The following is a 72089-nucleotide window of genomic DNA, read 5'->3' on the forward strand; positions in this document are numbered from 1 at the left end:
CACACAAACACACACACACATATGTATATGCAAAAAGACATAAGTCAACATTTACATATATTAGGATATACTGTTAAATAGATACATACATGTATATGTCTTTATGCATTCACGCATATATACTTAAAATATAAAGTAAATATTTTTTCTAAGACAGACAGAAAGCTTTGAAAAAGTCATTGGCTGGAATTCATTAAAGCAAAATCGCTGTGTCAGAATAGTGTAGCAGCTTCTGCACGGAATATGGCCGCCAAGCGATCCAGTAAACAAGGCTGGGGGCATGCACGATCCTGCCAGCACTATTCTGACACAGACACCACTGAATAATGATAATTACCTCATTTTCTGGTGAAAACCATGCAAATGAGGTGAATTAGTAATTCAGTAAGCAGACAGGCATCCGTGTCAGAGCAGTGTCTGTTGCAGAAATGTATTCGGTTACTAACTGTGTACATTTCTGCAAAAGTCAAAACGGGGGCATGACAGCTCAAAGTAAAGCATGTATTATGACTATTAGGCATGCCAATGGCCAAAAATATGGCCATTGGCATGGAAAACAGTTGCAAAATTATAAAAATCTAAGTTTATTTTCTTTTGCCAATTTCAGCCGTTTAAGTGTAGCGCAGTGTCACACAAATGAGATCATGCGGAAAATAAGGAAAAAATGTAAAAAGACAATTTTATGGGAAACATGCTTTTTGCCATTATAGTGGGTAGCATGCAGAACCAAAACAATAACAGGTAACAGTGGTTGCTAAGGAGATAGGCTCCGGTGTAGTGGTGTAACAAGGGACTGAGGCAGTGGAGTATGCAAATAAGCTAAATTTACTGAATAACAAATTGGGAGACTGTGTCCACCTGCACCTAACCATGCAGAAGCTATAATGCTGTAGTGTAAGCAGGAGAAGCAGCTGACATGAAAAGGGTGTGTGTCATGCTTGGTGTAAGTGCATTGGAGCTCTGCTGCCTCTATTTGTGCTTAACTAAGCACAGCTAAGCAAGGGGGTGTGTCTGAGCTTGTTCAAGAAATGCAGAGTGTGTTCACATCCCTGGGAGTTTCCTTTCTGCTCAGTACTGTTTACTATAGCTACAGGGGGTTGCATGGTGGGCTGCTGGGCTTAAACACAATGGAAATAATTAGAAAATAAAAAACTGGAACCAGCAGAAGTGTTTACATTTGAGCAGTGGGTTTGCACTGCGTGCCATGGGGCTTAGAAGGGGAGGAAATGGAAAGAAAAAAAAAACAGGAAATAGCAGAACAAAGGCACTCAAGCATAAATAATATAGCTAGCAGGTAGAAAGTATCATAGTCAGCCAATCACACAGGCAGCATCTGCAGCACACCAGTATAAACTATGCAAACACCTTTCAGTCTGGTTTTTCCCACAAACTCTGCACCATTGGTGTACACACTCAGGGAAATTTTAACTGACAAAATGTTAGGGGCTGCTGTCACTTTGATACATCAGTATGTGCTAGAGGCTGAGGCCAGTGAGGAGGATAATGCTGACAACCATCCCAGACTGAGAAGAAGGAGAAGAGTGTTCAGATAGAGTGCTACAGGGTGGACAGGGACTTACTTCAGCAGCCCTGCCAGCCTCACATCAGACCCAGAGCCAACAGAGGAGAACCCGTTCCAGTTGAAACCAAGGTATGTATAGCTTAAGAATACTAGCTACAGGTACCTTCCTAAGACCTACTGGGGACATCATGGGGGTCTCACAGACATCTGCATCCAGGATACTCCACCAGTTACTGGATGTCATGCGAACACATGCTGGTGAGTACATATATTTCCCCAGAACCCGTGAGGAGAGGACCAGCAATATGCATCTCTTCCACCATGTAACAGACTACCGAGAGGTACTAGTTGCCATAGACTACATGCACATCCACATTAAGGCACTACCCAGTGAAGAGGGTAGAGTCTATGTCAACTGCAAGGGCTATCACTCCATCAGCTGCCATGTCATGTGAAATGCTCATGAATGTGTGTGCTGGCAACCCCTGGTAGTTATCATGACTCCCATATCTGGCATGCTTCACAGCTGTACCAGGCATTTGCCAGGGGGGACATCCCATATGGCCATGTAGTGGGGGATGCTGGCTATGCACTCAAGCCGTGCTAGCTATGCACACACACACACACACACGCACACACACACACACACACACACACACACACACACACACACACACACACACACACACACACACACACACACACACACACACAAAACACCCACACTGAAGAATGCCATAATGAGGCACACACACAAACCAGGAGGATTATAGAGCATGTGTTTGGGATGCTCAAGTCATGGTTCATCTGCCTTGACATATCTGGTGGTGCCCCGCGGTACTCTCCAGACATATGTGCACACATGTTCATCGTATGTGTCATGCTACACAGTATGATCCTATGGAAACAGCTGTGGCAGGAACAGCATGGGGAAGGGCCACACAGCCCCCCACCATTTCCAAGATCTCCACAAGCACAGAGGGACTCAGAGGAGGAAGCCCCTGAGCCTGCTCCTGTAGGCAGACACGTGCCCAGTATGCCCAGACCTTGGCAAGGAAGCAACACATAGGACACACTGACACTGTAGGGACCTAGGTACTGACACCTCTCTCTCTGACTCGCACACATGGTAAAATGGATGACACACACGTCACATTATGTGAAACTTACCATGTATAACAATGTACTGTGTGCACCCAACATTGGCAGCCCTCAAGCACTGTCCTCACAACTGTCACAAACACAAGTCAGTCTTCTTAACAATAAATGAATGGAGCAATATGTTGTGGTAGCATAGCTATGGTATCACTTGCATGGAAGGGAATGGGGTGGCCTACCAGGATAGCAGCAGAAAACTGACAGCTATGTGTGACAACAGGAAATGTCTGCCCAGTACTGGCTTTCTTAGAGAATGCAGCAGTCCCATAGGTGACAAATCTCACTGCAGTATATGTTGAGGGCTAACAAACTGGGGGGGGGGGTTATAGGTTACATGCATGGATGTCAATGTGGGGTTCCTATACTCACTCTCAGACTCACCCAACAAGTCAGCCATAGAAAATCAGAAAGAAATGTCTGGCAAAGGTGCATAAATGGGGACAATGATGAAATATGCCCATACAGACCTACACAGTGATATCACAGCAGGTCTTGCAGTTGCAGTAATGCTCTGAAGGGTGAGAGATCTGAAACTCAGATATCTGCCATTACAATCTAACCTGTGGTCTTTAGTGATATGCTTGTAGTCTCCAAAATGGCACAATACTATGCTAAATGGAACCAAAATGTAAAGGGAACATCAGCACAGTCTTTGCAAATGTGGACAGCTGACAGGTTTTCTCCACACACACACACACACACACACACACACACACACACACACACACACACACACACACACACACACACACACACACACACACACCTATGTTCCCATAGAAATGCAGTAACAGTAATGTTTTTAGGGTATAAGCAGCAGAGCACAAATTGCCAGGGCTGAACCAATCAACTTCATAACTTGTTGCATGTCCACAATATGCAGGGTCAATGAGCTATGTATATGTGTGGGGAATACTGTCAGCATGTGGCCAGCACTTACTCCTGGCTGTTGTGTCTTAGTGGCCTAAGTACAGTACTGTGGTTGACAGGGTCCATCTTCGAAGAAAAAAAGTTCCAATTATTCTGCATGTCAAATACAGCTACAGTAGGAGTTGTACACACTGTCCAGATGCCAATATCTGTTACTGCAGGAAAGCTGGACAGGTCAGGGACAGGACACCAAACATATGGACAGTATGCAGCTCAGAGTAACCTACACAGTGCCTAGCATACTCCTCAACTGTACGGACATTTTACAGAATGTCTAGAGGTTTGCATCATATTTATGGTCTTTTTATCATAAAACATTGGTTGTCTGTCAAATCATTGGCAAATCATAAAAGACTAAAGTCAGAAAATAATGACAGATTGCAGTTTCAGACTTCATACCCTTTAAGAAATTGCATGCTAATGCAAAACCTGTTATTGTATCACCTATCTAGGTTTGTAAGGCCAATAGTTATCAATGGTCCTTATATGTAGGCCTTTGTCCCCAAATTACCTATGGCTTTGTCCAGATGTCTGGCTCCAAATAGTGGGGAAGTATGGTGCCTAGTAGGACAGCAGGTACCTGAAAGTCAGTGTACTGCCAGGTCATAAAAGGCTGCCAGCGTACTGTGTCAGTACTAACAACATGTCACTGGCCAACATCCATACCTGTGGAATGACAGGTTGTCACAGAAGGAGCACACGTATGCCTTGTATATCTATTCTGCTTGTTCTAACATTGCATTTACCTGCCAACTATTTCCAAAACAAGAAAGGGTCTTGTCAAAACATCACTGGCAGACAATGAGGAAGCAGATGTCATACCCATAAGAGAAAGCAAGCAAATGTCAAACTGGTCTCTCAACCATCTATGATTGGCAGAACAGTATTAAAACCCTGTCTGTCATATATGGGCCTGACCAGATGTCAGTCTGTGACGGTTGGACAGCTAGGCCAATATGTAGCCTCATAATAAAAAATACCAACACAAATCGTCTGAGGACCACAGCAAATGTAGTGGTGCAATGATGGACAACCTGCTAAATAGGTACACTCAGAGGTGTAAAGTCCACAACCTTATCTGTGATGTTACGGCATTTACCCTGCTCACATCAGAATTACAAATACATAACAGCAGCCACTGTGGGCAAAGTCTGTGACTGGACTACAGAAGGACAAAGAGACACACATAAGGGGAAGGGGAACCACTGGCCAGACAAATAGAGAATGTGCACACCAGAACAAATTGTGCAGTAACATAGGTGTCATGCAGTGTATGGAGTCAGTAAACATCACCTGCAAACACACACCCATGTAAGTGGAGATCTGCAACAAAACAAAAACCCAAACAAAGGACATCCCAGGGGCAAAAATACGAGAACCTCAAAAGCGTATACCACAGAACATGCAGACTACAGACACCAGGGTCTTGCAAACACTAAGTCTGTACTCCAACCCCAAACACCTCCCCAGCACAGATAGGCTAACAAAACTGTCCCTCTACCCCATTCTATACAGACTCTGCTGAGGTGACCCCTGTCTGGTATACAAAGCAATCTAGACCCGACCTTGATGGGACTGTTGCACATCTGGAGGTCAAGGCCCACTCTATCAACTCGTAGGTGCAGCATCAACCTGGTCTGTGATATCAGCACGGCTTGTGGTGTGACAGATATTTGTCCCACACACTCCCACATCTGTGGAATACATTCCTGTCCACATCAAGCCAATTGTCTCAATACCCCTAGTGACGTGCTCCCTGTATAAGTGCATGGGTAAACACAAAATACAGTTCTGTGATTCCACCTGTGTCCCTGCTGGACATGGGCTCTGTGTGCTGACATGTGTTAACATGGGCTACACTCCCATCTGTGGGGGTATAAAGGCTTCAGGGCCAATACCCTACTAACATCATATCAACCTATCAATCTATACCCAACTGTCTGTCAGTGGTTCACCACATTACTCTGTACTGCTGTGCCACTGATATACACACAGTGCTATGTGGAATATACTGCACATATAATGGATATTTCTGCACTGTACAATGAACTCTGTAACCACATCCATACCTCTCAACCTCTGACAGCAAGACATCTTGACAAGGTCATAAATAAAAGTGGGACAAAGGCCCAATCATAGGCATGTGTTGAAGATATTGCTCTTACAAACTGAGAACATTGATAGAATAACAGGTTTTGCATTAGCAGGAATTGTCTGAAGGTTATGACGTCTGAAAAACTAATGTCTGTCATTACTTTGTAACGTCACTCTTTAATTATTTGCAACTAACTAGCCATAAAAACACAAGTTTATGTAGACTAGATGACACTTCTAGATAAACACCTGGAAAATCTGCCAAAAACTGCACAGTTGAGAGGTATGGCCACACCAGGCTATGACTTTTCAGGTAAGAAGAATACCACATAAGCAGGAGATCCCCAGCCAGTATATCGCCAAGTTGCTGGACTGTTTACACAGCTTTATCAGTCAACCGGCTGTAGCCACACCTCTCAACTGGCCTTTTTGGGCAAGAATGTCTATAGTTGGGCTCATAATATTGGTCTGTGCATCATACATATTGTATTCCTCTGGTAAAGCACTGTGATGATCTGAGGTTGTCTGTCACTAGGTAATGACACAATACATTCCAGTAACAGACTTCAGATGTGTCAGAAAATATCTGCTAAAACAAAACCTGTACCTCTAGCAACTTCCTGTTTACTATGAGAGGTATGGCTGTAGCACACAAAACCCTAGAGTAGAACTATCTCTGGAATGGAGTCCCACTCTTACTATAGAAGGTCATACTGGGCATGCTCCTACACTTAGAGAATCACAGCCAATGTCTGAACCCACAGCTGACTATATAACTGTATTGTGCATATATGTCTTTGCGTACAGACAACTATGTACACCTTAACTGTCTCTACACACACCCATAAGACAGGATTACCCTCAGCTAGCTGTAGGTGGCCCATACATGATATATCTGCATCTGTTGCATGTGGCACACAGACATATATATGGGCAACATATAACAATATGTCAAGCATCCACACACATAGACGTGGGGAGGAGAGAGACAGACAGTGATAGAGAGAGAGAGAGACAGACACATGAAGACACACACAGAGAGTGAGTCATACACAGGGATACCCTGAATGGCATAGAGTGGTGTCCTGCTGTAGACAGTGGCATACCAGTCATAACCAGTCGCACATGCCAGCATGAAGGTAAGCTCCATTGTGTAATAGTACTGAGTTGGGGGTTATAATATTGCATCACCTGCCTGTGTGTTTGTGTGTGTGTGTGTGTGTGTGTGTGTGTGTGTGTGTGTGTGTGTGTGTGTGTGTGTGTGTGTGTGTGTGTGTGTGTGTGTGTGTGTGTGTGTGTGTGTGTGTGTGTGTGTGTGTGTGTGTGTGTGTGTGTGTGTGTGTGTGTGTGTGTGTGTGTGTGTGTGTGTGTGTGTGTGTGTGTGTGTGTGTGTGTGTGTGTGTGTGTGTAGGTTTAAGTATTAAGAAGCTGTTCCCACTCAGTACACTTCACAAGATCTGCTAATGGCATTCACCTTAGAAGTACCATTGGACACCAGTTTGCTCTATAACCTCTCTAGTGCATGCGATAACTGCATAACACTATAGTACAAATAACTAGGTAGGGGTTTTAATCTCAGTCCTGGCAAATGTAAGTGTGTGTGTGTGTGTGTGTGTGTGTGTGTGTGTGTGTGTGTGTGTGTGTGTGTGTGTGTGTGTTTGTTTGTTTGTTTGTTTATAGTTTTAGGCTATTCCCACAGGGCTATGTTGGACAGCCATGAACTGTACATGGCAGGATGTATGGTTCACCATCTTATGCCAGGGACACAGGAACTGGTTCTGCCAGGACTCTCACTGGCACCAGCAGGCCCAAGAACAGATGCAGCACTACTCCCCGATGGTGACTGCTGTCTGCTAGATTCGTGTCCCTGATGGGTCTGGCCAGGACCATGTGCCTATAGCCTGCTCCGGTGTGGTGGGGACAGAAACCTCCCTTTAGTAGTGCTGGTGGTACTGATACTACGGGACTGTGAATGTGCACAGTCATGTGGGCTCTCAGCTAATAATGTTGCTTACCTACATCCACCCAGCAGATGCCCTACTCCCACCACATGCTCAAGCACAGGCATTGCATCGTCGAGCAGTGACAATGTCTCACCCCACTGTCTATCCACAACATCAGCAAAATGACGTATGGCATCATAAATGACGTGGAGGTCATCATCATGCATGGCAGGAAGCATTGCATTAATGACCCTGAGCATCTGTCTGGTGTTGTGGTCAGTACACGCCTGTACCTCTATGATGGACCATAACATGTGTCTAGTGACACCTGCTGTGGCACTTGTGACAGGATCTTGATGAGCAGCAGTCCTCCATTGAGCACCCCTGTCCATTTGCTTGTGTGTGACCTCACCTACTTTCTGGCTATGGCTAGTGTCTACACTCACACTTGCCATAGTCACTACACTAGCCTGTTTCATGCCACCACCCTCCAATTGTCCATTATCTGTGGCTGCTGGGGACTGGGTATGTATGGGCATACTGACTGTGTGTGGGGACATTGTGGGTGACAGTGGGATACCTACCAATAGCACAGATTCAGGCCCCAACAACCCCACATGTGCCTCACTATGACCACCATCATCTTGAGAGTCTGCTAAGACATTGACATCAGGTTGTGAGGGGGAGAGACACCAACCCCCATGTTCACCTGTGAGGGAAAACAAAATATGTAAATTAATACCTTGCAATATTATGTTTGCTGACACACACACACACACACACACACACACACACACACACACACACACACACACACACACACACACACGCACACTCACTCCTGGTAATGTCTGGCACAGCTTTGCCACCTATGGGCCCTTCAGGCCAGACCTTACCTTAGTTCTGACTGCCACAATCCATCTCTTTAACAGCTGCTGTAACGCTCTCAACAAAGGGTGAAAATTCTAATTTGTGACAGGCTTATTAGCAGATTGGTAAGTGTGACCAAGACCAAGGCTATTGGACTGAGCTATAAAGTGTGACCAAGTGCATATGCAAGTACTGTAAGAGCTGACTTACTGCTATACAGACCAGACATGATGACGAGGTTTAACGATATGTGATGATAACTAATGAAGGAACAGGAGAATACTCGACCACTACAGTACCTACACAGTTCAGACTCACAGGGATTCATTTCAGACAACATTGCAGGACAGTCTGTAATACATACAGGAAACATGTAAAGTACTAAGTGCATAGCTTCATAAGATGATACCAAGTTTTTTGGCCGGATGCCCTCATAAACCTAGCCCAGACTTTCGCCCATGTCCCTTCAAAGCCAGCACCTGTTTCACCTATCCAGCTGGGAAACATGGGGGATCCCAGGGGTGTCCTTTCCATTCCCCATACAGTCATCCAGCTTCTTCTTCAAGAGGGGTATACATGTACTCTGCTAGATGTGGGGAGGCAGTGTATTTTACAGACAGTGTATTCTGTAGGACACTTCAATATCCCGCCAACAAGTACTATACATGTCATAGACCAGGTGACGGCCTTTTGTGCATGTTGCATGAGTGGAGTTTGTCTTCCGGATATGCAGAAATGCCATCAAGGCTGGTTTGGAAATGGCCTTGTATGCCAGACACATGTTGCCTATGATTAGTCTGCATGAGACTGAGTACAGGGAAAGGGCTTTCAGCATATCTTTATAGGATAGATGTTGCAGACCCTGAATTTACATGGTCAGGAACCTCTGTGATTTCTGCAACTGCTGCATTTTCTTGGCAAGGTGCATGGCAATGCAGCTATTGTACTCAGTAATGCGTCTTATAAAGGTGGAGTACAGGGATGCTGTGGCCTAAGCCACGGTGGTGCAGGGGTAGCATTGTCACCTCACAGCAAGAGGTTCACCCATTCGATTCTTGGCTGGAGTGCCTTCTGTGTGGAGTCTGCATGTCTTCCCCGCAGTTGAGTGGCATTAGAAAGACATGCATGAATGGGCATGCCTTTATTGAAGGTTGGGCATCGGGCTGACACCTCGACATTGTAAAAATCTACTGCAATCATTAGCAGACCGGAGTTCTGCTGTGGCGATCCCTAACCGGGAAAAGCCAAAAGAAGAACAACAACGGGGATGTTGTGGCCTCCTGGTTCCTGGATGGCATACCAGTATTTGTGAGGTGGGCCATGTAGACAGCCTTCCATACTATGGTGCCCACATGGTGGGAAACTGTAGGGTTGCTAGCAACCTTGGTGCACAAGCCGCCTCATACCTGAGTGCATGTTCAGTACATTATTACTGTCATAATTAGTGAGGATGACATCTACCACAACAGGGAAAATGATGCATCTCCTGGCATTCAGTTTGAGGCAATTATTCTTGCACCAGTCAGTAATTTGGGTTAGAGACTCTTGGAGAAAGCTCACATCAGTAGGGGAATGTAAGACATTGGCCACCTTGCAATCATCTGTAAATCTGATCAGCCACAGACCACTGGTTTTGTCTTGTACCTCAGAAATGTATATCTCAAACAGTAGATGCCCCCAGACTGATCCTTGGGGTACACCACTCTGTAAGAGTCTACTACTAGAAGTGGCTTCCACTACTTTGACTGAGTGGGTACTATCATTGAGCCAGGTAGCTACCCATCTGCTAACATAAAGGTTGATGCCTAGCTGTGTTGGCTTATGTGTCATGGCCGCCTAGGGATTATTATGAGAGATTTGCACTAGGTGAAGGTAGGCAGTGTTCACCATCTTCCCCTCATCCTTGTGTTTAATGACCGCTTCAGAGAAGTCGACCAGGTTTAACAGGCCTGATCTCCCTTTGACAATACCACACTGTGTGGGCTCAAGCATTTTGAAGTTGCCTATGTCCTTGTCTATAAAGTCCTTGATATTGCCTTCCTTGCTCTTGCAGATCAGGCTAGTTAGGCTGATGTGCATAAGATTGGCTAGGTCAGTGGATTGCTCTGCCTTTGTGTATAGGGATGACAGTGGCTGTCCTCTGTGCAGATGGGATGACACTGGTGCTCAGGATTTGGTTGACTACAGTGTGTAATGGAGCTGAGAGCTCATGCTTGAGTTCATGTAGGATGCAGTCAGGGATGGTATCGGTTCTATGGAGACTTCTGTGTGTTACGTTTGAGAGGGCATTATGGACCTCCTTCCTGATGACAAGGGGAGCGGGGCAGGTGCTGTGCATGTCCATGTGTACTGATGGGGGAACAGAACAGGGGGGTGATGTTTACATTTAACCTGTCTGCATCAGGTTGGCTATATATGCCATATGTGTATGTTGTGTTATTGACCACCACTACAGAGCAGATTTGGGGTTGTCTCTGGGACTGCAGACATATATGTAGAAGGCCTAGTGACTGGCCATGGTGGATGTGCCCAATTTGCACTCAAAGATAGCCTTAGGGTAATTCACCTGTGACCTTATTTGCTTGTTCAGACCAAAGTGACATTGCTTCCAATTAGGCACCTGCTCCTTCTTGGCCCTGTCCAGCAACTATTTCCACCTATTATGGTATTTGTGTATTGCTGCTGTCCACCACAGAGGCTTACCCTACCTTGAGGGAGATGATGTTGTCCTGCCAGGTATTATTGAGTCCTTACAGATATGTAGATGCTCATATAGTATTGTGGTGTGGCTTAGACACTACTGCTAGTTCCAACTGATGGGACAGTGGCTGTAAAGCTACTTCTACCTGCTCTGAGGAGATATATACTCATTTTTGTAAAGTTTATTTTGTTTGACCCTGACAAGGGGAGAGGGGCAGGGGAGATGATGACCTCAACAGGGATGGCTATGTGGTCAGATTTTACCAATGGGGATGGCACTGTAAGAGTGCTACAGTGGCTACTCATGTTTGTTAGGACCAGGTACAGGATATTTCCACCTGTTGTAGGAGTGTTGACCAGCTGATCCAATACATTGCCATTGACAAAGCCGAGGACTCTCTGTGCATTCATGTTCTGGTAGAATAGGTCATGAACACTACGGTTGGGTAGTTAAAGTCACCCAGGAGCAGGGTAGATGGTTGAATCTTGACAAGTTCAAGCAAGTCCAGATAGGTGTAGTTGGTGTCCAGAGTCATGGTTGGAGGTATGTAGCTAGCTATGATTTGAGTAGGTGTTTAGTCAATAGTTAACTGCACTTGGGATTTCTCCCATGCATTATACTGTTTTGCCAGCCTAGAGCTGTGTATGTGTATAGTAATGTTTTAAACTCCACCTCCTGTGGCTTTGTAGCCTTCCATTTGGGGTCCAAACATATGGTGGGATGAGTAACCTGGCAAGGTTTGTGTGCCTCCACAGCTGCAAACCAGGTGTCAGTGACTGCACAAATGTCAGCATCTTTCAGGGCAAGGTACGCTTGCAATGACATGAGTTTCATGCTAAGAACCCTAGCGCCTATTAGAGCAAGACTTCTGCACAAAGGCACTCATCAATGGTGGGCAAAGGCTGGAAACTAGTGACATTTTATAAATCTAGCTGTAACACACTTAGTTACGAGCAAAGACGGTTTTGCATTCACAGGAATATGCCACAGGATATGACATCTGACATTCAAATGTATGCTATTATGTTATGACTTCAGTCTTTACTAGGTTGCCAGTGATTTTCCAGACAATACACAACTATATAAAGCATTGACTACAAATATGAGGCAAACATTTGGTCAGTCTGCAACACTCTGGACAGTTGAAATGTATGAGCTCAGTATATAACATACAGTTCAACACACACTTCTGCACTAGTTGTGTACTATGCAGATACCCTATATAAGTCTCTTACATTTGCAAGACAACCATATGTATCATAGTAGCATTCACAGGTGACATATAAATATTTACAACATCCCAGGTAGCTGGCATAGCACTGTCACAGTCAGTATTGGGCAACAGACACTCCAGTAGTAGTCATACATGAGCTGACCTTTGCTGGGGTGACTCAGGGGCCAATGTTGTGATCTATGTGACTGCAGACAAGGCCTGCAGGAATATCCATATGTGCCAGACAACAACATGTGTGTCCAGCAAATCTTGTTGTGACCTGGTGTTTAACTTCCTATTTCACATTATTGCATCCCCCCTTCTGCATTCTATTACATGATTAATTGATTGAAATACCTGTTATAGTGCTGAAGAGTTTCCTCAGAATACTGCAAATGTTTAGGCTTGATCATTCACAGTCTGTCTTTGTGTAGACAGGTTCAGACCTGTTTTGCATAGACAGCTGCCTACCTTTTGTAGGTAATGCTTATGAACAGGTGATGGCCTGTGTACCAACTGGTGTCTCCCACTTGATACTTGCATCCAGAGCAGCTGTGTTTTCTTTCCATTAGCCCATGCCATAGCAATACAGTGCTATAATTAAGTCCTTCATGTGGGCCTTGCCCCTTTTTCTAGCCTGTGAAGAGGACATTATGGAGGTGTGGGGGCTACAGCTTCACAGAAGATAGGTGGGAATATCTCTCAGAACAAAAATTGTGGGTAGCCCAACAAAAAGGTGGACAAAGTTCCAGAATTGGGTACAGATTGTAAGCAAGTATTGCTGTTATACATATAGAAAATTTCTAGATTAATAGGGTTTTGTCTGGACATATATTTTCTGTGTGAATGTGACATCTGACAGTGATATACCTCTCTACTGTCCAGATGTCCGCAGGATGCCCAGAGGTTTGCCTTTTATGTTTGGTCTGTTCCTCAGACAATTTCTGTTTTTTTGAGAAGTCAGTAAATGTTGACATCCATTTGTGTTTCAGACATCATATCCTTCAGGGATGTTATGTTACAACAAACCCTATAACACCAGCAACTGTTTCAGTTTGTAACACCATTATGTGAGATATGTCCTCTTTTTGGTCCTCCTGTCCCCCAAGTATGTCAGGCTTTGTCCAGATGTCTTTCAGTAAGAGGTTCAGAGGTATGGTATATCATGATTTAGTGACTTGACTCCTGATATCACCCCAGTGACTTAGCAGACTCCCGGAAGTGGTATGTGGCAGTGGCCATAAATATGGTCTCACACCCTGGACATTCTGTGGAAATCTGTAAAGTTGAGAGTTATGTATATCTGGCCATTATTAACAGACTGTCAAGATTGTGTAGCAGTGTAGTGTGTAACTGTGTGTTGGGCTGAGTAAGGAGAGTGGTAGATGTGAGTGTCATAGATCCTTTTCTATCTGACTGTGCATGCTGCTACAGTTGCTGGTGGTGTATATGTTTGTAGGGGTAGACTGACAAATGTCTTGTAACACCTCAGGATTCCCAGTAGACTGTGACCTGGGGCAGTATATGATGGTGTGGTATATGACTGGCAATCAGGATATGTTTGTTCAAACAGTCGTTATACTATAGGGTTCAGTTGGGGTACTGGTTTGTTGCTGTAACTGTGGTGCAAATGGTTGTGGGTGGGTAATTTCTCACCGATGTCTGATTTTCCCTACAGTTACATCCCTATACTGCATGATATATTTGCAAATGCATGGGTAATTCCACAAAGCTGATTTGGGGTAGTGACGTGTTGGTCTGACTGTAGTTCAGAAGGTTCTGGGTGAAATGTTTGGCAGTAACTGCAGTCATACCTCTTCACTGTTCAGATGTCTATACACTGTCTATACACTGTCCAGATGCATGGCTCATATGTTTGGTCTGTTCCCCATAACAGTTGTGGGTTTCTGACAAATCACTGGGATGATGTGAACATTGACATCAGTAAATTATGACAATCATTTGTGTTTCAGATCTGAAATCTATCAGAAAATATATGTTACAATAAACCATGCTACTCTAGCAGAGTTCTACACTTATAACAGCCATATTTCAAATATATCACTGTTGTTTGCTCTTTATTCTCCCACTTTGTCAGGCTTTTTGCAGATGTCTTGCAGTAAGAGGATGAGTATATATATATATATATATATATATATATATATATATATATATATATATATTTATGTGTGTGTGTGTGTGTGTGTGTGTGTGTGTATATATATATATATATATATGTGTGTGTGTGTGTGTGTGTGTGTGTGTGTGTGTATGTGTATGTGTGTGTGTGTGTGTGTGTGTGTGTGTGTGTGTGTGTGTGTGTGTGTGTGTGTGTGTGTGTGTGTATAAGAGTACTATTTTCCCTTATGTTAAATGACTGTAGTGCATGATATGTTTGTAAAAGCATTACAAGTTCCTTCAGCTCAGATGGTGCGAGGTACTGTGCTGTGATTGTAGCACACAGGGTCCTGGGTTCAAGACTTGGTAGTGATGACTTTTTTCATTAATGTTAAATGACCATAATGCATGATATGTTTGTAAAAGCATTACAACTCCTTCCACCTCAAATGATGTAGTGGTATGTTGCTGTGATTGTAGTGCACAGTGTCCTGGGTTCGAGACTTGGCAGTGCTGATTTTTGTTGTTATTGGGCAGAACAAGGGCTGATAGAGACAGAGTGATTAAAGCACTTTTAAGCAGTTGTAAGTGTGTTTGCATGGAGCTAAATGATGTTAAAAGACGGTTAAACATCTTACCTTTGCTTAGCAGTGCTTACTCCCACTTACACCCATGCTAATTTTAATTAAAGAAAAGAAAAAAAAGAGTGATTGGAAAGTGGTGAAATGGGGGCAAGCAGGGTGTAAAACATTAGGAAAACCAGCTAAGGATGTGCAGGATGGGTGTAGGAAAGGACCATAGCTGTACACTTCTACTGCAGCAACAGCTGTGACTGAAGTGGAAAATTTGGAATTTACAGCCTCACACCCCGCAGGGAGGGGTGTTGGCAGCATACATTTGTAGAGTAATTTGAGTGTTGATTGATTTATGTCACTGGACATGGGGGGAAATGTAGAGCTATGTATGGGGCAATGATTTTTTTGTGGGAGAGATGCCCTTTTTTTATTAAGGTGAGAGTGGGATGTTGGGGAAGGGCTGTAGGTATGTTTTGGGAGGTAGGGTGGGTAGGATAGGTTGCATTCACAAACAGACCAGACACACAAGACAGCAGACAGGGGAGGTATATGACACATGAGGGGAATAAATACCTTAGACGGGCAGGGTGGTTGGGAATCAGAGGCTCATGAGCCCCCAAATGAATACAGTGAGGCTGATGTCCCCACCCATGGGCAGTCACCACTGCACCTTAATGGTCCCAAAGGTGGCTGTGCTGGGAGCTGGACAGCAGGGACAGCCTGCCCCTCCAGGTGCTGTAGGCAGGCCTCCATCTGGAGCAGCCATCCATCCAACTTGGAGTGGATGATGCTGCCCACCATACCTCGGAACTTGTGGTGGGTGACAGGCTCCTCTCCATGCCTGTGCCCAGGGAGGGGGCAGGACCCTTCCCCTGATGCGGTTCCACCCAAAGGTGGTGCAGGACCAGCGGATGAGGACGTTCCATGTTGGGTCCCAGACATGATGATTCCCGGTGCCACGGCCACATGAGGTGGGACAGGCAGATCCACTGGGATCTGGCTTCCCAAACGTGTTATGGTGTTGAAGTTATCCAAGATATATTGGTTAGTCATGAACAAAACATTTCAAAATTAGTTATCACAGCATGCGTGGGTGTTCCAATTAACCCAAACAGATTTGTAACAGTTGCATAGCAAACAGAGCACATGCATAAATGGAACAACAGTAAGCATTGTAACACCATGCCAGTTACATTGATGTCACCATGTCACCAAGAATGGTATTTGAACAAGGTAAGTTAATATGTAAACAATTAAATATATGAAAAATAATAGAACACAAGTCCCAACATTAGGTTTTAAGAAAAACATATCCGTTGTATATGAATAATAATTAGTGATGTAGATGAGGGGTGGGTGGAGAGAAAAAAGTCCATTATCAACTGCATAGGCTTCTATTTTTCACAACAGTACTGCTCAATACTATACAGGTCTGCCCTCACTTTACATCTACCTATGGCCCATTGCTTCTGTAGCACATACATACCTGTTAAACTGTCAACCTGTAATGGTATGGGGCACACTGTGACAACTATGGGTACATTACTAGAGGAGGGTTGTACATGTCAGGGTTACATATTTGACAAAGAAGGAGTAACCTGCACTGATGTTGTTTGAATGTGCTACTGTCATACTTCCCTGGATTCCTATCTGTGTCCAAGGTAATTGGCAGCAGTGACCACTAGCCATGACAGCATGACACTTGAGGGACATGTATCGGGGAGAGTGCATGGTGTATGTACCTGTCCTGCTGTTATTTGCAGGCATATGGGTTTGGACAGTGGAACAGTTGTATACAGTGTATTAGTATACCCTTCATACAGCTAATATACACATTTCCTTAGCTGTACGATGTGTGGAAAAAATATCTGTTAACATTTTCTCACTGTTTCTACAAATATTCAAGATTTCTTTAGTGTATATATGCACACATCTCAGTACCACTCCCTGAATTAGAACCTTATCTGAGTATGCTAAAATGAACAACAGGCCTATTTTTCATCACACTGAGTTACTGGAAAACTTATACCTCTTGCTTGACTGATTTCTGCCTAATACTCACTGGGTTAGACAGTCTAACATTGTAATCTTGACATTCATGCATGGCAGATAGTTATTGCACTGTGTATTAATCCTTTGAAATAATACAATATGGAAAGCAAAGGTTAACACAAGAATGCAATGCTGCAGGGGACAAACTATGATACCGTAGACATTACTATTCAGGGTTCAGATCTTCGTGCATAGAATATTATATATTTCCTTTATATCTTGTTTTACAGCTCCACATTCTACTGTTTTTCATACCAGCTGGTTCTCAGAACAGCCTCAGTTAATTTATGCTGTCAACGCCATATTTGCTGTGAAGAACCTGTACACATTCTATTTCTACAACAACATACCAGAGTAAACACAACAGTTTGTGGTATAAATGTTATTACAGTGAAATGACACTTTTATTAATGGATATCCTGTAGATCAATATTAGTGTGACAAATGTCATTTATTCATTAGACACAGTACACACTATACTTACTGGCAGTAAACAATGTACTCCTTATACTTTATGGCACTATATACTGCAAGATAGATCTGTACTCACCAGCCTGTCAGTGCATCTGTCTCAGTCTGTCGGCATGGGCCTCAATAATGCTAGCCCTCTCTGCTGCAGCTGTAGGGGTGAGAAACAAACATTATGCATACCTGTCTATCACATACTCAGGCTAGAATCTGGTACAGCTATATCTGAGATACTTACAAACTGCTGGAGTATGGTTGTCCCAAGCATCTTGGGCCAAGAGCGCCCCCTTCCTCCACTTTAGGTCAGCGTAGTGGTGCCATACCTGCTCACCAGTTCAAGGGATGCCAGTGGCACTGGTGAGGTTGCGTGCCAGATGGTCCCAGGCCTCCACTTTATACTGTGAGCCCTGGTATTGGCCCTGCCACAGTCTGTCATCATGTTTTGATAGGAGGAGCCCAGCCATGACCCTGGACTCCAAAATGCCCCAGCACCGCTCCTGAAAGTGTGAGCCCTCTCCAACACCTGACATAGTTACTGCACAAATCAAACTACAACAGGTTTTGGCTGTATTCCCACTTGCATGGTTTAAATAAGGCCATATTTCCATCCTTTGCCATCATTGGACCATTTCAAAAATGATGAGCATAGCTTAGCAATACGCAAACCCACTAAGCAAGGTGAGCTGTGTTTAAAGGGGTAGATGCTGAGCAGTGCTTAATGGTGCATGATTCTGCTAAGGTGAGCTGACTGCTGCTTAGAATTTATGTCTAAGCAATGCTTAAACTGGCTAAGCAGAGCTGAGCACTGCTTTGCATTGTTCCGTTTTCATTTTATAAAAAGTATCAGGATTGTAGATTAACTCATCATTACTTACATATTATTAAGTGTATATGATTTACTTTACATGATATCACCCTATGTACTTTCATTACATCACCTTGGGGTGTGACTATACTGTATGGGACACTTGTGTTTACATGGGTGATTTCACATGTTATATGCACTCACACTTCCATTTTGGACCAGCTACACTACCCTGGGTGACAAATATCACTTACTACATAATTTAACATAAAAAATAATTTTAACAATGGTTTCCCATGTAAAAATAAAGTGCCTGTCTTGTTACTCGAACTGTGAACGCCTGCATGAAAAGCCGGGACTCTAGCTGCTATCTCGTTGTTAAGATTTTCGTAATACATTTTTATTTAGCTAATATGAGATGTTTAAGCAATGCTGAGCAGGTGGCTGTAATGTAGAAACCCACTCAGCTACACTTAAACACACCTTAGAATAGAAAAAAAAGGAAATCAATAAAATCACTTTAATTACATGTATCAGTACTCCTTGTAAGTCACAGTAAGACCAATTGTAAGGGGACAAATAGGGACAGATTTTAAATATTGCTCTTATAAACTAAGAAAGTTGATATAATAATAAGTTTGCATTAGCATGATTTTTCCGAAGGATGTGGAGTCTTAAACTCAAATGTTTGTCATTATTTAATGACTCCAATCCTCTGCTATTTGCCAGGTAAGGACAGATATTTGGAGGAAACACCAAAAATATGAGGCAGACATCTGGACATTATGTGGGAACCTGTATAGTTGAGAGGTATGGTCATACAGCACTTTCACAATGTAGGGTGTGTGTGACAGGTGTGCATTTCTTCCTATCTAGATAGCTGCTTTCAGTGTCTGCAGACACTGAAAGCACTTAGAAAGTGCCATATGACACTTTGACAATGCAGGGGGTGTGTGACAGTACCTGTCACACATCCCCTGCATTTATTTAGAGATCTCCTTACTATTTCAGTGTCTGTGGACACTGTTTTACTATTTATATTTGCTTTTAGTGTCTGCGAACACTGAAAAGTATTTAAAAAGTTCTGTATGGCACTTTGAGAGTGCAGGGGGTGTGTTGGATGTGCAAGCACAACTAAAACATGCCCACTGAACTCAGTAGTATTCATGTCCACTAAGCCTTAGCAGTGGCATGCCTTCATGTATATGGAAGGCACACTGCTGTTAAGGCTATGAAGAAATGGACACGGTTCTCTCAGTGCAGGAACAGCACTATTCCTGCACGGAGTTTATTGAATCCTGGGGGGTGTTCTGTGTATGCCACAAATTATTTCTTAATATGATAATTTTATAAGTCATTATTTCCAAAATACTTGCTGCATGTACAAGATGGTTGTCCAGAGTTAGCCAGTGCACCCTAGGCAGAGTGGGATGGGGGGTGCAAAGTAACAATTGATGGCCTGCACAAAAGTTAATGCAGACTGCACTGTTCATTTTTTTTTCTTAGAAGTTAAAAGGTGTCTTTCTTAAATCCAGTTTGGCTGATATCCAGGAAAAAAACAGATAAACTATGCAAGGCATACTGCAAAGCATTCACTTAGAATGTAAAGCAGAAAGAAATACAAAAGGCGGGGGAGTATCTATAGTCATCAAGGATACCCACACCTCCAGGTTAGTGGCACAGCACGATGCTTCAGAGATCATCCACTTGCAACTAACAACAGGCAAAACTGCTGTTCAAATTATAGCTTGCTACAGATCACCCACCATGTCCCAGTACCTCCACTCCGCATTCCTGGAAACACTGGGAAACATAAAGGTCCTACCAAACACCCTAATATTGGGTGATTTCAATTACCCAAACATTAACTGGGAGAACTACTCAAGTACAAACTCTCTTGCCCAACATTTCCTAGAATTTATAAACTCAAATGCCCTTGATCAACTGGTCAACACCACCACCACCAGAGGTGACTACATATTGGACCTGGTCATCACCAACATGGGTGACTGAAAGTCAACCCCTTGCTGGTTAGATCTGACCATAAACTAATCACTGTGGATATCCACATTCCGCCAGCACCCCTGGTCAAAGAAACCACTGTGAAAAATTTTTCAAAAGGAAACTACACGTTACTTAAGACCAAGATGGGAAGTTTCAAAGCCCCCATGCTAACGGATAACACTGACCAAGCTGCAAAATCCTTTACTAATGCACTCTATGGACACCTATAAGAATGCATGGATCATGCTATCCCAAACAAAACTAAGACTCACTGCTCCATGAAAAGGAAACCAGTCTGGTGGACCCCTGCCATAAACAAGTTGTACAATGGAAGGAGGAAACTAGTAAAGAAAGGAGTAAAATCCCAAGAAGGGAAGACATCCCTGATCAGTATCAGCAAGAAACTACGATCCCTCATAAAAACATCCAAGGCGAGCTTTGAAAGAAAAATTGCCATGGACTCCAAAGATAATCACAAGGAATTCTTTAGCTATGTCAAGAAACTAAGTGGCAATTCTCAGATCTGCTCGGAGTTAGTGCAGAATGGCACAAAATACACTGAACTGACCGATAGAGACAACATCCTGGCAAACTGGTTCAGTGCAAACGTCACCCCCCTCTCACCCCCAAAAGGGACCATAACTATACCAGAACAATGTAGTGCCCCTGAAATCATAGACACTCAGGCTAAAAAAGCCCTCTCCATAGCCAAAAACACAGCATCAATGGGACTGGATGGTGTCCCAGGCATCATCCTACACGAGCTCAAAGATGAACTAACCCCTCACCTAAACACACTGTTTAAACTCATCCTGTCCACAGGCTACATGCCCACAGAGTGGTGCACAGCAACGGTTATTCCACTCCACAAAGGTGAAGCCACAAAAGACCCCAGGAACTATCGCCCTTTAAGCCTGACTAGCTTAGTCTGCAAAGCTATGGAGTGCATCATCATGGATCTCATTAACAGAGATATTGAGAACCTCCAAACCCTGGACCCTACCCAGTTTGGCTTTGTTTAGGGCAGATCATGCCTCCTAAACCTGGTGGACTTCTTTGAGACAGTTACCAAGGCTACACACGAGGGAAAGGTGGTCCACACAGCCTACCTAGACCTCACAAAGGCCTTCAACACCATTCCCCACTCAGGTATTATAGACAAGCTCACCAGCCTGAACATAAACCCCTATGTCATGAAATGGGTTGCCAAATGGCTCATGGACAGAACCCACATGGTAAGAGTTGCAGGAGCTAGGTCTGACTCTAAACCGGTTACAAGTGGTGTTCCCTAGGGCTCAGTCCTAGGACCCCTCCTGTTTGGCATATACTTCTCAGAGGTACAGGCAAGCACAGGAGGACTATGGCTGACCAAGTTTGCAGATGACTGGAAACTAGGGGCTATAATTGACTCTCCGGCTGGCACAGACATCCTCCTAAAGGGTCTCACTGAGACAGATACCTGGTGTCAAAACCATAGCCTCAAGCTAAATGCCAAAAAGTGCATAGTCATCCCCTTTGGAAAAAAAACAAATTACCCACAAACTACCACATAGGTGGTAGCCCCCTAAATTCAGAAGACGTAATAAGGGATCTGGGGACCCAAGTAGATAGTAACCTCTCCTGTGATAATCGCATTGCCAAAGTGGTTAGAAAATCCTTCTATTGGCCCACCTAATCACAAAAGGGTTTGCACCCAGATCGAAAGAGGTCATTGGGCCCGTCTACGCTTCACTTATCAGACCCATCATAGAGTACAATGCCCCATTTGGAATGTACCTTACAAGACACCTGCAACAACTGGAAAGACCACAGAAGTACTTCACCAAGAGGATCACTGGCCTCAAGCAGATGCCCTATGCAGCTCGACTGAAGAAACTCCAGCTGTACTCGGTTGCATACCACCTACTCAGAGGTGATCTCTGCCTGACATACAAGGCCATGTCCAACCCAGAATTGATGGACATGCTCCACCTAAAGAAAACCATATCCCCTTGAGCCACACGCTCCAGGGATCTAAACCTCACCACAACAATAAATAGGATGTGCTGGAGGGATAGATTCCTGTCCCAGAGACTTCCCATGCTCTGGAACAAGATTCTAATCTACATTAGGCAGAGCTCCTCGCTAACCCTCTTCAAGAGAAACCTTGACGAGTGGATGGGGAACAGAAAGTTTACCCCAGGAATCACTTCAATGGCTCTGCTGAACAGAGGCACAGGGAACTAATCTAAGGGGGTGGCAAAAGCCAACACATTCTGGCTAGGCTTATAAATGCCTTCAGGCAGATAGCCTAGTACCTATCTATGAACCTATTAACCTATAAAAGTTGTATATAAAGTACCCCCCCCCCATCCAGACAAGCTGGAGCCAGAAAACATGTTACAAAACAGAGGAGGTCATGTCATAGCATCCCCTAGCTTTTATTTACCATGAACAAACTTAGCAATCAGTATTAATATGAAGTTAAAAAAAAAGTCACAGAATAAATATAAATCATTTCTCCTTCTCAAGAATTTGCATTAGCTGTATAAAGGCATACTGGACTGTTTAATAAATGTAGCCATATTGAACAAATATGTGAAAACATATATGATAGGTGAACAACCATAGCCCTTATTTTTTCTATAGCTGAACAGGAAATAAATGACAACCATATTAAGGCACAAAGAAGAATGGAAAGGTTAAGTGAGGGTGCTCATATGAGTATGCAAACATACTTCAGAAATACATAGGGATGATTAAGCAAAGTATTCTGTTGAACATATATTGAAAATAGTCTTTTTTAACCAATCACTCAGATATGAATAATAATGAAATGTAATTGCAGAATTAATGTGCTTCCAGTACAAAATTCCAGCACAACCCATTTCACTCACATATTGTACAATATTTTTTATGTAAAATGCATTACTCTTTCTTATCTTACATCTCCTTATTTGGTGCTTATCAATACTATAAAGCAGAATATAGTTTCACTTTAAAATGTTTTACCAATACAGTACTTATGCTTATTAGATGCTAAGTACTGTTAATAAAGCATATACTGATGTACCGCCAAATTATGAGTGAATGTATTGTCTCCATTGTTTGTGTGTGTGTCTCTCTCTGCCCTCTCTTCTCTCTTTTTCTTACTTTTAGTTAGCCATTACTTTGCATTTCTTTTTCTTTCTTTCTCTACCACTTATGTTGATTTTTCCAAAGGCCCAGATATTCCAGGAGCAGTCCAACCACTTTCTTCCCAAGTCAGGGAATATTTGCCCTTTGCCCCCAGGGATATTTTTACAGCATCAGGGTGCTGACTCCAGTCCTGTAGGTACCCTGATGTGGCTTAGGCTGGTACGCCACAAACCACATGAACTTTGGAACTTGGTAGAGGATATGGTGCTGTGTGTTTTGGAGAGGTACCCTTGGCCCCTCCTGGATCTTCCTCAATGGATGCAAGAGTCGCTGCCCAGGCACAACCATCAGGCAGTGAGAAAATGTGACAGTCTGTGGACCAGAGTAGGCCTGATTACATCTCCTCCTCACCTCCCTTCCTCCCTAATCCTCCCTCATTTAAAAAAAAATGAAAAAAGAGGGTCTATCCCCCACCAAAAATATAGAACTCCTTCTCTACTACCTCCTCTAGCACAACCCTCTTGATGTTTTTCATGTGTCCTTTGTGCTCTGCCTCCTCATTTTCCATCTTTCCTATCTTCCACTTTCACACCTTTTGATGAACCATTCAAGTTGCCACATAAATACACCCCTATAGGCAGTGTATAAAACCATTTTATGTTTTTGTAAAAGTCATTCTAAATAGCTGTGGTCAGTGCAGTTTGCCTCAAATGCATGCCATTAGTTTTGGTGTGCTAACGGACAGCAGCACTCATCCACAACTTCCAAAAAAAGTCCAAAGTCAGTCAAGACATTAATTTCTACATAATTAAATTATTATTTTTCTCATTTTAAACATGTTATGAAAGTAGGCATTTCTTCACAGAAGCTTTCACACTGCTGTAGTCACTGCATATAATCAGAGCTCATTATATTTATATATAGGTGTAGCCACACTCTTCACAAATAACCCCTGCACAAGTGTAAACCACAGGACTATGAATACCACTCACAGTCTTAGTCTCAAAAGTTCAGTTATTAGTTCTGACCCTGCCATTCAGTAAATTTCTCTTAGACCATCAAGAAGTACATTTTATAAGTATATATGTTTATAGATGTTATTAAGAGAGTTATATAGATTCTGTGCTTAGTATGTAAATCATATATGTATTATATTAAGTGCATTGTATACTGGAATAGTTATTCTCTGATACTCTCTGTTGAAAACAATAAAATACTATTTGAAAAAAAAAGTACTCTTTATATAACTGTATTTTATGTAACAACAACATGAGAGCCACAAATTAGTGTGCAATACCATCAGTAAAGGAACATATGTGCAATTAAAGCAGACACTGTGGTTAAGTGCGCATTTTATAGCTGACCTCCCCACATTGCAGCAATTGCAACTTCAGTAGGCAGTGAGAAATTAATATCATAACATGACCCCTGCACCAATTGGTCATCTTGCATATGGCAGGAACTGTCATTCAATAAAATGTTAACCTTCTATTTCTTTCCTTTGTAATACTTTGTTTACAGGGCGTACTTCACTGAATCTATGGCTGAAACCTATGGTAATATTTATGACTGTTATCTAGCCATGACACGTGGGCATTTAACCATGTGAGGGGACTGGTAAATTCAGGAGGAATGGAAAGGGTCACCACTAGGGAGGGACTGGAGTAAGGCATACATTGGTCATGATTCGAATTGATATAGGGAGTACGTTGTGACTATAGCAATGAGTGTGTATAGGGTGTGTGTGTGTGCTCGCGCGTGTGTGTGTGTGTCTGTGTCAGTGTGTGTGTGTGTGTGTGTGTGTCTGTGTCTGTGTGTGCGTGTGTGCATGTGTGTGTGTGTGTGTGTGTGTGTGTGTGTGTGTGTGTGTGTGTGTGTGTGTGTGTGTGTGTGTGTGTGTGTGTGCAGAAAAAAATCGAAACTGGGCTGGTGGTGATGATGTATGCAGTAGTTCTTGTACACTTACTAACCTAGTAATTATGATCTTAGTGATACCCTGCTGCACTGCTGATGGCGTGCATATGGGTTTACCTTTAGTTGTGCGTATTGCACGCAGGCAAACAGCAACTGGGCGAAAGGCAGTTTCCAAGATTTGCAAATGCCGAATGGAAAAAGGTTTGAATGTGCAATGAGAAAATGCACATTGACATTCGCTCATTTCACATTCGACATTGTGGGATGGATTGCACTATAGTGGGGATCGGGAAATGGTGCCTTTCACCACTGAAGTGTGATCTCAGAGTTAGAATATTAAAGTAGGGGGGGGCGCAGCCCCACCATGGGGGGTGCAGGGGGGCTTGCCCTCCTGCTTTACACTTTTTTTTCGTTCAACATTAATGTCTGAAAAACAGCGAATCTGCTTTCTGATTTGCTGTTTTTCGAACATTAAGGACTATCGCCATTTTCACTTTTGTGGTTACGAGTCACTCATATGAACATTCAAACCACTGTGATTCAGATTTATAAAGGTAAACCATGCATATGATCCAGTATACCAAACATGGTTAAAAATGTTTGTAGGTATGATATTCCCCATGTACTGGTCACATGTAATCCATGTGGCAGTCAGGTGTTGTATAGCTTGACAGACAGCTATATGTATACTTCACATGTTGCTCTGCATAAACTGTGCATATGACGATATGGTGTGTCAAGACTTAAAACTTCTGACCCAGACCTTACTGGAATGTTTGAGCCTGGATATACATCCATAGTCTTTATTGCCCACACCCTGTTGGTAACTCACCTGTGGCCTCCTGAGCATCAGATAAAGCCTATGCTTTTTCTTCTTCAGATGCCTGATGTTCTTGAGGTAGATCTTCGGCACTCATGCCTGTCAGGCCACCATGTCTGGATCTAATCATGTTGTACAGCATGGCACACACAGTCACCATCTGTGCAACCTTTTCTGTTGCATACTGCAAAGCACCCCTGGATGCATCTGGACAACTAAATCCAGCTTACAGCATGCCAAACATTTGGTGCCATGTGTTTTGGCTTTTACTCTATTAAATGCATCCTCAGTAGGCATAGACTGGGCACTGAATGGTGTCATGAAGTTGGACTCCACCAGATAGCCAAGGTCACCATTAGTATGTAGAAACTAACACATTACCAATGCACTATCACACAGTATTATAACACACATAGAGATCCCTGTACTTTTATACCTATCAAGTAGCTACTCAAGAAAGTTACCATCCATGAACATTGCTCATAGGGAACTTTCCTACCACATGGCAGCATCATGAACACTATCATGGTGTGCTGCAATAAGTTTAATGATGGGTCCATATGTTCAGCACACTACCTGACAACTGAGATTTGTTCCACTCTTTCATGTTTAAGAGGCACAATCAATTGCACCAATGGTACAGGGGGAATTAGTTATGGCATAGAACTGCTCCATGGCAGTCTGTTTCTCTAATGATGCATTTCAAAATGGTATATATTCATCCACCTTGCTGCACTTAACTTCCAGAAGCTGCTGTAGTATGCAAATAGTAGGTTCATAGGTAGGTACTAGGCTATCTGCCCGAGGGCATTTATAACCCTAGCCAGAGTGTGTTGGCTTTCGCTGCCCCATTGATTAATGAACTGATCCTCTGTCAAGTAGAGCCAATGAAGTGATCCCAGGGGTGTATTTTCTTTTACCCATCCACTCGTCAAGATTTCTGTTGAAGAGTGTTAGTGAGGGGCTCTGCCTGATGTAATTTTGTTCCAAAGCATGGGGAGTCTCTGTGACAGGAATCTATCCCTCCAGCATGTTCTATTTATTGTTGTGGCAAGGTTTAGCTCACTAGAGTGTGTGGCTCGCAGTGACTTGGATTTCTTTAGGTGGAGCATGTCCATCAATTCTGAGTTGGACATGGCTTTCTAAGTCAGGCAGAGATCACCTTTGAGTAAGCGATATGCCACTGAGTACAGCCAGAGCTTTTTCAGTCGGGCTGCATAGGACATATGTTTGAGACCAGTAATCCTCTTGGTGAGGTACTTTTGTGGTCTTTCCAGCTGTTGGAAGTGTCTTGTGAGGTACATCCCAAATGGGACATTGTACTCTATGATGGGTCTAATAACTTACAAGTAGAGAGGCACAATAACTTCTTTATTTCTAGATGCGAACCCTTTAGTAATTAGATGGACCACATAGAAGGATTTCCCAACTACTTTGGTAATATGATTGTCAAAGGAGAGATTACTATCTACCTGGGTCCCCAGATCTCTTAGTATCTCTTCTGTATTAAGGGGGCTGCCATCTATGTGGTAATTCGTGGGTGTTTTGTTTTTCCCAAACGGGATGACTATGCATTTTTTTGGCATTTAGCTTGCGGCCATGACTTTGGCACCAGGAGTCTGTCTCAGTAAGGCTCTTTTGCAGGATGTCCGTGTCAGCCGGAGAGTCAATTATGGCTCCCAGTTTGCAGTCATCGGCGATCTTGGTTAGCCATAGCCCACCTGTGTTTGCCTGTACTTCTGAGAAGTATATGCTGAACAGTAGGGGTCCCAGGACCGAGCCTTGTGGGACACCACTTGTGACTGGTTTAGAGTCAGACCTGGAGCCTGCTATTCTTACCGTGTGAGTTCTGTCTGTACGCCAGTTGGCAACCCATCTCATGACGTAGGGGTTTATGTTCAGGCTGGTGCGTCTTTCTGTAATACCCGAGTGTGGAATGGTGTTGAAAGCCTTGGTGAGGTCAAGGTAGGCTGTGTGAACCACCTTTCCCTCATCTATGGCCTTGGTGACTTGAATAAGTCAACCATGTTTAGTAGGCATGATCTGCACTTAACAAAGCCGAACTGGGTCCGGTCAAGTGTTTGGAGGTTCCCAATGAGTTTGTTAATGAGTTCCATGATGATGCGCTCCATAGCCTTGCAGACCAGACTTGTCAGGCTTATGGGGCGATAGTTACCAGGGTCTGTTGTGGCCCATCCTTTGTGGAGAGGAATAGCTGTTGTTGTGCGCCATTCTATGAGCATGTAGCCTGTGGAGAGGCTGAGGTTGAACAGCGTGTTTAGGTGGGGGGTTAGTTTGTTCTGTAGTTCATGCAAGACGCAGCCTGGGACACCATCTGGTCCCATTGATGCTGTGTTTTTGGCTTTTGAAAGGGCTGTTTTCACCTGTGCATCTGTGAATTTTGGGACACTACACTTTTCAGGTATTGTTGTGAGCCCTTTTGAAGGTGAGAGGAGGGTGAAGTTTGCACTGAATCTATCTGCCAGGATGTTGGCAATATCAGTAGGTTCAGTATATTTTGTGCTATTTTGCACTAGTTCAGTGCATATCTATGAGTTGCCACTTAGATTCTTAACATAGCTAAAGAAGGCATTGTGATTATCTTTTGAATCCTTGACTATTTTTCTTTTGAAGTTAGCCTTGGATGATTTCATGAGGGACCTCAGTTTCTTACTGATACTGATCAGGGATGTATTTCCTTCTTGGGATTTGCTTTTATTCTGAACTAGTTTCCTCCTTCTATTGTATAGCCTGTTTACTGCAGGGGTCCACCAAACTGGTTTCCTTCTCTTAGAGGAGTGAGTCTTGGTTTTGCTATAGATGGCATGATCCATGCATCCTTGTAGGTGCTCACAGAGTGCATTTGTAAAGGTTTCTGCATCTTGTGCAGCATTATCCTTTAGTGTGGGGCTGTGAAACTTACTACCTCTGTCTTAAGTAAGGTGAAGTTTGCTTTAGAAAAGTTTTTTTACTGTGGTTTCCTTAGTTGGGGTGGTGGTGGGGTGTGGACATCCAGAGTGATTAGTTTATGGTCTGATCTAACCAGTGACAGGTTGATCTCCGGTGTGGAACACCTGTCACCCATGTTGGTGATAACCAGGTCCAATATGTTTTCACCTCTGGTAGGGGAGTTTACCAGCTGATCCAGGGCATTTGAGTTGATGAATTCCAGGAAGCGCTGGGCCTGGGAATTTGTACTCGAGTAGTTTTCCCAGTGACTGGTAGGGTAATTGAAATTGCCCAATATCAGGGTGTTTGGTAGGACCTTCATGTTTTCCAATGTCTACAGAAAGGTGGAATGATGGTCCTGGGTCATGGAGGGTGATCTGTAGCAGACCACAATTTGCATTGCATATTTTCCTGATGTTAGTTGCACAAGGATGATCTCAGAGGTATCATGCTGCACCACTAATCCGGAGGTTTAGGTATCCTTCATGAATATGGATACACCCCTCCTTTTGTGTTTGGTCTGTGTTCTGTGGCCGAAACGTGTGGTATGAGTTGTAGCCCGGTAGTACTGGGATGCTCTCTGGAGCCTTGAACCAGGTTTCAGTTACTGCACAGATGTTGATGTTCTCCATACTGAGGAGTGCTTTGAGCATGTGCATTCTGAGATTTAAACTCCTGGTGTTGAGTAGCATAACCCTCAGTTTTTTGTTAATTGTGCTGTTTACAGAGGTGGGTTTGACTTTTGAGCCTTGCCTAAAAAAGGCACTATGAGGGCAGCAAGAGCCTTGGCCAGTATTCAAAAGCCTAGGGGTGACAGGTGCAAGCCGTCTCTTGTGAAGCAACGTGGCTTGTTGAGCATGTAGTCCCAGGCTGACAGACACTGAATCCCCTTTGAATGACACCAGAAGCTTAGCCAATTGTTGAAATTGATCATTTTTTTTCTTTATACTGAGGTATCATTCTTGGTGAGGGTAGGATGCTACTCAGGGTCAGGGTCATACCAGCCTGGGCTACATGATCAGAGAGCTCTTCCATGTCTCTTTTCATGTAGTCCAGGGAGGTATGTCTCAGGTCATTCACACCAACATGAACAATGACAGAGTCATATTTTTACTTGTTCTGGAGTGACCTGAGTGCTTGTGTTATGTGGCGGATTCTGGCTCCTGACAGGCAGCTAACAGTAACCTTCTGCTTGTCCAGCCTAGTTAGTGGGAAGTCAGTCTGCCTGACTATAGAGTCACCTATTACTAGTCTGTTAGGTATGTTATTTCACCTTAAGGGCTGTGATTGTGCGGCACACTGATTTTGTGTTTTATGTGTTGTCTGGTTTGTGACGGGAAGTGCAGGTTGTTTGGGTGTCTGCTTTCGAGGTCTCTGATGCTTTTGCAGGTTTTTGTTTAGAGCCTCCGAGTATGATTTTGTGTATTTATATGTATTTTTTGCCAGTGCTGTTTTAGTAGATCTGTGTGCAGCTGGAGTTGTGGTGCAAGTGTTAACCTTCTCCTCTTGACTGTCTATTCCAGTCTTGGGTGGAGACAGCTTAGCTTCCAGTTTGGCTGCATAATTGCATCTCTCGCATATGTTAGTGTTTTGTGGTAGGAGGAGAGGGTTGTCTGTGTACATGAGGCAGTTGTAACATTGCCTCAGGATACCCAGATTCACCAGTCAGTGTCAGGGCATATTAGTGCTTGCTATTAGGTCTGAGCAAGTGCTGGGATGTAAGATTCTTTGTGAGTGCTTAGGTTGAGAGTTAGACTAGTTTCAATGGAAAAACTGAAGAGGAGACTTAGTGGAGCCGGGAATAATTTAACCGTAGCTAACCGGCACTGCCCGGTTGGCAAAACCGTGCAAAATGTTTTTTATAATAGGGAAATGAAAGAGATAGAAATTAGCCAATAAACTACTAACTTCTGGGCTGGAACCACTCCTCCAGGGACAGATAGGTTGCTCAAAGCTCCCCTCTCTCACAGGTGAACAGAAAAACTTCCTTCTATCCAAGTAAGGTATGGGCAACTCAGAAACTAGTATCACAGCCCTGAATTCAGCACTAGCCTGAAAACTGGACTATACTAGCTTAGAAAGGTGGGAAACAAGGAATTTTTTTTTTTTTTTTTGAAAAGATAAGGCAAAAACGGTAAAAAATACACTTAAAACAGCTTTAAACGACTACAAATGATCAGAAAAGGCTATCACACTTTAATGTGTAGCCTACAACAGCTAAACAAATTATTTAAACAAAAAACAACTTTTTAAAAGTGCAGGCAGTCAAATAAGTACAATATGTGAAAAAACAAGCTTTTAAATCACAATAAACATTGGAAAATCTGTGTTTAGGCAGAAAACAGTTAAGTACAGCAAGAAAGTACAGAAAACTGATAATCACTCCAAAGTCTCTCTCCTAAGCTAGAAGGCTTGTATCAGTTTAAGGCTTTCTAGTGCTACCCAGTAGGTTAGTTACAGGAAAGATGGGAAACAAGCGCAGATGTGGTCTTTTAAACTAGAAAGTTGAAAGAGACGGGCAAACTGTCCAAATGGTCAATAAACTACAATTTCTGGGCCAAGAACCTCTCCTCTCATGGTAGACAGGCTACCTAGTGCTTACCACTCCCACTGATAATCTAGAAGGCTTTCCTCCAACACAGAAAGGCTTGCGGGACTCAGAAGCTTACCAACAGTCCTGGATACAGCAACTCTGTATCTGGACTAGGCTAGTTTCAGGAAAGGTGGGAAACAAGCGCAAGTGCGGTTTTTTAACCAAAACATTGAAAGAGATGGAAAAAACTGTCCAAATGGCCCATAGCTACAATTTCTGGGCCAGGAATCACTCCTCTTGTGGTAGATAGGCAACCTAATGCTTACCATTCCCACTGATAAGCTAAAAGGCTTCCCTACAACACAGAATGGCTTGAGGGGCTCAGAAGCTTACAAAGAGTCTTGGAATACCGCAAATCTGTACCTGGACTAGACTAGTTACAGGAAAGGCGGGGAACAAGTACAAACATAGGCTTTTAAGCCAGCAAATTGAAAGAGATGGAAAACTGCCCAAACGGTCAAATAAACTACAATTTCTGGGCCAAAACTCATTCTTCCCGTGGAGCATGTGGCAGTCAGGTGTTGTATTGCTTGACAGACAGCTATAGGTATACTTCACATGTTGCTCTGCATAAACTGTGCATATGACTATATGGTGTGTCAAGACTTAAAGTCTGGGACACTACTATAGTATCAGCCATGTGACACTGGAATGTCCTATAGGCCAGTATACCTAGGCTCAAATATACCTTCTTTAATACCGGGACTGGATTTCCTCACATACTGCATGAGGACATGTGGGACACAAACATCCTGCATACAGCCTGCATCTAATCTATACCGATCATTAACTTCTTGGTCAGACAACTGACATAACTACAGACTGCTCTTGGCCATGCCAACTGCCTTCATGGAATGGGATGCATTTCTAGATCTTCCTCCAATTTCACCTGCAGTACAACAGTTGGCTGTTGTGCACTATCCACATGCTCCACATTCCTAATAAAGTCTGCAGATTCTGCAAATTTAGAGAAAAAAAATTCAATAACCAAGCATGGCTGCTACCACTTGTCCGCCAAGTCGCAATAGTAACAATATCCCATATTCTCATTTTAATATATGCTGTATTTTTTGATGGTTTTGAATCATGTGCGCTCTTACCTTGCTGACGACCTACTTCAGTGTGCTATATTTAGCCCAACTTTTCTTCTGGAATCTGGCCCATAGTCTTCAGTTTACATGTACCTTCTTTCATTTATCTTGCCCTCTAACCCATTCGCATTTACTTACTTGTTCATTTGTTTGCTTGCCAATTAATGTAGAACAAATGAACTTTTTTCAAGTTCAGCTTGGGGTTACAAAAGATCATGTAAACAATCATAGCAGTTTCTTACATATTAGTTGTCTGCAGTCATAGAAGATAGTATACAAATATAGTTGTTTCTTAAAAGGAAATTTTGATAAGATTTTAAAAGATTAAATATCGCAAATGCAGACTGAAAAATATGATGTTATGAGAGAATACAGTCATTATTGCTATTTATCTCTAATGCTGCTGAAGCAGTATAAACTAGTATACTTTCGAACTTAACCAACTTCTTCATTAAAAGCAATGACATTCATGATCCTAGTAAGACATAACATACCCCAATTCCAAATGTACATTGTCTGGTGACAAACTATATTCATCATAATCATATACCTTTTGATGGCATTCCTTACAATCAACAGTTTAATATTTTACCAATACATATCTTTAGCTGGAGGCAAGTGTTTTGCATGACATTATATCATAATTAATTATCTTGACATGCAAAAGTACAGTGCTTCATGTAATAAAAAAATTAGGAAACATAACCCTTTTGAGGCACAACTAACTCAACCCATACAGCATAGTATATATTTTAATACTAGCTAAACTTACAAGAGTAACTGCAAACAAGAAATACTTGATTATGTTAAACCACACAGCTATAATTAGAGTGAAGTAGAAGGGGTGGATGCCCAGATGGAAGCTGCTATGGGACACACTCAGTAGCTGTAAATGGGGGGGAGTACCTTCATTCATATAAGAAGACACATGAGACATCACTGTTTCTTTAATGAATACCAGTATTGCATTTGTGGAGCTCAGTGTAGTAACTTTAGCAAGCAGCTTGCTACTGTTGTAGCAAGGAGCTCACTACAGTTACATTTCAGAGTGGAAGGCCATTTTCTTTGGTCTTCAGTTTTGGGAAGACCATTTTTTGATCATCAAGTTTGGGTTAAGAAGGAGCCAGTTTGCAGAACTGCCTGAGTGCCTGATGAGATAATCAAACCTCTGTTAAACCATGACTTATTAGATACGTCCATGTGTAGTTTGACTATAGCATAATAAATTACAATAAGAAGTTAAGCTAATGTCTTTATATCAGAGAAGTAAATACATTTCCGTTATTGAAAAAGTTACAAATAGCAGTTTTAACTGCTCAAAATCATTTCAAAGCCAAAGGAAGCATAATAATTTATTAGAACAATATTAGCACATATATTGGTAAATTAACTGAAAGTAGTACAGAAACAAATATTAGCATAGGTAGTAGCCCTAGTTTTCAGCAAACTTTATTTCGTTTTTGAAGAGACATTTAAGCTTGACCCTGGTAAGACTTAATTTACCTTAACTGTAAAATATTATACAATATGTCCCATGCACTAAGTATCAATGGCATTTCAAACTACAATAGTGACTTAACTGTTTGTTACAACTGAGGAAGAGGAAGAGAAAGAGAAATGTGCAAATTTCTGTCTTTGACTCTTCATTTAATAGTTAAAATCATAATACTTATACTTCAAATTAACTATTTTAAAAACTAAAATTTACATTTATTTGCAACTAAGATTACTTCCCATTTCATATAAAAAAATTGGTGGGCATAATGTTGTCACTATAATCAAATAAAAACCCTTCTGACATATTTCAGCATTCACATCTATGCTTATTCTAATAAACAACTCATATTTGAAACTTACAGTATAACTAGTCTCTGAATAAAAGAGAATACACACTTATTATTAAAACTGTTTGCAAAGTAAAGTAATTGAAAATATTACTACAATTCTGACTGTTTAAACAAATAGAATTTTGGATGAATTGTGGTAGTAATCCCAAACAGTATGTTTTAAGACTCAGCCTATATATTGATGAACTCACTATCTGCATTATACTGGTTATTACATGCAAGGGGGAGTTTCAAATGAAAGTATTTTCAAAACACAATAATTTCTTTTCATGTTCACTGAAAGTACAGCCAGATTGGCTGTTTATATAATTTAAACATATTTATACAAGTTATCAATATCTTGCATGCATGCTAAAGAAGTTCACATTTCTCCCAATGGTAGCAAATGGGGTAAATCAGAAAAAAGCTGAGAATTGCTATAGAAGTGAAAATAGTGGAACAAGTTAACGACTTTAAGTACATGGTGTAGGGTGGTTGAAGAGAAGGGAATTATGTATGAGGAGGTCAAAACTAGAATTAGAGGGGCTACAGCCAACTACCACAGTGTGCTATGGGTAGTGTATGGCAGAAGAATGCCAAAGAAGTTGAAAGTTAAGTGTACAAAACAATGGTGTAACCTGTACTACTGTATGGTACAGGAACCTGGAAAGTGAAGGCAGACCAGTTGAGCAAATTAGAGGTGATGGAAATGAATTGTCTGAGATGGGTGGTAGGGTTCACACTGTGGGACTGATGAAGAAATAAGGACATCAGGGCAGAAGTACAAGTAGCTTCAACTGCAGAGAAGGTCAGGTGAACAGATTACATTCATTTGAGCACATGTGCAGGAAAGCAGAAGACAATCTAGTGAAGAAGACTTGGGACAGACAGGAAGAAGACAAAATGAAATGAGGGCATCCATCAAAGAAATAGATGGATTCTGTGAGAGAGGAATTAGGCATGACTGTCAAAGGAGGTAGGGAAGCAGCATTGAAATGAGAGAGAGAGATGGAGACAGTTGACACAGCACCCTAAAACCATGTAGAACATGAGAAAAAGAGGGTTGATGATGATGATGATACTAAAAATGTTTGCATCCAAATTCACCATAATCATTATCAGTGTTCTTTCATTTTGATAATCCCATGTTCATTTCAATAGAAATATCTGTTCAGTGCAGTTACCTTAAAACAGAAGCCTTCAGCCTTTCAGATTATCATTCTTTCACTATACCTCTTGATTCAGATTATCATTCTTTAGCTATATCTCTCGATTCAGATTATCATTCTTTCACTATACCTCTTGATTCAGATTATCATTCTTTAGCTATACCTCTTGATTCAGATTATCATTCTTTAACTATACCCCTCAATTCAGATTATCATTCTTTAGCTATACCTCTCAATTCAGATTATCATTCTTTAGCTATACCTCTCAATTCAGATTATCATTCTTTAGCTATACCTCTCGATTCAGATTATCATTCTTTCGCTATACCTCTCGATTCAGATTATCATTCTTTTACTATACCTCTCGATTCAGATTATCATTCTTTAGTTATACCTCTTGATTCAGATTATCATTCTTTAGTTATACCTCTTGATTCAGATTATTATTCTTTAGCTATACCTCTCAATTCAGATTATCATTCTTTAACTAATCCTCTCAATTCATATTATTATTCTTTAGCTATACCTCTCGATTCAGATTATCATTCTTTTGCTATACCTCTCGATTCAGATTATCATTCTTTCGCTATACCTCTCGATTCAGATTATCATTCTTTAGCTATACATCTTGATTCAGATTATCCTTCTTTAGCTATACCTCTCGATTCAGATTATCATTCTTTAGCTATACCTCTTGATTCAGATTATCATCTTTAGCTATACCTCTCGATTCAGATTATCATTCTTTCGCTATACCTCTCGATTCAGATTATCATTCTTTAGCTATACCTCTTGATTCAGATTATCATTCTTTAGCTATAGCTCTCAATTCAGATTATCATTCTTTAGCTATACTTCTCAATTCAGATTATCATTCTTTAGCTAAACCTCTCGATTCAGATTATCATTCTTTAGCTATACCTCTCAATTCAGCATTTCTCTTAGTTGAGCTATCCATCACTATTACTATTATGATTGTCTTATCATTGTAAAAATCTCCACAACAGAGCACAAACATTATTTAACCTCTCAAAATAAATATATATCTTTTTAACCAGTTCAATTGCAGTCATGTGAAAATGTTTAGTCTTTTGAAACATAAGAGTCTAGATGTGCCACACAAAACATTCTTCTCCAGGATGATTATAGTGCTCCTCCCATTTATTTTTCACTTCTACAGAGCATATAGTTTCTCTGTTTGGAAAAATGTAAGTCATGGTAGCCTTCGGCTGTTCAGCCCTTGTAAACATTAGTACTACATCTGAAAAAAAGCACCTGTAATCCTGTCTAGCAGTTGGCTTAAAAGATTAAGTACCTGTTAATGATCTGATTCCTGTGGTCCAGAAGTGAAATGTTTGATACTATAAACCTCCACTGTGTGACTTTGAGCAAGTCATTTAACCAAGTACCACTCCTGGGCTGAGTGTGAAAAAGTCCTGGAGATCAGCGCTCTGTTCTGGAAAACAAATACAAACAAATAAATAAATTCAGCAGGAAATGCCAGTCTATATTGAATATTCTCTTTTTTATTCCTTAATTGGCTTAACAAGCATCAATAATTTCTGCAGTCTTGCAGTCATTGTCGATGGAAATGGGTCATCCAGCTACAGAAAATCACTTTGCTGTTAGCCAAATTTGGCACAAAGCATTTCCATTTCCATACCATGATATAAACTGAATTATGGTTTCTCTCGGCTCCCCATGCTTTCTTTCAGACTGAATCAATAGTAACCAGACCACTTTCTCGACACTCAAACAGATCTTCACAAAACTAGCCTATGGCTCCATCTAAGTTATAATATAGTCCAACAAATCCATCTCGTCTTTCCCTTCTAAAATATAGATAAATCTCATATTTTCTCTCCTAGCCTTGGCATCCATCAAAAACTGTTACTGTCCCACATATTCCATATCTCCAACAGACTTCAATGCTTTCTCATAAATCTTCTCAGCCTTCTACTTAACTGGTATCATGGCAACATGTGGGTTCATGTTGAAATCATCAATCCTTAACTTCATCCATTTCCATGTATCTTATAAAATAAGCCAATAATCTGATTAATTGTCACATTTTTGTTTTATTCTTTCCAACACACTACCCACTTCTACTACACTAAGTCAAGTCAGCTTTTCTGTATCATTGTTACAGCCCTTCGATTAAGTCAGCACCTCTCACTCAATATCACACCTGTATCTTCCACCAAACTAACATTTTCTTCATTGTTTCCCGTTTTTCCACCAACATTTTAACAACCGGTACTATCTCACCTTACATTTAGCAGTTTTACCTCAGACAACTTTGTTTAACTTGAAAAGGAGACTCTAATTCTCTGTGATATATGGAGTGACCTAAGAAGACAACAATCTGCATGCAGTACCATGAGACTTCCAGATAGGCTTACTCTTGATGTTCATGTTGAGATGAGCGACATATAACATGTCGTCATTCATTTTAGCATTCAGTGACAACCAATCCATTGTGTTCTCAAGAGCAAAAACATGATGAATATTTGTTGTACATGCATACAAAATAGTATTAGTCAAGCTAAATCCACCCAAACTAATGCTCCTAGCTTTCAACTCACTGTTTAAACGTTTATAACTTTTAATGAGCATCATGTTTGCGAATATAAATGCATGTGCTTCAAATAAGCATTTTTGTAACTTTACGTATGGCATTAGTAATTATATGTTCTTGTCTCTGACAATAAAGAAAAGCTATGGTTTGATGGCATCTTCTTTATGGAATTTTGCATTAAGAAATCCCCTGGAAATAGTAGCATGGAAACAGTTCCAGTTTAGAAACCAATGATCTGCAATCTATGCATTTAATTAATAATGTACTAATATATCCTGTTTGGAAATTTACAAGACTATTTATTATTTTATGTGCTTGTCTACTTCAGTATGAGAAATTAGAAGTCATTATGAACATTTGTTACATCAGAAATAGCTAAGGAAAATGTGTCTTCTTATGTTTTCCTCACTTCAATTAAAAGCATTTCCTCATCTGTATGTTTCACCATTCTTAACTGCGGTGGTGGTGCTGCGGTAGCATTGTCGCCTCACAGTAAGACATTGTCCTGTTTGATTCTCAGCTAGAGCGTCTTCTGTGTTGAGACATGCGTGAATGGGCGTACCTTCGTTGAAGGCTGTGCGTCAGGGCCGGCAACTCGGCACGTAAAAATCTGCTGCCAATCATTAGCGGACCGGAGTTCCACTGTGGCAACCCCTAACAGGGAAAAGCTGAAAAACACAACAACATGTTTCGCCATTCTTCTTGAATTTTATCTGTATTGACTGTTTTTCCCATTTAAATCACTGTTTTCACTGTTTATAATTAGATTGATTGTGTCCTAATCTAGGAGACATCTTGACACATTAGAGCTTCTTGTAGTGAGAATACATTAATTGCTGTTGTTTCTAGGTAGAAGGTACAGATTGGTCAAATTTATAGCAGCTTTTCATTGGTCTTTTATTGTTTACTGCTTGTTATATATTGAGATCACTTGTGGTCAATGCATTGCTGCTGTAGTTGTAGACTGTGATTGCTGTATGCAGGTGAAGTTTTCCCTAAGTCTTTGCTGCAAAAATGAATCATTCTTTAGCTTGTGGGTGACTGTCTGCAGTCTGATTCAGACTGTATGCATTTGTGTGGATCAATGCGAACCTGTGTAGACTTGTGACCAGCTGAACTAGTTTGCTTGTTGGCTTTCACTACATATCCCTGTGTGACCAAGTAATTTCCTTCCTTCATTTCCTTCAGAGCTGCTATAAAAATAAAATACCACTTGACAGCACGGAGAGACAGCAGACTACCTTTCCTTCTATTGCCAGTCTTCTAGCGCTTGGTAGCCAAAGACAACTGCCTCATGCTTACTGAAATCTAACTCTTGCTTAACATAATAGATGCTATCTGCAAGAGGTGCAAAAACACAGCTAACTTGGAAGCAATTATCTCAAAATCTAATGCATGCAGTGCGCATCACACTGTTTTGCCTCCATCCACATGAATGCAACATCTTTATACTGACAATAGTGCACTGTTATAAGCTAATGCTGGAAAAAGTTACTAACAGACCCTCCTAGAACTCTTAGGTGTAGGCAGTAATGAAACCCCTTTAACACATCTTCTTCATGTCCTCCTTCATCAGCAATATGATTAAACTATGGGACTCCATTTCTCTCTAAATCTGAGATGTCCAAATGTAACTCAGACTCATAACCAGCTTTAGGCACCAACAAACCCTGCAGTCGCTGGGGCTCCTTGGTCCTGGGGAACCCTCAACCACAGCAAGTTGTCTTATTTTTATTATGTATTTAACATTTGTTTAGTGGGAAAATCTGACTGGGACAGAGGACATTTTTAGAGGAGACCCAAGGAGAAATGCTCCAGACACATGTCTTTAGAATGTGGGAGGAAACTGGAGCACCTGAAGGAAACCCACACGAATGCAGGGAGGACATGCAGATTCAACACAGAAAGCACCCCACCCAAGAATCGAATTGGAGAACCTCTTGCTGTGAAGCAACAACACTAGCCACTGTACCACTGTGCCGCCCAATAAAAATACAGGGCTTGTCCGGGATTTTAAAAATTTTGATATTGTATAACCTGTCTGTCAATCCAACAAAAGCTAATATAGCAATCATGTGTATTTAATAAACCAGGTGGGTAATAATTCTTATTTATATCTCTTTAAAATTCAAAAAAATGTTAAGTAACAGGCTCCACAATTTCATTAAATGTTTTACTACTGAAATTGTGCTCTTGAGTTAGTTAACTCAATTAAGTCATTTGCTCAAGATCACACAGTATGCAAATGTAAGCTGAGTGAATCAAAATTTGTACCACAAGAACTACAGCTCACAGCATTACCCTTCTGCCAGCTTCTAGAAGCAGCCTAATAACTGGTGACTCATTCATTAAAAACACTGACTGCATGCAGGAGGCTGAACAAGGACACTCTTACATTTAGTTATCTCTCACCAGCCAGTATGACTTAAATATCAAGGGCCCTCAAAACCCTCTCCTCCATTAAGCATGACTATGAAATGAATGTAGTTCATGCTGGAGTGGATAATTTGTCATGAAAGCCAGCAAAAGATACATAGAAGAAATGGTAACTTACTATGCATGCTTTAGCCAAGGATAAGACTGATTTTGAGTGGCATCCTCCCCTCACCTAGAATGATGCTAAGATTCATGGGAAAGATAATTGCATTTAACAACTGGCTAAGTAGATGGTGTCATTCTATGTGGTCTAGCATGTACATCCCTAGGACAAGAAGACTGACAATCATATTTGCTTTGTAAACTATGAGCTGTGTCTGTTGTTCAAGGACTTCTCCGAACTGGCCAAAGCTTTTGCTGCCCCCATCATTTATTTTTACACAGTGTTCATCTGATTAAAATACCACTCTAACTAACAAATGAAATCATAAATCTGCAACAAAGTGGCAATACCAGGAGACACCTGATTTGGAGGACTTCTGCATCTGAAACTAGTCCATGTTTGTGTAAGTCACAGAAGATGTAACAAGAAGCACCTCATCCATGTCAGGCCCTTGTACCTATCATACCTTCAATCCCAGTGGTAATAGTGGAGATATCTTAGTGTTCATCATGGATTATATCATATCCAAGGTGATACCTCATGACCCGCCCTCCTCCAGTGAGCTTATCAAACTTCAGCTCACTCTAGGCATGTCATAATTGCAACTCCTGGCTTGCCACTGCTCCCCTTCTATTGCCCCACAGAAGCATAAAAACTGCCTGTTTTTCCTTGAAAATATCCCTAAAGGAGATGGTCTGTTAATCCTTGGTGACTTCAACTACCCCTCTGTAAACTACTGTACTAGCCCTTCTAAAGTTGGGTATGCATAACATTTCTTAGACTGGGTTAATGAGAACTTCCTAGATCAAATTGTCCAAAATTCCACCAGAAGCAGTAATATCCTGGACCTAGTGCTCACAAACTCAGCCCTAGCATGTTCCCTGGCCATGCTTGATGCCTCATTAGCTAAGTCAGACTACAAACGGTTACCTTTACCCTCAGAATACTCTACCCTCTTTAGAAAGTTCAAAAACCCAAACCTTTGGCAGTTCTGTAATAAAATTGCAAAACTCACTCATGTTAACCCCACAGTAGGTATGCGATATGCAGCCACCTGTACCAAGGATCTTTATGCTCATTTAAATAAATCCACTGACATATCATTCCCCACCAGTACCAAACACAGCAGGAAATTCGACTGCAATCCACCCTTGATGGTTAGTAGATATTAGCAAATTATGCAATAGAAGGACAAAACTGCTTAGATTACATTGTAAAACCAGACTCTCCCATAGCAAAGTGAATATAAAATGTTGCATCAAAAAACTGAAGGCAGCTATAAAAAACAGCAAATCATCCCATGAATGTAGAATAGCTTCTGAGGCTATGGATAATTACAAGTCATTCTTCAGCTATATTAGAAAACTAAGGTCTAATTCACATCACTTTTCCAAATTTATCTGCAACAGTCCTCCCATTCCAATCCTAAAGACATTGTCAACATACTATCAAGCAAGTTTGCTGTAAAGTTCTACCTAGAGACTATCACTCCACCCTCTATATATCCCCAAGTCACTATCATTTCCACCATCTTAAACGGTCATATCTTTAAAGCACTCTCCAGGAACAAAAACACCTGTTCATTAGGTCCCAACAATATACTGGGTTGTCTAACGGTATCATATAGACTCTTGCTGATCCTTTCCTTAGTTTGTTCAACCTAAGCCTTGTTCCTAAGTTTCTGTAAAGCCAAGGAACACATCATCACTGACCTTATAAACCATGACATTACAAGTCTGATCAGGCTCAACCCTCACCGATTTGGATTTGTTAATGGTAAATTTTGTCTGCATCGTTCATAGGTTCATAGGTAGGTACTAGGCTATTTGCCTGAAGGCATTTATAAGCCTAGCCAGAATGTGTTGGCTTTCGCCACCCCCTTAGATTAGTTCCCTGTGCCTCTGTCTAGCAGAGCCACTGAAGTGATCCTGAGGTAAACTTTCTGTTTCCCATCCACTCGTCAAGGTTTCTTTTGAAAAGTGTTAGCGAGGACCTCTGCCTAATGTAGATTGTGATCTTGTTCCAAAGCATGGGAAGTCTCTGGGACATGAATCTATCCCTCCAGCACATCCTATTTATTGTTGTGGTGAGGTTTAGCTCCCTAGAGAGTGTGGCTCGAGGGGATAAGGTTTCTTTAGGTGGAGCATGTCCATCAATTCTGGGTTGGACATGGCCTTGTATGTCAGGCAGAGATCACCTCTGAGTAGAAAAGAGTTGAAAACATTATGCAGACAGTGGTCATACTGTTGATGCTGTGCCTTTTTGGATCTGGCAAAGGAGTTTGACACTATACCACATGACAGGATCCCTATGTCATTTGATAGATTGCAAACTGGCTCTAGGAAAAGACAGCATGTTGCCAGGGTTGGTGATGCTTTCTCAGTTAAGGAAATGGTGATCACCAGTATTCCCCAGGAATCCAAACTAGTTCCCTTCCTTCCTGGCATTTATTTCTCTGTCTTAAATACTGATAACAAGAATCTCTCTCTGTTTGAGTTTGCTGATGACTCTATCCTGAGTGAAGATGTGAAATCAAACAATGATATTAATACCCTTCAAACAGAACTAGCATGCATAACTTCTGGTACAATGAAAAAGGCCTCTAACTAAATGACAAGAAATGCAGTATCATCTTCTTCAGAAAACAACAAATTTCTGACATCTACTGTGTCAATGACACTCCACTCTCCAATAACGCTGTGATCAGGGACTGAAGAACTGGGTCTGTAGTTCCTTGTCCTTCAGTCACCATGTAGCAAGTGCAGTCAGAAAATACTTCTGTATATCAAAAATAACCATGAAGGGCATCTCATCTAAAACCATGGAAGTTATTGTGCCGCTGTGCTCTGCCCTAGATAGACTTACTATAGAATTTGATGTACCTTTGGCAAGTATCTTACTAGACACACCAAAAGACTCAAACAAAAATGCTGAAGTTTCTAATAAAAAGACAATTGAGCCTCAAAAATCCTAGTTATTATGAAAGGCTGGAATCGATGTCCCTGTATTCTGTGTTGCATAGTCTCTTGAGGGCAGACCTGCACCATGCTTTCTGTGCTCTCCGGAACCCTATTATCTGATATATCCTCTTCCCTATTTATCAGATAGTATAAGCAAGACCAGAACAAGACCCCTAAATTTACATCAAGTAATAAACAAAACTAAATGGAGAGAAAGGTTAATTGCCCATTGCCTCCTCTTGCTCTAGAATAGACTTCCCTTGCATGTCAAGCCATGTGATTCTATGTTGGCTTTCAAACATAACTTAGACAAATAGATGGGTGCCCTAAAATACATTCCAGGATGAACAGGCCTTGCCATCTTTGAAAGGCTGGTAGAGTCCGAGGATAGTTATTGGTAAGGCATACATGGTCTCTGGTCAAAAGGCTTTGTATTTCCAATAATTCTGATGATATTCAGCAGTAATCAGTTTAGACACTGGAGTGAGGGACTATTTATAGTCCTTTCCTTAACAATTTAATGAGCTGTTTCCCCAAGGTTTGATTCCCTAAGCGTCCATTGTCTAACTGTATGACTCTAAACCAGTCCCTTAACCAGACACCACTTCCGGGCTAAGTATAAAAAAAGTCCATCGAGATCTGTGCTTTACCCCAGAAAACAAATTCAAATAAATAAATATATTTTTACAAACATAAAGCATGCAAGTATATGCTTTATAAACGGACCAGGCACCTTGGAGATTAGATTTATCCTGCAAATCTAAATGTATAAAACACACTTAGAGGGTGTAATAGAACATCAGACCTGATTATATCAAATATACAGTAGTGATGCTTATTTTACTGATACCCATGTAACTGCAGATATATTTAATATGTGCCATAATAAAATGTTTATGTTCCACACAAAAGCTAAATCATTGGATTACTATACACATCTATCCACGTATCTATATCTATATATATATATATATATATATATATATATATATATATATATATACATACACACACACACACACACACACACACACACACACACACACACACACACACACACACACACACAGACACATACACACACACACACACACACACACACACACACATACACACACACATATAACCTGTATTCCTTACAGTCACACTCCCTTGTGGAAATGTACTAGTTTTTGTTCAGATCTGTACTATAATTGAAATGTGAAATTGTGTAACATGTATAAAAGATTATCCTTCTCTATAAGTGTATATAAATGTATTACTGAAATGGTTATCTAGCTGGAGCTTTTCTTCCGGGGCCTCCTCTGAAAAAGGACAACTTATCCAGTCAGACTTTCCCAGTAAACAAATGTAAAATAAATAAATACATAAATAATATGTATATATACACACACACACACACATTAATCTATACATGCATAATTTGTTTTTTGTTTATAAAAACAGTTGAGTGCTTTCATCCGATAGCATGCGCAGACTTTGTCAAAACTGTTAAAACCTTTTCAACCTTACTTTAAAACCAGCAATCATGTGATCAGCATTTGCCAAAATCTTAAAAGTGATAAAACAAATAATGCTGTGTGTGTGTGTGTGTGTGTGTGTGTGTGTGTGTGTGTGTGTGTGTGTGTGTGTGTGTGTGTGTATGTGTACCATTACATGCACATACACCTATATATATTTAGTATTCCAAAGATTTTAGTTTTCATCACTGACAATATATAATAACCCCAAAAAACATATAAACATAACAGGCATCTATAACCCACCAGGGAGAATACTTAAACATTAGAAAACATATTGCACTGGACCACACAAACATTGTCTCAGAAAACAATAATCACGGGTGACCTTATTGTAGACTGGACTAACTGCAATTCCCATAATCCCCAAAACTTCATAAATCTATATGGCTTCACCCAACTCATTAAAACAACCAATAGGATAAATAAATCATCCAACAAACATTCCATTCTTGACTGGATTTTAACAAATAAACCAGACCTCTCCTCACACTCAGGCTGTCTACCAGACAGCCTTAGTGACCATTTCCCAACCTATCCACTTAGGCAATGATCTAACCCAACAAAACAAACTATATACGAACAAATAAGAAACAAAAAAAACCTTAACCCCAACAACCTCATAAACATCCTTAAGCACTGCATATTGAACACCACTGAAGTTACCTCCCCTTGAAGAAGCACTAGATTATTTTAATACTACCTTCCTGATGATTTTAAACACATAGACCCCTACCAGGACTATACAAGTTAAATTTAACTATGCCCCATGGATAAACAAAAATACTAGGTCTCTACTGAAAACAAGTGACAAGGCCTAGGTTAAATGGTACAAAACTAAATCGCAATCTGCATTACAAGCCTACTGGGAACTTAGAAATAAAGCAAAGAAGCAAATTAAACAAGACAAAATAAATTATTACTCGGATAGCCAAACTAAGCACTGTAATAACCAAAAATATTCTGGTCAGTAATAAACAACATTCTGCTACCACGTAAATTCAGCACCCCCCCCACTATTAATAATAAATTAGAAAATATCCCTACCCATTTCAATAAATACTTTACTGAGACAATCTTAAAAATGTACAACAATCAAACCCCCCTCTCCTATCACAACTACTTCTACGCCAACCAAAAACTGTGCCACCTTTTCCATGCAACCAGTACCTACTGAAACAATCAAAAAACTGCTTAAGAAACTAAAGCCCATCACACCAGCAGCAGACAACATACCTGCTGATTTTCTAATACTAACTGCTGAGGGTATTGCCTACCCAGAATCCAGTCTTATCAATAGATCAATAGCTGAACACCAAGTCTCTACCAGTTGGAATACCTTTCACATTATACCTCTTCATAAAGGGGGCACATCAACAGATCTGTCTAACTACTGACCAATCACAGTCCTATCACCACTGTCTAAGATATTAGAGAGAATCGTTCACAAACAAATCACAGATTACCTGCATGCTAACAAACTACTAACAAATGATCAGCATGGCTTCCCACCATATTGCAGTACTACCACCACACTAATGACTTTTACTAATAATGTTAACCTTCACAGAAACAACAACAGTTATGGATCCTCTATCTCCCTAGGCCTATCAAAAGCCTTTGATATGGTTTCACATAATAAACATCCAAATGACCTCTCTGAACTAAACTTATGTCAATCTACACTTGCCTGGTTCTAGAACTACCTAATTGGATGCCAGCAAGCAGTAAGATGGCAGCAAACACTATCACCCCTACTCCCAGTGACACTAGGAGTCCCACAAGGCTCTATTTAAGGCCCCCTACTCTTCTCAATATTTACTAACAACATCCACACCTTAACTCCACAAGCCTCACTCATTCAATATGTAGATGATTCAACAGTGATAGGTGTTGCTTCTACTTCAAGAACTCCAAACACTATAAAAACAATCCTTCCTATCAGTTGAGACCTGGCTGCAAACTCCAAACTAATTCTGAACCCCCTCAAAAAATAAAACTCATGATTTTCCAGCCCACTAAATCAAAAATACCCTCTACTGCATTTAACATTGTTTTAGTAAATAATATTATCATCATCTCCCCCTCACCTCACACCAAACTTTTAGGAGTTGAAATTGATTGAACATGAAATTTGATGGCCACATATCCCAGTAAAAAAGTACATAAAAAACTGGGAATGCACTATAGGAACAAACAGTACTTCACAAAAACACTAAAGCTACTATTGCCCAATCTCACCTAATCTCTACACTGCTCTATGCATCTCCCATGCTGATAAATCTAAGAAAATCTGAGCTAACAAAACTTGAATCCTGTTACAACAAAATTGCCAGATATGCTACAAACTCACCATTTAGGTCACACCACTGTATATCACTCAGTCAACTAAACTGGCTGGAACTTCATCATCTCCTTCACTTTAACCAATTAACTATGGCCTATAAAATCATAAAATCTTCTATCAACCTGAGAAAACACCTGCCCTCCAAAAAGTACTATAACCATATTCCACTGCCAGAACTCTACATTCCACCAACAAACCCCTCATTAAGATCAATGCAGCTAAAAACCTGGCTGGAGAATCCCTTTTCTTGAATTACATAAGCAAAATCTGGAATGCACTACCTCATGACATTACATCTACTCCAGCCCTGTCTCAATTTAAAAAATTACTAAAAACTCACTTATCCAGCAGGTGGCTTTGCCCTTGCTCTGCTCCTGACTAGACCGTCTCTCTCAGGTACTACTACTTTTACCACTACTTCATTGTTATTAACGCCACACTTACTACAATTCGGTAAGCTCTGAAGTCAAACATGAACAGCTAAATAAAAATAACCATATTAGCCCTACACAGAAAGTGCATAATGTTGTAAATTTCTTCCTCTATGCTATGCCTATCTGCACTTTATTTTAATTTTCACAGGCATGTTAGAAACCGTTTAGCATCTTATATGTATTATTATGTTTCACTACCCTATGTTCTTGTAATATACCAAATTGATGTAAATGCTGTTATCTAATATTTTTGATCAGACTGTGTTGTCAGTTGTAAATGTTATTGTACTATGTGGAGCTTTGCTCCCTGGGCCTCCAGTGAAAAAAGACGTGTCCAGTCAAACTTTCCTGGTAAACTAATGTAAAATAAAATAAAATAAAATAAATAGAAATGCCATTGATTTCTGGAAAGTTTGCGACACTCTAAGTTGCCACAAAACTCTTTTCCTAAAAGCGTGAACTTTGTATTGTCTGTTAATGAGCATATTTTTGAGAACAGACATTTCTTCTAAAAACAAAATATCTGAGGAAATAATCCAGAATAATCTTATAATCTGTCCTATCACAAGACTGCATTTCCGGTGAAAAAGATGGGAAGCTGATGTAGTGGAGATAGATGTCAGAAAAGGTTGGTTTATGATAGAAAGAGGAGTAAAATCAAAACATGCAAGTAGTGAATACTATTTAGTTAAGAAACAGTGGAGAACTAAGAAAATCCTTGGTCTGTCCCAAGTATTCAAAAGAAAAAAAACATTCTAATTGATGCTCCAGCAGTGTACAGGGGTAAAGCTATGACTACAGCCCAGCCAACCCAAGTTCAGTAAGCAGCCCAGGTGAATGATAGAGTGGTGGGGAGGCATGCCTGCTAGGGGTTGGTGACACTGCCTATGGGAAGGCATGGTCCTAAGAGGGGAATTATTGTTTCCCTACATAATATGCATTGAAGGAAAGATATTGTGCTAGGTATACTACTTCCCAGGTGCTGTATTTGTGCAAGGCACACTACTTCCCAGGTGCTGTATTTGTGCAAGGTGTACTACTTCCCAGGTGCTGTATTTGTGCAAGGTGTATTACTTCCCAGGTGCTGTATTTCTGCAAGGTGCACTACTTCCCAGGTGCTGTATTTGTGCAAGGCGCACTACTTCCCAGGTGCTGTATTTGTGCAAGCTGCACTACTTTCCAGGTACTGCATTTGTGCAAGGTGTACTACTTCCCAGGTGCTGTATTTGCATCTTCCAGGGCAAGAGATAGTTTTTAACTGAGACATTTATTGTGTCATAAATATACCTATATTGTTTGCACATCCCACATTTGGAATAATATAAACATTTGTTATGGTCTTGATATTATGTGCCCTTCTAAAAATAAGAGCACCCCCCTTAAAGAAATGATTTACGAGTATATTACAGACATTAAGAAGGAGAGATGCTAACAGTGTACTATTTAAGCATTCATTTATTTGTCCAGACTACAAGTAGCTAGTGTTTCTTGGAATCAATGACAATGTTTATGTACTTCTAATTTTGAAAACTAAAATCCTTGAACTTCTTACTATATATAGGTGAATGTGCATATAATGGTACACACAGTATTATTTGTTTTATCACTTTAAATTTTTGTACATGTAATTTCATTTATTAATGTTAATTAGCTAATGTCAATCACATAACTGATAGTTTTAAAGTGAGGGTTATACAGTCTGTTTGTTATAGGATGAAAGTTCTCAACTGTTTTTGTAATAAAACATATTTTCTTGTGGAGACAAACAGAGGAGTTTCCTTTGGTCACTTAGAGTCATTGTGTCTTTCAGAACCTTGGCAGTGGATCTTTTGGTTACTTTACTATACATATATAGCTTACCTCAACTTAATACTACAAACCTGGGCTTGGAAATCGAATTAATCACTATGTTGTAAAAAAATAAATCATTAAATAACTCAAGCATACCTCTCAGGTGTCCAGATTCCCACAGAATGTCTAGATTTTTGCTTCATATTTTTTCTCTGTTCCTCATAAAATGTGTGGTTAATCACTGAGGATTCAAATCACTTTTAATGACACAGATTTCATTTCCAAACTTCATATCCTTCAGAAAATGCATGCTAGCACAACTCCTGTTATTTTAACAACTTTCAAGCTTATAAGAGCAATGTTTAAAATCTGTCCCTGTTTTTGGGCCTTTGTCCATCGACAGTTTTAGGCTATGTCCAGATTTCTTGCTCTGAGGATAAGAGGAATGACCCTAAGAGAAGTGGATGAATGTACACATCCTGTTTCTGCTTCTTCTTTTTCTCAAATTAGCACATTCAGGTATAACCCAGTAAATGTTGCATTTTAACCATGCAGTGCATGAGTGTGCTATATTACAGTTTTATGTAGCTGTCAGAAAAGCAATTCAGTTTCTGTTACTGAGAACATCAATATGCAGTCCAAGCCACTGCTAGAAATATAAACTTTAGGCATTCAAATCTGAACAATTAAACCATTTCAGGTAGGCTTCTATTATAGCAGATGTTAACAGAAGAAGGATTGTGCATAGCACTGTCATTCAGACCAGAGATGTGCTTCACACAGTAAATCATGCATACATTCATTCGTTAAGAAGTAACATGGACATTTTTGCTGTAAATGGATTTATGAGAAAAAGTCTGAAACTGTAGAAAATAATAATCATACAAGCTTTGAAAGCCATACTTCTGAAAATAGATGGGAGAAAGCTGTCTTTCATGAGAGCTGTTGCCTTTGTTTTTAAAGATGTGTGTCATCTGTTTATTTCTTTTTGAAAGTTAGTTCCCTATAAAAGTAGAACTTGTTTTTAACTTAGTATTGGTCATAACAGAAAAAGTGCTCTTCTAATCTTCTTGAAACTGTTAATACGTAATCTTTTACCTCTTCAGCCGGCTGAGAAAATTGGTCCTTGCCTTTCAAGAATATAGCTAATACCTCTGGCACAGTTTCATTCTAATCTTAGCAGAAAACTTTACTATTTCTCTTGATCTGCCTGAGAATGCCACCTGATTCTACAACTTTACATTTCCAAGCTACTCAAAGGATAGTGTGACTGTCTGTATAATCCAATAACTTCAAGATGACATGCATGACATGCTTTGGTCTTTCAGAATGTTTTTCCTCTTGGGATCATTGAATCTATGAGCTCTCTCAATATCAAGATGCTTTTACAAGCTGAGAACAAAGGCTTGAGGCAAACTGTTTTGACAAAAATTATTATGTTTTTTTGCCCCCAAAGTCTTTCTTATGACGTAGAATTTTCACTTTATTCTTTCTTGTTCTATTTTCTAAATCTTCATTATTGTCATGTAGGGTCTTTTGACAAGTAATTGCATTTCTTAAGACCTGCAGCAATTTCTAATCTCACCCCCACAGTTATATTAACTGACATCTATGAAAAGACAGTTTTAATTTAAAGTTGTATTTCTTCAGTTTATAATTCCAAACTTTCAGTCATTTAACACCGTGCTGTCTTTCCAAATCTTATAAACTATTTATTTGTTTATTGGTTTGTTTATTTGTTTCCAATGTATGTTGGTTGGACTAAGGATCCTCTCTAGCAAAACAATAGCTTGGCCAAAGACACACATAAGTTAAAAGAAAAAAAAATGAAACAGTTCATAACAAAATACACAAGAACTGTCAATACAAAGATGCAGTGAAAGAGAATGTAGCATATAAGCAAGCAATAATGCTTGAAAAGGTGTGCATTATTCTGGAAATAATACACACCCAGGCGTGTTTTGAGAACCGATGCTGCAAGTGCAGGGCCTCTACACCCATGAAAGGACATTATTTCCACAATAACACACATCCTGGAGGGCATTATTACAATTAGAGAATGGGCTACCTGTTAACTTGTTTTTTTTATATATATATATTTTTAACGTAAAATTGTTCCACCTCCTAATTTTTCATACTTGATGTAGTATATGTAATTGTTGTCAGAAGAATTTTTTTACATCCAGAATGTAAGTTATGTGTTTCCTATCTACACACAAGCATATACACATTCACGAACACACACACATATTCAGAAGCATATTCATATTCACAGAAAGACAGGCATACAAATAGACTCACACAAACATATACATATGTAGAAAGGCAGACACACACACACACACACACACACACACACACACACACACACACACTTGCACTTAACATCCACATTATTAAATGGATATATCCTCAGACATTAAAAAAAGAAAAAAGGCATAGGAAGTACACCTCATTCCCCTTTAGTGTGCCTGATTTTGCTATACAGCAATTTCCCATCCATTGATTTCTGTGGATTAAAGTTAGTAATAATGACAAATACCACAGGGATGCATAAATCATACTTTACAAAAAGCATGATACTGAACTTACTGTTGCAGTAAGCTCTCTTTCCCTCTCATTCATGCACGCACACTCTCACACACACACATATACACACATGCACACACACACACACACACACACACACACACACACACACACACACACACACACACACACACACACACACACTTTTATTCTTTATTTAGTTTAACATTTTCATTTTACAGTTGTTAAGAAGCAAAGTGCTGTTTAGCAATCATAAAAATAGTGTCTGTTTGGATTTTAACAGTCAGAGTTTCATGGCGGCTTAATATGTTGTGAAGTGGCATACTTGTTTTTTAGCAGGTATCACCTGTACATTAACACCCTGCTGGAGAATGTTCATTGTTTAATCAGAGTGGCAATGTGCAAGTCGTCCATTCTCTTATACATAATAAACTATTCAGGCATGCAATAGTAATGTGCTATAAAAGGAAAGGTTCCAAGTAGAGAACTCTCAGGCAATATTAATACTACAAGTTAAGATTAGCCACCTTCTCTAAGACAACTATCTCAGAGACAGACTCAAAAAATCAGTTATATTCTGAAGCTGAAGCAGTGCTAATCCTTTCTAATTGATAAGTAGATGGTTCCAAGAAGCTGAAGTAACCTCAGAAAGGTTCTCTTCCCCAGTGCCAGTGGAGAATTAAGGCTTAACAAGAATAAATGCACCTTCATATTTAGGTCTTATTTAGCAGTTGTAGGATTTTACAAATCATTTCTGTGCAATGAACATACCGTATCTTAGGTAACAGTTTAAATGTCAGAGACACCAAATGAAGGTCGCAATGATCTAAAAGGGGGAAATTAAAAAAAAAAAGTTTTGTTAGCTGTAGTCTGTAGTGTATTTAAGGACAATGGCAGGAAAGGCTTGCTGAAGTTTAAGTGGTTTGAGTTATTTACCCATTGTCTCCCTTGCCCCAGATGTTGAAGATTTAGCTAGTTTATAGAAAAAAAATCTAATTTGTTTAAGGACTTTACTGACACATAATTCCATATCAGACTTAATTGAACAGGTTCAGTCCAGCTACACAACAGAACAGGAAGAACAGTGAGTCTATACTTAAAAGTACTGGGATAGCCTTGAACCTTTCTGATGTGTAACAGACCATGTGCCAGATTCCAAAAGAGTTGTTCTCAGTGTAAGTCTGCCCTGATTCCAAAAGACTTCCTCTCAGTGGAAGTGACTTACTTTGGTGTATATCTGTAAACAGGGTTACACTGGTTACCAGATTCCAAAACACCTGCTCTCGGCCTAAACAAGTCTTTTGGAAATGGACCCCATGACTGACATCTTCTCAGAATACTAAAGGTTTATTGGCAGCCAGCCAGTTCAAGAGGATGAAGGCATCTTTCTGAAGATTCTGTTGGACTTTTTTCATACTTTGAGCCCTGAAAAGCAAAAAGGTAAAGTCAGGAATAAAAAATAAACAAACAAACTAACTAACAAAAAATAAAAAGAATGCATTCAAAACATATTTTACAACCTCAGAGACAAAGTGAAAAATAACGGGCAGCAAATGCCCAAAAATAAGGCAGATTAAAAAAAAGGTTCTTATAAACTTAGAAAGTTGCTAGAATAACATATTTTATATTAGCATTGATTTTCTGAAGGCTATGAAGTCTGAAAGTCAAAAACCTAACATTATTTAATGAGTATAATCCTCAATGATCTGCCAGAAAAACAAACATTTTACAAGAAATAAACCAAGAATATGAGGCAAAACCCAAAACATTCTGCACAATTCTGGACAGGTATGATCTGAGATCAATATCTTATAGAACATCTGCTTTGAACCAACCTATATCAGATATGGTGTGTCTGGTAATATCTTGTAATGTCCTACCCTCTAGTTAATTTTTAAACCATTTAGTTGGACCCTTCCAAATTAGTGACTGTTTCAATTTAGATACCAAAGACACTAAAATTCAAAACACAATAAAACCAAGAAAGTTGTAGAAGCAAGGAAACACTCTGGTAGATCCACTAAGACACTTTATTGAGCTCTTTCATCGGCACTCGCCTCACGACTTCTTCAGAATACAATATTATCTGGTCTATAGTCTGAGATTCCTTTACACAAATTATACCAAGCACAGTTGTTAATTATATCCTTTATATGGAACCTTATCAGGTGATCCTTGCCTAGGCATTTGAGAAAAACCTTACAAACTCATACGCTCCTCCAGTTCCAACAGAAGTACTGAATCTCCAAAGTAGACTCACCCTGTCGCCAGATATTTCTGAATAAATCTGCTTGCAGCTACTGTCTTTCTCCGCTCCACCCTCTATTCCCTGTAATGGCGCTTCAAAGATACTACTGGGTTAAAAGCTCTTCTCAGGTCTGTGAAAGTAGTAACCCTTTATCTGTGTTGGAAAACATGGCATCTGTGACTTTATACATGGTTACTAGGCATTCAGTCCAGGACACTACTAAAATGCCTAGCACCAATAGCCAGTTGTTTCCAAGCACAGTTTGCTCAAGGGATGTCCTCAAGGTCACACAGTAGGCAAATGAAGGCTGGGGCAATGAACACCTGTACCACAGGAACTACAGCTAGCAGCTTTAACCCTCTGTACTAACTACCAGACTCACATAAATGGTAATTATGGTTCTCAAGCCACTTCTAAAGACATGCTGGGCATTTGATATTAGACCATACTTTTCAGCTTAACTCAGTGTATGGTTACAGACAATTTGTATTGTTTGTTTAGGGAGCAGTTTATAATAGTGCAGTCATCTCAAGGGAAGGGACCTTGGAAAGGAAAAGGATGACATAATGAAATAATGATGGTAAAATATTAGAAGGCAACAAGAGATTAATTTGTGGGATAAAGCATGGCTACTAATACTAACATCTTTAGGTATGCAGGGTACAAATATGAAAATCTGGTGATGCTGGACCCATAAAGTGTTGTGAGTAAGTTATATAGTGAGTTGTAGGAAATGTCCTTGAAATGTAAGGAAAGAAAAGAAAGTATATAGCACTAAGGTGGAAAGGTTCATTTCTTCCTGAAAAAAGGGGGAAGGTTGATACTGTTGGTGAAGGATTTGCTAAAGCAGGAAAATAAGTGGATAATTTGTTTAGAGAGGACTTGTATTAATGTTCTGATAGCTCTTGAGAACAATTTCAGTTGTTAGCAAAGATATTTTTGTTTATTTTTGCAACCACTGCAGAACTGGTAGTTATCCATCATTCCCTTCCAAAGGTTAAACATTTAATTGACAATTTGATTATTTGTTTTCTTTGTCCATGCAGGCTATGCTTTAGTTTGTTTGTGTCTTTTGGCTTATCCCGGTTAGGGGTCGCCACAGCGGAACTCCGGTCCGCTAATGATTGGTAGTGGATTTTTACGTACCGGGTTACCAGCCCTGACGCACAACCTTCAACAAAGGCACGCCCCATTCACGTATGCCTCCACACAGAAGATGCTCTAGCTGAGAATCAAATGGGACAACGTCTTGCTATGAGGCGGCAATGCTACCACAGCACCACCTTAGTATCTTTCATTAATTTGTGCTTTATATCCTGATGTTTTTTCAGGGACATGGATTGGTCTTCTTAGCCTAATGGAAAACATTTGTCTTGAGCAGGGAGATTATGCTGAAAAAGATGTTTAAGAAATAAGTGGATCAATTTTCTTTGAACAGAGGAGACTAAGCCAAGTGGCTGAGTCCAAAGAATAGCTGAGTTTCCACTTGATCTGGGAGGGATCCTTATGAGACATAAAGGAGAGCAGTACTTGGGTGTTGAAAAGATTACTACAACTCATTATAGCTGAGTGACACTGCCAGGTGTTTCTTCAGTTATATCTACTGATGCCTCTAGGCATCAAATATTGCTTGTTTGTATTTGTATTAATAATCCCAAAACCATGCTACATACAAAGTATTAAAAGATTTTATATTAAAGTTTATGCAATGGCAAACATAACTGTATTGATATTTGGCCTCTGTCTAGTGCAGGAAATGAGCTATTAATTTGATGCTCATATAATATTGTTTATATTGTCATACATTTTATGTTTTTATTAGTATCTTCATAACCAAGTAGCACAAACAGAACTGTGTAGCCTCTTATGAAATTGAGAGAACAAAAACACTGCAGATAGTTTGTGTGTAACTTGAGTAGTTGGTGAGATACTGTAAGTTGTTCTCAAAATATTACAAACTTAATAGTTACTGTGCTTACTGTGATTTGTAAAAACTCAGTTTAAGACCTAGAACCTAAAGAATTCTGCCATTATAACAATAGTTTGCTTTGAAGAGTTTGCCATTTGCACTTCTTTAGTAATCCCCATGGCTCCAGAAATATGAACATCTATTTGAAATGTGAGGACATAATTTGATTCTATCTAAAAGCTTAGGCCCAACCATTGGAAGGTATATTGCAAACTTCCATTGGAGTGAATAACTTAACACATAGTTGTGGAAATGTTATGATTAAAACACTGAACAAGAAGATAAGCCTGGCATAGGCTGGTAGGATCGCTGACTATCTGAGAAAGGTTATGTAGTGACACTATTCTCTTCACTTGTGATTTAAGTGGGTCAACCTAATTTAAGATGAGGTCACTAAGAAGTATAAATTCAGTACAACTGTAATCCTAGCATGGATGAGTAACTTCATTTACTAATACACTTGGATTCATGAAGCTCGGCGCAAGGCCGGTGTAAGGCCTGCGCCGGCGGTGCAGTGAATAGTCGGCGTAGTAGTGCCATATGCATAGTAATGAGAGCGCGCCGCAACCACAGACACGTGCGTAGTGTACGTGAGCGAGCCCAAGTACGATGCGTCCGGAGGCGTGGCTAAGCCGGCAGGCGATGACCATCCTAATGTGCTGACTGCCACGGTCCACCCATAATAGTAATGGCAGCAGCCAGGGCCCGTGCAGAATGAAATGCACGTAGAGTATGCAACATAGTACCCGTCCCAACAAAACGGAGAAGCAAATACAACCCACGAAGCCCTAAGTGTACCCGTCCAAGGAACAAAGGATACGCGTAACACCGTGTTTGTCCCGCAATGCACCGTCAGTGGGCATACCCAGAGAAGGTGTACCGCAGCATGTCAGCGCACCGCACCGACATAGGAGTAGCGACTAAGGTTACCACCTGTCCCACTTTGAGAGGCAGTCCCTCTATGGGCAGTTGTGTCCCGATAAAAAATATTAAAAACGGCAAATGTGCTAAGATTGTAGGACATAATGATATCCCGTATTTAATGTAATGGTTGCATGAAATGGTTATTTCCGTAACTGAAATACCTAAATGTCACAAGAAACAGAATAAGCAACCAAACTGCTACAACAATAAGCTTTTATTTAGGCAAACAAGTGAAGTTCTATGCTATATAGTGACCGTGGGTATGTGTCGGCCTGTAAAATCTGATGTGAGTCCCGGAAATGTCCCACCTTGGCCACTGGAAAAGGTGGCAACCCCAGTAGCGACATGGGCATGGTCACCAGGGTTACCAGCTGTCCCACTTTGCTATGGACAGTCCCTCATTGGACAGTTGTGTCCTGCCAAAAATCGAAAAACTGGCAAATGACCTGAGATTTCCTGCCAAAAATATTCCCGCAATATACCTGTAATAGTAGCATAAAACATATATTTTGTATATGAAACACATACATGGCATAAGAAACTGAATAAGGAACCCAAATGCTAACAGAATAAGCGTATATTATGGCAAACAAGTGAAGTTCTGTCAACTCCACTTGCTGTGGGTATGTGTTGTCCTGCAAAATCCGATGTTTCCACAAAAGATGTCCCACTATGGGCATTGGAAAAGGTGTCAACCATAATGGTCACAAGCAGTAGTGAGAGTACACAGCCGGTAGCTGTGTCGACATAACAACAGGAAGGAACCAAGATACCCTAAACACAGGCAAACATGTGCATAGCAACATGTCCCACACCCAGCAACGTGTTTGTCGCATACACAGGACGGCGTATGTCTAAGTGTAATATCCAGAAGCAGAACCCATGCATGCAGATGTAATACACAATAGCCCCATTGTAGCATGTAAGTCCCACCCATGTACGCCTGTGCACCCAAACCAGCTAGCATCCTTGTGCAGCTACACACCTACACACAATGGGCATACCTGAAATGTGGTAAGAAGTATTGTGTTAGGCAGTGCCACGCAGGCAAATATGTACCCCACATGTCACCAACCCACCTCAGGTACAGATATGGAAATGGCTGCATGTGAATGTGTCTGCACAATGTGTACATCCCGCATGTGGTATGTACCCGTCCAAACCATATAGGTTTGCACGCCACGGTGCACATAACTGTACACATGTGGACAAGTCGGGTTGTTGAACCACCGCATCGATGATTAGCTATGCAGAGAAGTCAAACACATATAGCGGAACATGTGCCTACCAAACAGGACATCTCTAACAGGGTGCCACAGGCACAGAAGGAAGGTGGGACATCACATGTGGAGAGTAGCTGCGGACGGCCAAATACACACGGTCAAGGTAAAGGACGGAACAACATGCATATGGCGGATGAATGTTGTTAGAAAAATATATATAGAAACACATATGAAGTGCCAGTTTAGAAGCAAAATACTATATAATGCATTGAATTGTACCGTAGAATATGGCAGTAGAAATGATCATGCATGTAATTGGTGAAGCTTAGCTGCAGTGTGATCAAACTCTGACCCTGGCAGTAACCAGTACAGCAGGCTTATGTCTCTCAGCATTAATTATCTGCTGGGTTACAGAAAAATAAATGTATGTACATGCATAACATCCTCCCTTCCCCTGAGGAGGATGGTCTTGTGAGCTCTATCGAAGATAGAGTACAACTCCTTACCAGAGAGACAAAGGAACGTATTAAGAAATGAACTGACTATTGTATCGGAACAGTCCAGGGTCCTTGAAACAGCTACAATTACAGAAGGACACTGTAATTGACCAGGTGCCTTGCAAGGCTGTGTTATTCTCATGGGAAAACATTTTAAAAGCATGACCTCAGCACCCACGTATGTATAGAATATTGCGGACCATAGTGATGGAAATGCCCTGTGACCGACCACGTCAGTAAGGTGGGCAAAAGCTGATTGTAAACACTATATAAAGAAATTGCTTACTGTATAGAGTCAGAAAAAACTCTCATACTTGGACTGTATATTATTTTGCCTGCCTGTTTACACTACTAAAACGTTGTGAACCCGAGCTTCCTGTGTTATTGACTGTCACTTAGAAAAGCCTACTGATTTCTACAGTCTGGTTTAACAACTTATTTGACATTGTGGTCCTTCTTAGCCGGAATTCCCTTGGTAAGCTACAGGTCAGAGTGCATGGGTGGTTAGACATCTGCGCAGGAGAAGTTGCCTAAATGGTTCTTCTTGAGCGAAAAGACCTCCGACTGAATTGTTGTGTGTAAAGAGGCTGTCCACTGTCTGATCTGTGGCTGAAAAGCGGAAAACTGGATCCCAAGAAGAAAACGTGCAGTCATAAACAGGATGCTCAGGTAAGGAGGGTTTGCCTCTTTGTCTCTATTGTAGATCAGGGACCAGACTACATTGTGTTTCTGTTAACAGTTGTGATAGCAGGTCGAAGACCAATCCAAGTAGTTTTAAATCTGGACATAGATCAGGGGAACACAGAGTAGAGTAAATAGTCATTGTAGACACTACAGTGGATACAGGGAAGGAGATACCACGTGGTAAGAGAAGGGTTACGTAACAGTCGTGTAGAGGATATGGGAGATTAGTGCACAAACAGATCATGTGATCCGCTTTGACGGGTGACGTGAAGTATATGCAATTGCAGAGAGCACATAATGTGAGATATTCTGCAAAATGGGGTAATAAATATGACATTGATGGTATATTAGACAAAATATTGTTACTGAAACATTGGAATCACTGAAAATGTGATGCAGATGTTCTAGGGTAACCACCTGTCCCACTTTGTGAGGGACAGTCCTCTTGGCCAGTTGTGTCCTGCAAACAAACTGAACAAATGGCAAATGTCCTGATATCTTAGGACAAAGATTTCTCAGATATCTTCTTAAATGGTAGCATAAAACAGTAATTTTGTATCTGAAACACCAAAATATCATAATAAACAGAATAAGCAACTCAAATGCTACAAGAATAGGTTGCTCTCCTGGCAAAAAGTGAATTGCTGTCCTTTGTACTGGCCGTGGGTATGTTTTGCCCTGCCAAATTACACGTTCCTAACACTAATGTCCCACTTTGTGCATTTGAAAAGGTGGCAACCCTAAGATGTGCAGGTGAAAAAACAGCGACAATTGGGTATCCGTCAAGCACATAGGTGGATTGAGGTAGTGAACCGAAGGGAACAGAACACTAGAAATGCGAAAGCATCATACGTACACGAAGAAGATAATAATACAGTAGTAGCGACAGCCCCCCCCCTACCACCTCCGATACCACATCCAGGATATGAAGCGGGAGGGCAGGCTAGTCCCCCCACGTTATCCTGTGGCAACAGAGGTATCACAACGACCAAATGTAAGAGAGAAGCTATTGAAACCACATCCCGAACGCGGAACATACCTAGGGACACTCGAGTAAGAAGACAGTCACTAGAACAGAGTGAGGATATCTGTCAATTAATTAAAGTACCGAACCCTCATGCAGGACAGGAAGGCCAGGACCCAACTCCCTTAGTGTATAGACCGTGGACACCAGAAGATATCTGTAAAGTCACAGAGGGAATTCCCCATCTACAAAGTAATCACTATTCACCATGCAATACCCCTGTATCTTCTGATAGAAAAGCAAAGGGAATGGCGGATGGTACAGGATTTACAAGCTGTAAATCATGTAATAATACCTAGGGTACCAATGGTGCCAGACCCACACACTATATTGAATGCTATGAACCCGCCACAGAAGTATCTTACCGTGGTACATATAAGCTATGCTTCCTTTTCAATACCTATACATCCAGATAGTCTGTATTGTTTTGCATTTACATTCAGGGTAACAGATACAGCCATACCCGCTATCGTGAGGGATACTGTGAAAGTACAACGATATTCGCACAGGAGATGGCTAGCAACATTCCGTGTTTACTCCACCCGGCCAGTCAAGTACTACCTTATGTGGATGATATTCTGCTTACGGCCCCTACCCAGCAGCAATGTAGGGAAGATACAATAGCATTATTGAAATATTCAGCAGAACAGGGACATAAATTAAGCAAGCATAAATTGCAACTACAGAGAATACAGGTCAAGTACCTGGGATATGTGGTATCCAAGGAGGGTAGAACATTACATGACGATAGGAAGGCAGCAATTTCACAAGCACCCAAGCCAACTACCAAGAAGGGAATGATGTCCTTCCTGGGCCGACTAACATTTGTCAAAGCTGGTTACCAAACAATGCTTTGGAATCTGCTCTATTGTCTGCTTTAATCTTTAATACACCTATGGCAGCACAACATATACTACACTGGATTCCAGTAGCAGAAACAGCTTTCTGCAGACTAAAACGATTGATAGCTTCAACATCTGTATTAGGTCTCCGAATAATCATAACAGATGTTGTCAGACTGTAGATTGTAAGCAGGGATATATGACATCAGTCTTGATGCAACAGCATGGAAGTAAGCAACGCCCCATAGCTTACTACTCATCGCAGTTGGACACTGTGGCATGGTCAGTGCCACATTGTGTACAGGCAGTTGTTGCAGCACCCATGGCAGTACAGGCCTCGGCCTTAATGTTATTATTCCACCCTCTCACTGTGAGAGTGTCTCATGCAGTTGCGATCATTCTGCTGCAAGAGAAAATAGCATTCCTGACCCGTGCTAGACATCTGTCTTGTTTGACCATACCCCTGAGTCAACCTCATATGGTGAATGAACATTGTACAACATTAAACCTATCAACGTCACGTCCGACACCTGTGTATGGCACACCACACAGTTGCCTATATGAAATGGAGGAAATAACTCCACACAGACAGGATATCACTGATATACTCTTAGATGATGCAGAGGTGACAGTTTATGTACGGATCATGTAGAAAGAGTCCTACAGGAAAGAATCAAGTAGGTTATGCAGTAGTTATTGATAATGAGATTGTAGAAGCCCAACCCCTGCAGCATAACGTGTCTGCTCAAGCAGCAGAATCAATAGCTTTAACACGTGCTTGTACTCTAGCTTAAAAACTGATGTGTGGACATTTATACCGATAGTCAGTATGTTGTCTGTACAGTGCATGTTTATGAGCAGCAGTGGAAGAATAGGGAATGATAACATCCACCGTAAACCGATTAATCATGCGCAATTGATCTTGAATGCATTAGATTCCATTCAGTTACCCACTAAAGTAGCTAATTGTAAATGTGCAGCTCATACAAAGCAACAGGATAACAGTAGGAAAGGTAAGGCACGAGCTGATGCAGCTGCAAAACAAGCAGCCTCACAGTTGGAAAGTGTCTTTTTGAATGAGGAATGACAATCCTCAGACATTCTAGATGTAGAATGTTACAAACAATGCAAACATCAACTACGAAAGCAGAAAAGCAGACGTGGGTATGATGAGGAGCAATCCTTGAAGATGGACTGTACATATCCACAGTGAGAAAGCCAATATTAACGTCTAATGTATTCAGATATGCGGCTTTGTTGAGCCATGGGTAGAGCCATGTCTCAACAGGGGGGATGGTACAGTTGGTTAACAGAATATCCCTAACATATGGAATTAGGAACCACATACAAACATCATGAGCAGCGTGTCATATTTGCAGTAAACATCATGCACAGGGAGCATTTCAACCGAAGGGAGTGGGTTACCCTACACCACCATAACTGTTCCGTACTATTTGTATGGAGTTTATACAGCTGAATAAATGTGAAGGGAAGAAATACTGTTTAGTGATTATAGATATATTATCAAAATGGGTAGAAGCATTCCCAACCAGGAATCCGGATGCAGCAGCAGTGGCAAAGGTCCCAGTAAAATAAAGTATCCCTAGATCTGGCATACTGTAAAGAAGCTACAGTGACAATAGAACACATTTTGTGAACCAGACAATCCAGCAACCTGGGGGATTATTTGGTATTTCCATGAATATAAATTGCATGTACAACCCACAGTCAGCATGACTGGTGGCGCGGTACAATGGGATCCCGAGAAATAAGTTGAGGAGGTTGGTGGGTGACACCCAGACGAGTTGCATTTGCTGTCTACCTCTAGCATTGCTGAGCATGACAACAGTTCCAAATGTAAAGTGTTTGACCGCCTTCAGTAGTATTTGGAATGGCATATCATGTGCCAGAGTGGAAAGCTGTCATGCCTGCAGAGCTGGAGGTCGATGGCTCATTAGCAGGTGACATGAGAGGATTGTTAACCAATAACACTGTTTTGCAGTTAAAGTCTTTACAGATAAAGAGCAAGCGAGCCGGACGATAGCTGACTCCAGTATCCTGTGTGTATTTCACTGTTATCCAAATAAGATAATTGCCGAGTCCAACGTGTGAAGGTCTGTACCAGGTACTGTTGGCAACGCCTACTGCAGTAAAGTTTGCGGAGAGGTCGTCCTGGGCTCACCTCACATTTTCAAACCGGTAAAGGATATCAAGTCTGATTTACATCTTGTAGCTGATATACCATAGAGACTGAATCACCCGGGCCAGACTGTATAACAATACAAAGCAACCACAAAGACATTTGGTTTACTGTCCTACTGATCATACACCTATTAACCATGTTTGTGTTGACTTTACATTTGCTGGGACCTTACCTGCATATAACTACACAGATACAAATAGTGATACGTGATGAACTGGCCACAGAGTGGCATCCAAACTTCAACACATACCTAGGCATGAGGCGTGTGCATGTACAGACTATGAACATTTTAAATTGCTGTGTTTGTACTGCCATACCTACATCATATGGAGGACTTCCGATGTATGTTGTCCCCTTGGGGATAGATTGAGACTTGTGAATATTTACACTTTGATACAGGTTCTGTGAGATCACAGGACAAAGTGGCACTGTACTTACCTGTTACACAAAAAGGAATTGTTTGTTTTCATAAACATGATACAGTTCAAGTTGGTGGGAGTATTTGTAACATAACTGTGTCTTACAAATGTCATATAACAGCCAAAGATCACAGTACTAGTTGTAGCACCATTCATGATTTGTATTGAAGCTTCATGAGAACAATGTGGAAAGATGTGCAGAAACATCCTGAATTGTATAAACAGTCCTCTGTTATAGACAGGAAAATGTTACATGCAGAGTTAACCCGCATCAGTAGTAAAGTAGAATGTTGTTATTTTGTTTGTGGGAAAAAGCATATCAATGGTTACCTGAGAATTGGTCCGGCAGTGGTTTTGTGGGTTATCTGGCTCTAGTCACATGACATACTGCACAATTGCCTCTGGGTACGAAACGAACTATAAGACATATAGCTCGAAGAAGTGGGAACACAGTTGAGAAACCTAATAATCCAGTGGGTGAAATGGAAGCTGTTCTGACAATCCATTCCTCTGCAAGAGATAAAGGAATATTGACTCATACGGACTTGAGTGACAGCGTTATATCCTAGGCTGGAACACTCCCAGCTTGTGGAGTAGTGAAATCAATCAGGGAACAGAGGAAGTTGTCAAAACCTGTCGGAGGAATGAGCAATGTGACTTTTCGCTCTTGAACCTGTGACTGATGAACTGGATGCAATGAGAACTGTTGTGTTACAAAGTGTAATAGCGCACGACTGCACCCTGGCGGCGAGAAGTGGTGCGCGCTTATCAAAGAAGACCGCTGTGTCTAAGTACCACATAATAAGAACAATATCAACGCCCACCTAGAGGTAATACAGCAGGTGTCATCCATGGCGGAACCAGGCCCAAACCCACTGACGAACCATTTCCACAAACCATTTGGTGGACGGGGTTCAGTCATACTGAATATCTTGATTGCCATTTGTGTTGTTCTGCTCATATTGGGAGCATGTGTCTGTTATGGATACTTTGCATGTAAGTATTAGTCAGGGACTCTGTCGATGTATTTGTAACCGAGACTATGTATCAAGACCTGTAGTGGTATTTGTTAATACAAAATGAAATCCTTTCTGAAATGTACAACAAATGACTTGCCTAGTTAAACGTTCCAGAGAGGAAGAGGCTAGGGAATGAAATAATGTTGTATATGTTTCTGGATAGAATAGAAGCAATCAAAGGAGGGAGAATGTTAGCAAAATATATATTTAAACATATATATGACGTGCTAGTTTAGAAGCAAATAGTGTATAATGCATATTATTCTATTTTACAATATGGCAGTAGAGCTTATCACGCATGTAATTGCCTGTAGTGTAGCTGCAGTGTGATTGAACCCTGACCCTGGCAGTAACCAGTGCAGCAGGTGTATGTCATTCAGCATTAGTCATCTGCTGGGTTAGAGAATAATAAATGTATGTACAGGTATATCTGTCATCCTTCCACTGAAGAGGATGGCCTTGTGAGCTCTATCTAAGACAGAGTACAGCTGCTCACCAGAGAGACAAAGGAACCTAGTAGGAAATGAAGTGACGACCGGATCTGAACAGTCTTGGAACCTTGACAGAGCAGAATTTACCGAAGGACATTCTAATTGACTATGTGGCTCAAGGCTGTGCTATCCTCATGGGAAAACATTTAATAAGCATTACCTTAGCACTGTTGTAGGAATACAATATTGTGGACTATAGTGATGTAAATGCCCTGTGACTGACCACATCATTAAGGTGTGCAAAAGATGATTGTAAACACAATACTCATACAGCTGTTACTTGTATAGAGTAAGACAAAACTCTAAACTTGTACTGCATAGTTATTTGCCTCCTGGTGCACAGTAGTAAAACGTTGTTAATCTGAGCTTCCTGTGTTATTGACTGTCATTTTGAAAAGACGAATGAGTGTTACAGTTTGATTTAAACAACGAATTGACAGATGTGTATGTTCTAGCATGGGAATAGGTCAAGCCAACCACCACAATCACCATGTGTACCACATACAAACAGCCAGTAACACGCAGTAGTAGTGCATGAAGGCATACACGACTGTGGGAATAGTACAGGACATATGGCACGTGCCAAGTGCAGATGCATGACACAAACCCCAGGATGGGTGTCCCTGCAAAGAGGAACATGTGCCAACCACACCTCCCACAGATGTACCGCAATAAAACACATGCCAAACACACAGAAACACTACCGTCCAACACACGACTGCAACGGAGGCTGGTCAAACACCAACATGAAGCATGCACAAACAGGGACTTGTGTAATTGTTGCCTTAACACCCCCATAGGCCAAAAGAAGAATAGAATGGACATATGCATGTAATGTTGTGAAGGATGTGTGGGGGTTAAGGTTCCTCAGTTTTAATTCCAAAAGTGTTAAAAAAGGGAAAAAAAAAACCACAGAAAATACACTTTTTTTTTTGGGGGTCAAAAAAAAAACAAAACTTGTTTTTGGGGGGAAAAAACCCCCCGGGGCTGCCTGTGTACACTACTAAAATTTTTGAACCCGAGCTTCCTGTGTTATTGACTGTCACTTAGAAAAGCCTACTGATTTCTACAGTCTGGTTTAACAACTTATTTGACTTTGGGGTTCCTTCTTACCCGGAATTCCCTTGGTAAGCTACAGGTCAGAGTGCAGGGGTGGTTAGACATCTGCGGAGAATTGCCTAAATGGTTCTTCTTAAATGAAAAGACCTGCGACTGAATTGTTGTGTGTAAAGAGGCTGTCCACTGTCTGATCTGTGGCTGAAAAGCGGAAAACTGGATCCCAAGAAGAAAACGTGCAGTCATAAACAGGAGGCTCAGGTAAGGAGGGTTTGCCTCTTTGTCTCTATTGTAGATCAGGGACCAGACTACATTGTGTTTCTGTTAACAGTTGTGATAGCAGGTCGAAGACCAATCCAATAGTTTTAAATCTGGACATAGATCGGGGGAACACAGAGTAGAGTAAATAGTCATTGTAGACACTACAGTGGATACAGGGAAGGAGATACCAGTGGAGAGAAGGGTTACGTAACAGTCGTGTAGAGGATATGGGAGATTAGTGCACAAACAGATCATGTGATCCGCGTTTGACGGGGGGCGTGAAGTATATGCAATTGCAGAGAGCACATAATGTGAGATATTCTGCAAAATGGGGTAATAAATATGACATTGATGGTATATTAGACAAAATATTGTTACTGAAACATTGGAATCACTGAAAATGTGATGCAGATGTTCTAGGGTAACCACCTGTCCCACTTTGTGAGGGACAGTCCCTTTTTGGCCAGTTGTGTCCTGCAAACAAACTGAACAAATGGCAAATGTCCTGATATCTTAGGACAAAGATTTCTCAGATATCTTCTTAAATGGTAGCATAAAACAGTAATTTTGTATCTGAAACACCAAAATATCATAATAAACAGAATAAGCAACTCAAATGCTACAAAAATTTGGTTGCTCTCCTGGCAAAAAGTGAATTGCCTGTCCTTTGTACTGGCCGTGGGTATGTTTTCCCCCCAAATTACACGTTCTAACACTAATGTCCCACTTTGTGCATTTGAAAAGGTGGCAACCCTAAGATGTGCAGGTGAAAAACAGCGACAATTGGGTATCCGTCAGCACATAGGTGGATTGAGGTAGTGAACCGAAGGGAACAGAACACTAAAATGCAAAGCATCATCGTAACAAAGAAGATAATAATACAGTAGTAGCGACAGCCCCCCACCCTACCACCTCCGATACCACATCCAGGATGAAGCGGGAGGGCAGGCTAGTCCCCACGTTATCCTGTGGCAACAGAGGTATCACAACACCAAATGTAGAGAAGCTATTGAAACCACATCCCGAACTAACATACCTAGGGACACAGTAAGAAGACAGTCACTAGAACAGAGTGAGGATATCTGTCAATTAATAAGTACCACCCTCATAGGACAGGAAGGCCAGGACCCAACTCCTTAGTGTATAGACCGTGGACACCAGAAGATATCTGTAAAGTCACAGAGGGAATTCCCCATCTACAAAGTAATCACTATTCACCATGCAATACCCTGTATCTTCTGATAGAAAAGCAAAGGGGAATGGCGGATGGTACAGGATTTCATGTAAATCATGTAATAATCCCTAGGGTACCAATGGTGCCAGACCCACACACTATATTAATGCTATGAACCCCACAGAAGTATCTTACCGTGGTACATATAAGCTATGCTCCTTTTCAATACCTATACATCCAGATAGTCCTTATTGTTTTGCATTTACATTCAGGGTAACAGATACAGCCATACCCGGCATCGGGGATACTGTGAAAGTACAAGATATTCGCACAGGAGATGGCTAGAAACATTCCGTGTTTACTCCACCCGGGCCAGTCAAGTTCTACTTTATGTGGATGATATTCTGCTTGGCCCCTACCCAGCAGCAATGTAGGGAAGATACAATAGCATTATTGAAATATTCAGCAGAACAGGGACATAAATTAAGCAAGCATAAATTGCAACTACAGAGAATACAGGTCAAGTACCTGGGATATGTGGTATTCAAGAGGGTAGAACTTTACATGACGATAGGAAGGAGCAATTTCACAAGCACCCAAGCCAACTACAAGAAGGGAATGATGTCCTTCCTGGGCCGACTAACATTTGTCAAAGCTGGTTACCAAACAATGCTTTGGAATCTGCTCATTGTCTGCTTTAATCTTTAATACACCTATGGCAGCACAACATATACTACACTGGATTCCAGTAGCAGAAACAGCTTTCTGCAGACTAAAACGATTGATAGCTTCAACATCTGTATTAGGTCTCGAATAATCATAACAATGTTGTCAGACTGTAGATTGTAAGCAGGGATATATGACGTCAGTCTTGATGCAACAGCATGGAAGTAACCCGCATAGCTACTACTCGCGTTGGACACTGTGGCATGGTCAGTGCCACATTGTGTACAGGCAGTTGTTGCAGCACCCATGGCAGTACAGGCCCGGCCTTAATGTTATTATCCACCCTCTCACTGTGAGAGTGTCTCATGCAGTTGCGATCATTCTGCTGCAAGAGAAAATAGCATTCCTGACCCGTGCTAGACATTGTCTTGTTTGACCATACCCTGAGTCAACCTCATATGGTGATTGAACGTTGTACAACATTAAACCTATAAACGTCACGTCCGTCACCTGTGTATGGCACACCACACAGTTGCCTATATGAAATGGAGGAAATAACTCCACACAGACAGGATATCACTGATATACTCTTAGATGATACAGAGGTGACAGTTTATGTGTACGGATCATGTAGAAAGAGTCCTACAGGAAAGAATCAAGTAGGTTATGCAGTAGTTATTGATAATGAGATTGTAGAAGCCCAACCCTGCAGCATAATGTGTGTGCCCAAGCAGCACAATCGATAGCTTTAACACGTGCTTGTACTCTAGCGAAAAACTGATGTGTGGACATTTATACGATAGTCAGTATGTTGTCTGTACAGTGCATGTTTATGAGCAGCAGTGGAAGAATAGGGGAATGATAACATCCACCGGTAAACCGATTAATCATGCGCAATTGATCTTGAATGCATTAGATTCCATTCAGTTACCCACTAAAGTAGCTAATTGTAAATGTGCAGCTCATACAAAGCAACAGGATAACAGTAGGAAAGGTAAGGCAGAGCTGATGCAGCTGCAAAACAAGCAGCCTCACAGTTGGAAAGTGTCTGAATGAGGAATGACAATCCTCAGACATTCTAGATGTAGAAATGTTACAAACAATGCAAACATCAACTACGAAAGCAGAAAAGCAGGCGTGGGTATGATGAGGAGCAATCCTTGAAGATGGACTGTACATATCCACAGTGAGAAAGCCAATATTAACGTCTAATGTATTCAGATATGCGGCTTTGTTGAGCCATGGGTAGAGCCATGTCTCAACAGGGGGGATGGTACAGTTGGTTAACAGAATATCCCTAACATATGGAATTAGGAACCACATACAAACATCATGAGCAGCGTGTCATATTTGCAGTAAACATCATGCACAGGGAGCATTTAAACCGAAGGGAGTGGGTTTACCTACACCACCATAACCGTTCCGTACTATTTGTATGGAGTTTATACAGCTGAATAAATGTGAAGGGAAGAAATACTGTTTAGTGATTATAGATATATTATCAAAATGGGTAGAAGCATTCCCAACCAGGAATCCGGATGCAGCAGCAGTGGCAAAGGTCCCAGTAAAATAAAGTATCCCTAGATCTGGCATACTGTAAAGAAGCTACAGTGACAATAGAACACATTTGGTGAACCAGACAATCCATCAACCTGGGGGCTTATTTGGTATTTCCATGAATATAAATTGCATGTACAACCCACAGTCAGCATGACTGGTGGCGTACAATGGGATCCCGAGAAATAAGTTGAGGAGGTTGGTGGGTGACACCCCGGCGAGTTGCATTTGCTGTCTACCTCTAGCATTGCTGAGCATGACAACAGTTCCAAATGTAAAGTGTTTGACCCCTTGTAGTGTTTGGAATGGCATATCATGTGCCAGAGTGGAAAGCTGTCATGCCTGCAGAGCTGGAGGTCGATGGCTCATTAGCAGGTGACATGAGAGGATTGTTAACCAATAACACTGTTTTGCAGTTAAAGTCTTTTACAGATAAAGAGCAAGCGAGCGGACATAGCTGACTCCAGTATCCTGTGTGTATTTCACTGTTATCCAAATAAGATAATTTGCCAGCAGTGTGAAGGTCTGTACCAGGTACTGTTGGCACGCTACTGCAGTAAAGTTTGCGGGGAGGTCGTCCTGGGTTCACCTCACATTTTCAAACCGGTAAAGGATATCAAGTCTGATTTACATCTTGTAGCTGATATACCATAGAGACTGAATCACCCGGGCCAGACTGTATAACAATACAAAGCAACCCCAAAGACATTTGGTTTACTGTCCTACTGATCATACACCTATTAACCATGTTTGTGTTGACTTTACATTTGCTGGGACCTTACCTGCATATAACTACACAGATACAAATAGTGATACGTGATGAACTGGCCACAGAGTGGCATCCAAACTTCAACACATACCTAGGCATGAGGCGTGTGCATGTACAGACTATGAACATTTTAAATTGCTGTGTTTGTACTGCCATACCTACATCATATGGAGGACTTCCGATGTATGTTGTCCCCTTGGGGATAGATTGAGACTTGTGAATATTTACACTTTGATACAGGTTCTGTGAGATCACAGGACAAAGTGGCACTGTACTTACCTGTTACAAAAAAAGGAATTGTTTGTTTTCATAAACATGATACAGTTCAAGTTGGTGGGAGTATTTGTAACATAACTGTGTCTTACAAATGTCATATAACAGCCAAAGATCACAGTACTAGTTGTAGCACCAT

This window comes from Protopterus annectens, chromosome 1.part2 (genome assembly GCF_019279795.1).
Source record: "Protopterus annectens isolate FY-2018-M chromosome 1.part2, PAN1.0, whole genome shotgun sequence".
NCBI classification, from domain to species: Eukaryota; Metazoa; Chordata; order Ceratodontiformes; family Protopteridae; genus Protopterus; species Protopterus annectens.